At 41.6% G+C, this 58,759-nt stretch overlaps 1 protein-coding gene and 1 non-coding gene across 2 annotated transcripts; both read left to right on the top strand.

Annotated features, from left to right (window-relative positions):
• The first annotated feature begins 12,724 nt into the window (after positions 1-12,724).
• Positions 12,725-47,395, top strand: LOC139374444 (afadin-like). The gene is made up of 25 exons (XM_071115482.1): positions 12,725-12,820; positions 17,876-18,068; positions 18,249-18,352; positions 18,543-18,697; positions 18,864-19,016; positions 19,226-19,284; positions 19,443-19,666; positions 31,725-31,870; positions 32,096-32,187; positions 32,393-32,516; positions 32,747-32,906; positions 37,326-37,469; positions 37,728-37,926; positions 38,186-38,280; positions 38,381-38,467; positions 38,555-38,620; positions 38,765-38,838; positions 42,975-43,093; positions 43,329-43,526; positions 45,072-45,157; positions 45,320-45,457; positions 45,590-46,237; positions 46,392-46,505; positions 46,756-47,009; positions 47,231-47,395. Exons 1-25 carry the CDS (start codon positions 12,725-12,727, stop codon positions 47,346-47,348), a joined length of 3,846 nt encoding a protein of 1,281 aa, XP_070971583.1. The 3' UTR covers positions 47,349-47,395.
• Positions 47,396-57,657: 10,262 nt separating this feature from the next.
• trnal-cag (transfer RNA leucine (anticodon CAG)) lies at positions 57,658-57,740 on the top strand. The gene has a single exon. It is a non-coding gene; the product is annotated as a tRNA-Leu (tRNA).
• The last annotated feature ends 1,019 nt before the right edge of the window (positions 57,741-58,759 follow it).

Below are 58,759 nucleotides of genomic sequence, written 5' to 3'. Positions count from 1 at the left end.
GGATTGATGGCAGCATTCGCGTGAAACTGAAAGCGCGAACCACTGCTTTTAATCAGGGCAAGGTGTCTGGTAACATGACCGAATACAAACAGTGCAGCTATTCCCTCCGCAAGGCTATCAAACAAGCTAAGCGTCAGTACAGAGACAAAGTAGAATCTCAATTCAACGGCTCAGACACAAGAGGCATGTGGCAGGGTCTACAGTCAATCACGGACTACAGGAAGAAATCCAGCCCAGTCACGGACCAGGATGTCCTGCTCCCAGGCAGACTAAATAACTTTTTTGCCCGCTTTGAGGACAATACAGTGCCACTGACACGGCCTGCAACGAAAACATGCGGTCTCTCCTTCACTGCAGCCGAGGTGAGTAAGACATTTAAACGTGTTAACCCTCGCAAGGCTGCAGGCCCAGACGGCATCCCCAGCCGCGCCCTCAGAGCATGCGCAGACCAGCTGGCCGATGTGTTTACGGACATATTCAATCAATCCCTATACCAGTCTGCTGTTCCCACATGCTTCAAGAGGGCCACCATTGTTCCTGTTCCCAAGAAAGCTAAGGTAACTGAGCTAAACGACTACCGCCCCGTAGCACTCACTTCCGTCATCATGAAGTGCTTTGAGAGACTAGTCAAGGACCATATCACCTCCACCCTACCTGACACTCTAGACCCACTCCAATTTGCTTACCGCCCAAATGGGTCAACAGACGATGCAATCTCAACCACACTGCACACCGCCCTAACTCATCTGGACAAGAGGAATACCTATGTGAGAATGCTGTTCATTGACTACAGCTCGGCATTCAACACCATAGTACCCTCCAAGCTCGTCATCAAGCTCGAGACCCTGGGTCTCGACCCCGCCCTGTGCAACTGGGTACTGGACTTCCTGACGGGCCGCCCCCAGGTGGTGAGGGTAGGCAACAACATCTCCTCCCCGCTGATCCTCAACACTGGGGCCCCACAAGGGTGCGTTCTGAGCCCTCTCCTGTACTCCCTGTTCACCCACGACTGCGTGGCCACTCACGCCTCCAACTCAATCATCAAGTTTGCGGACGACACAACAGTGGTAGGCTTGATTACCAACAACGACGAGACGGCCTACATGGAGGAGGTGAGGGCCCTCGGAGTGTGGTGTCAGGAAAATAACCTCACACTCAACGTCAACAAAACTAAGGAGAAGATTGTGGACTTCAGGAAACAGCAGAGGGAACACCCCCCTATCCACATCGATGGAACAGTAGTGGAGAGGGTAGCAAGTTTTAAGTTCCTCGGCATACACATCACAGACAAACTGAATTGGTCCACTCACACAGACAGCATTGTGAAGAAGGCGCAGCAGCGCCTCTTCAACCTCAGGAGGCTGAAGAAATTTGGCTTGTCACCAAAAGCACTCACAAACTTCTACAGAAGCACAATCGAGAGCATCCTGGCGGGCTGTATCACCGCCTGGTACGGCAACTGCTCCGCCCTCAACCGTAAGGCTCTCCAGAGGGTAGTGAGGTCTGCACAACGCATCACCGGGGGCAAACTACCTGCCCTCCAGGACACCTACACCACCCGATGTCACAGGAAGGCCATAAAGATCATCAAAGACATCAACCACCCGAGCCACTGCCTGTTCACCCCGCTATCATCCAGAAGGCGAGGTCAGTACAGGTGCATCAAAGCTGGGACCGAGAGACTGAAAAACAGCTTCTATCTCAAGGCCATCAGACTGTTAAACAGCCACCACTAACATTGAGTGGCTGCTGCCAACACACTGACACTGACTCAACTCCAGCCACTTTAATAATGGGAATTGATGGGAAATGATGTAAATATATCACTAGCCACTTTAAACAATGCTACCTTCTATAATGTTACTTACCCTACATTATTCATCTCATATGCATACGTATATACTGTACTCTATATCATCGACTGTATCCTTATGTAATACATATGTCACTAGCCACTTTAACTATGCCACTTTGTTTACATACTCATCTCATATGTATATACTGTACTCGATACCATCTACTGTATCTTGCCTATGCTGCTCTGTACCATCACTCATTCATATATCCTTATGTACATATTCTTTATCCCCTTACACTGTGTACAAGACAGTAGTTTTGGAATTGTTAGTTAGATTACTTGTTGGTTATTACTGCATTGTCGGAACTAGAAGCACAAGCATTTCGCTACACTCGCATTAACATCTGCTAACCATGTGTATGTGACAAATCAAATTTGATTTGATTTGATTTGACATTTGACATAAGATCTTCTCTAAGCATTACAGGGATATGGCTCTGAATAAAAGCAGCAACACCTCCCCAATAAGCATTTATGTATCTTCTATAGATGTTATATCCTTGTATTGCTACTGTTGTATCACCAAATTAATTCTCTAAGTGTCACGATCGTCTTCCTCCTCGTCTGAGGAGGAGTAGTTGGAAGGATCAGAGGACCAAAATGCAGGGTGGTATGTGCTCATCGTGAATTTAATGAACAGAGAACACTTGAACAAACTATACAAAACAATAACGACCGTGAAGCTATAATAAGAACTGTGCTGACACAACTAACATAGACAATCACCCACAACGACAAAACAGGCTACCTAAATATGGTTCCCAATCAGAGACAACGACTAACACCTGCCTCTGATTGAGAACCATATCAGGCCAAACACAGAAACAGACAAACTAGACATTCAACATAGAATGCTCACTCAGATCACACCCTGACCAAACAAAACATAGAAACATACAAAGCAAACTATGGTCAGGGCGTGACACTAAGTGAGTCTCAGAATTGGCTAATATATTCATGTTATCTGATGTTAGCAAGTTATTGATGTCATGAACCTTATTTCTAAGGCTACATATATTAAGATGGGTAATTTTCAGCCCTTTCCTGGGTAGCTTATCAGAGACAGACATAATACTGAAAAGAGCAAACAAAGCAAAAGAAAAGCATATACATTCAGCAGTCCATTCATAAATTGGTGTGTGTGTGCTGCATTGTTGAAGCTACAAACCCATAGGCTTGGTTCTCCCATCCCTTCTTACCCCTGAACTTATTTAGGCTTGCCATGAAAAAGGGGTTGAAAACTTATTGACTCAAGACACTTCATATTTTCATTTTTAAATTTAATTTGTAAGAATTTCTAAACATAACTTTGACATTATGGGGTGATTATTTAGGCCAGTGACACCAAATCTCAATTGAATCCATTTTAAATTCAGATTGTAACACAACAAAATGTGGAAATATGTGAATACTTTCTAAGTATGTGAATACTTTCTTAAAGTACTGTATTTAGTCCTGTGAGTTTACATATAGTCAGTGCAAGATAGGGTCCATGCAGATAATCCGGGTAACCATTGAATTAACTATTTAGTATTCTTATGGCTATTTAGCAGTATTTTGACTTGGGGGTAGAAGCTGTCTTGGAGCCTGTTGGTCTGAGAGCCAATGCTCCGGCAGCGGTTGCCGGATGGTAGCAGAGTGAACAGTCTGTGGCTTGGGTGGCTGGAGTTTTTGGCAATTTTTCAGGTCTTGATCTGACACGATAGAGGTCCTCTGGATGGCAGGGAGCTCGGCCCCAGTGATGCACTGGGCTGTCCGCACCACCCTCTATAGTGCTTTGCGGTCGAGGGCGTTGCATTTGCCATACTAAACGTTGACGCAGCCAGTCAAGATGCTCTTGATGGTGCAGCTGTAGAACTTTTTGAGGATTCGAGGGCTCGTGCCAAATCTTCTCAGCCTCCTGAGGGGGAAGAGACGCTGTCATGCCCTCTTCACGACTGTGCGGGTGTGTGTGGACTATGTTAAATTCTTAGTGATGTGGACACTACTGGTTCAGGGGTCAGCTGTTTGTTCACCTGCCAGCCATTGCTAATAACCTATGCACAACTGCCAGACTACAGTGAGGGTAAAAAGTATTTGATCCCCTGCTGATTTTGTATGTTTGCCCACTGACAATGAAATGATCAATCTATAATTTTAATGGTAGGTTTATTTGAACAGTGAGAGACAGAATAACAACAAAAAAAATCCAGAAAAACGCATGTCAAACATTTTATAAATTGATTTGCATTTTAATGAGGGAAAATAAGCAAAGACAAAAAAAAACCTTGCTCACCAGAATAATCGATAGTATGAATGCTTCAACCTAGTTGACATTGGTAAAGTTTTGTTTTCTCTTTCCTCTTTCATCTCTGCTTCTCTCATGCAGCAAAGACATTTAGGGACTGAGGAGAAAATGCAATAACATTTTGTTTTAACTGAAACTAACAGCTGTTAAAACGACCCAACATGCTTTTGATAAGATTTTAGTTGACTTGGATGGATATTTGATGTGGTTGAAATACTATCAGCTTTAATGTTGCTGATTACCTCAATTACCTCGACACCGGTGCCCCCGCACATTGACTCTGTACCGGTACCCCCTGTATATAGCCTCACTATTGTTATTTTACTGTTGCTCTTTAATTATTTACTTTTATTTACTTATTTTTTGTAGGTAGTTTTCGTAAAACTGCATTGTTGGCTAAGGGCTTTTAGGTAAGAATTTCACTGTAAGCTGTTGTATTCGGCGCATTTGACAAATAAAATTGGCTTTGATTTAATTTGATAAATATAGCAGCTTTATGTCTCAGAGGATAACATGTCTCACTAGAGGATAACATGTCTCACTAGAGGATACCATGTCTCAGAGGATAACATGTCTCAGAGGATAACATGTCTCAGAGGATAACTTTTATTTTTTTTATTTTACCTTTATTTAGCCAGGCAAGTCAGTTAAGAACAAATTCTTATTTTCAATGACGGCCTGGGAACAGTGGGTTAACTGCCTGTTCAGGGGCAGATAACATGTCTCAGAGGATAACATGTCTCACTAGAAGATAACATGTCTCAGAGGATAACATATCTCACCAGAGGACAACATGTCTCAACAGAGGATAACATATCTCAACAGAGGATAACATGTATCAACAGAGGATAACATATTTCACCAAAGGATAACATGTCTCAACAGAGGATAACATATCTCAACAGAGGATAACATGTATCAACAGAAGATAATGTCTCACCAGTGGACTTTGATTTATAATGTTATATAGGGAATCTGTGTATGTGCAGATATGAAAGGAGAGTACTATTAATGAATGTGCTGTATGAATAGAACACTAGTGTAAATATTTAAGTTTGTTGGAACCTCTGCAGCTTATTCATTTAATATTGACTTCAGGCGTCCCTGGTGGTCATTTCTACGACATGTCTGTCCAATTTGTATAGCACCTCACAATCATCACACAACACTGCTATTGTAACGGTCTTCTTGATGAGAAGGAGAGTCGGACCAAAATGCAGCGTGTGGTTTACGATCCATGTTTATTAATAATACGAAACACGAATCTCCAATACAATACTACAAAACAAAACGTAACGTAACGGACGTAACGAAAACCTAAACAGCCTATCTGGTGAAAAACACATAGACAGGAACAATCACCCACAAACACACAGTGAAACCCAGGCTACCTAAATATGGTTCCCAATCAGAGACAATGACGAACACCTGCCTCTGACTGAGAACCATATCAGGCTGAACATAGAAATAGACAAACAAGACATGAAACATAGAATACCCACTCAGATCACACCCTGACCAATCAAAACATAGAAAATACAAAGTAAACTATGGTCAGGGCGTGACAGTACCCCCCCCCCAAGGTGCGGACTCCGGCCGCAAAACCTGAACCTATAGGGGAGGGTCTGGGTGGGCATCTGTCCGCGGTGGCGGCTCTGGCGCTGGACGTGGACCCCACTCCATGACAGTTTTAATCCCCCTCCTAAACGTCCCTAAATAGGTTACCCACCACAATGATAACATGGGACAGAGGGACAGCTCGGGACAGAGGTAACTCGGGACAGATAGGTAGCTCAGCACTGAGAGGAAGCTCAGCACTGAGAAGAAGCCCAGGCAGGTAGTAGAAACTACCAGAACCTGGCTGGCTGGCGGTTTCAGCAGATCCTGGTCGGCTGGCGGTTTCAGCAGATCCTGGTCGGCTGGCGGTTTCAGCAGATCCTGGTCGGCTGGCGGTTTCAGCAGATCCTGGTCGGCTGGCGGATCTGGGAGAATCTGGTCGACTGGCGGATCTGGGAGAATCTGGTCGACTGGCGGATCTGGGAGAATCTGGTCGACTGGCGGATCTGGGAGAATCTGGTCGACTGGCGGATCTGGGAGAATCTGGTCGACTGGCGGATCTGGGAGAATCTGGTCGACTGGCGGATCTGGGAGAATCTGGTCGACTGGCGGATCTGGGAGAATCTGGACGACTGGCGGATCTGGAAGAGTCTGGACGACTGGCGGATCTGGAAGAGTCTGGACGACTGGCAGATCTGGAAGAGTCTGGACGACTGGCAGATCTGGAAGAGTCTGGACGACTGGCAGATCTGGAAGAGTCTGGACGACTGGCAGATCTGGAAGAGTCTGGACGACTGGCAGATCTGGAAGAGTCTGGACGACTGGCAGATCTGGAAGAGTCTGGACGACTGGCAGATCTGGAAGAGTCTGGACGACTGGCAGATCTGGAAGAGTCTGGACGACTGGCAGATCTGGAAGAGTCTGGACGACTGGCAGATCTGGAAGAGTCTGGACGACTGGCAGATCTGGAAGAGTCTGGACGACTGGCAGATCTGGAAGAGTCTGGTCGACTGGCAGATCTGGAAGAGTCTGGTCGACTGGCAGATCTGGAAGAGTCTGGTCGACTGGCAGATCTGGAAGAGTCTGGTCGACTGGCAGATCTGGAAGAGTCTGGTCGACTGGCAGATCTGGAAGAGTCTGGTCGACTGGCAGATCTGGAAGAGTCTGGTCGACTGGCAGATCTGGAAGAGTCTGGTCGACTGGCTGCTCCATGCTGACTGGCAGCTCTGGCTGCTCCATGCTGACTGGCTGCTCCATGCTGACTGGCAGCTCTGGCTGCTCCATGCTGACTGGCTGCTCTGGCTGCTCCATGCTGACTGGCTGCTCTGGCTGCTCCATGCTGACTGGCTGCTCCATGCTGACTGGCGGCCCTGGCTGCTCCATGCTGACTGGCGGCCCTGGCTGCTCCATGCTGACTGGCGGCCCTGGCTGCTCCATGCTGACTGGCGGCCCTGGCTGCTCCATGCTAACTGGCAGCTCTGGCGGCTCCTTGCAGACTGGCAGCTCTGGCGGCTCCTTGCAGACTGGCAGCTTTGGCGGCATCCTGCAGACAGGCAGCTCTGGCGGCTCCTTGCAGACTGGCAGCTCCATGCAGACTGGCAGCTCTATGCAGACTGGCAGCTCCATGCAGACTGGCAGCTCCTTGCAGACTGGCAGCTCCTTGCAGACTGGCAGCTCCATGCAGACTGGCAGCTCCATGCAGACTGGCAGCTCCATGCTAACTGGCAGCTCTATGCTAACTGGCAGCTCTATGCTAACTGGCAGTTCTGAACAGGCGGGAGACTCCGGCAGCGCTGTAGAGGCGGAAAGCTCTGACAGCGCTAAACAGGCGGGAGACTCCGACAGCGCTGGAGAGGAGGAAGGCTCTGGCAGCGCTGGACAGGCGAGGCGCACTGTAGGCCTGATGCGTGGTGCTGGCACTGGTGGTACTGGGCCGAGGACACGCACAGGAAGCCTGGTGCGGGGAGCTGCTACCGGAGGGCTGGGGTGTGGAGGTGGTACTGGAAAAACCGGACCATGCAGGCGCACTGGAGCTACTGGAAAAACCGGACCGTGCAGGCGCACTGGAGCTCTTGAGCACCGAGCCTGCCCAACCTTACCTGGTTGAATGCTCACGGTCGCCCTGCCAGTGCGGCGAGGTGGAATAGCCCGCACTGGGCTATGCAGGCGAACCGGAGACACCGAGCGCAAGGCTGGTGCCATGTAAGCCGGCCCAAGGAGACGCACTGGGGACCAGCTGCGTAGAGCCGGCTTCATGGCATTAGGCTCGACGCTCAATCTAGCCCGGCAGACACGCGGAGCTGGAATATACCGCACCGGGCTATGCACCCGCACTGGAGACACCGTGCGCACCACTGCATAACACGGTGCCTGTCCGGTCTCTCTAGCCCCCCGGTAAGCACAGGGAGTCTGCTCAGGTCTCCTACCTGGCATAGCCATACTCCCTGTTAGCCCCCCCCCCCAAGAAATTGTTGGGGCTGCCTCTCAGGCTTCCATCCGCGTCGCCGTGCTGCCTTCTCATACCAGCGCCTCTCTGCTTTCACCGCCTCCATTCTACGGTAACCCTCCTCGCACTGCTCCAGCGAATCCCAGGCGGGCTCCGGCACTCTCCCTGGGTCGGCCGCCCACCTGTCGATCTCCTCCCAAGTAGTATACTCCATACTGTACTCCTCCTTGGGCTGTTCCTGTTGTTTCTTCTCCCGCTGCACCTTAGTGCGGCTACACTCCCCTGGTTTAGCCCAGGGTCCTCTCCCGTCGAGGATTTCCTCCCATGTCCAGAAATCCTTATTGCGCTTCTCCTCGCGCTGCTCCTGCCTGTTGACACGCTGCTTGGTCCGTTGGTGGTGGGTGATTCTGTAACGGTCTTCTTGATGAGAAGGAGAGTCGGACCAAAATGCAGCGTGTGGTTTACGATCCATGTTTATTAATAATACGAAACACGAATCTCCAATACAATACTACAAAACAAAACGTAACGGACGTAACGAAAACCTAAACAGCCTATCTGGTGAAAAACACATAGACAGGAACAATCACCCACAAACACACAGTGAAACCCAGGCTACCTAAATATGGTTCCCAATCAGAGACAATGACGAACACCTGCCTCTGACTGAGAACCATATCAGGCTGAACATAGAAATAGACAAACAAGACATGAAACATAGAATACCCACTCAGATCACACCCTGACCAATCAAAACATAGAAAATACAAAGTAAACTATGGTCAGGGCGTGACAGCTATAATCCTTCTTTTACCACTCTTTCCAAAACATTAATATACTGTTCTGGCCCTCCCTTCTATTTATTTTCAACTCTCCATTTCGCATATTTTCTCCTATTGAATTAAACTCTGACATTGTCCTTTTTGCCTTAGTGGATCGACGTTAACTTTTTCTTCCGAAGTTCTCAAAAGCATTTGTCAATTTTAGGGGTGCTTGGTTCACTACAGTTAGGCCCTAAAGCTTAGGTTACGCACTACCAGCACATAAAGTACATTCCCGAAGTATTCAGAACCCCTGACTATTTCCACATTTTGTCACTTTACAGCCTTATTCTAAAATTGATGAAATCATTTTTCCCCCTCATCAATCTTCACACTATACCCCCAAAATGGAGCTGCAGTCCAAACCGTTCAGATGCTACAGATGTTTTCCCGAGAAGACAGATTTTCAGGATGTCTCACAGTCTGACAAACACCGCTCTAGCTCTGCCACCTTTTACCGCAGATGTGGAAGGGCGATATCGGCGGGTGCGGTGGATTGAGACACAGCCCATGCAAAAAAACATCTCTCTTGCCTAAACACATGGATTTTTTTATTACGTTAATTACATGTCCGGGGGGGCGCGGCCATTGTAAACCAAGGTTAAAAATCCTTCTTTAATCTTTAAACTGATTGAAGTGGATATAACAGGTGACATCAATAAGGGGTCATAGCTTTCACCTGGTCAGTCTGTCATGAAAAGAGAAGGTGTTCCTAATGTTTTGTACACAGTGTAGATATGATACGTGAATGGATTTGTAATGCATTGTTTTCTCTTTATTCCCCTGTTCTCTCTCTAAGGTTCAAGAGCACCGTTGATTTTCAAGGGCTGGTTCTACGCCTGGGGATCACAGGATACAGTTTCTTCCTGAATGTATTTATCTCTGCAGCTCTGGAGCTGCTCACTGGTCTCATCTTCAACTGCTGGTGGACAGGGTGGGATGGAGACCCCTCATGGCTGTCTCCAACTTCATATGAGTCGCCGCCTGCCTCATAGTCCCCTTTGTTTCAGTAGGTGAGTAGGTGTAAGTCTTTTTATTTGTTGGAGAATCCTTTTCCCGTATTTACCTATTTGATTTAGAACAGCTCCTAATGTAGATGTATGGGTACAGTAGCAGAATGGAGAACGTGGCTGGGGTTCCACTTTGCTCTTGGTGGTGGCAATTCAAACTGAATAGTGAGGTTAACCAATTTAACTCAGTTACCCATTTCCGACGATAACTGACATGGGAAAGCTGATCAGAATAGATTCATGTTGAAATGAGAGCTGCTTTTTCCCCTTTTATGGATGATAATTTTTCACTCTTTCTTTTTGATCTTTTACTGTAATTTTGAGATTGTCTGTTGTAATCCCATCATAAAAATGCTGGGATGACCATTCTGCTTCATTTGGCCATTAAAAATATATATTATGTAGTTTACCACCCTGCATCCCATTGCTGGCTTGCTTCTGAAGCTAAGCAGGGTTGGGCCTGGTCAGTCCTTGGATGGGAGGCCAGATGCTGCTGGAAGTGGTGTTGGAGGGCCAGTAGGAGGCACTCTTTCTTCTAGTCTAAAAAAATGCCCCAGGGTAGTGATTGGGGACACTGCCCTGTGTAGAGTGTTGTCTTTTGGGTGGGATGTTTAAATGGGTGTTCTGAGGTCATTAAAGATCCCATAGCACTTATTGTAAGAGTAGGGGTGTTAACCCTGGTGTCCTGGCTAAATTTCCAAGCTGTCCCTCATACCATCACGGTCACCTAATCATCCCCAGCTTACAATTGTCTCATTTCTCCCCTGTAACTATTCCCCAGGTTGTTGCTGTAAATGAAAATGTGTTCTCAGTCAACTTACATGGTTAAATAAAAATCTATTCAACCTTTTCCTTTCATCTTCCTACAGACTGTGTGGCTGATGAAAACCATAGCGATCATTGGTCAGGCTGTTGCCATTGGAATCGAGACTGAACTTTGCCAACTCTAAGCTGTATCCAACACCTCTCAGCAAATAATAAAATGAAACTCATTAATGCTGCTTAATTCTGTTTTCACAACCTGGATTACATACTGGTAGTAATACATGCAGTAACATACAATAATAAGGTATTATACTACATATATTGTGTAAACATATGATAGGGCGTAGTGTACTCTATATTGAGGCTCATATTCAGTAACATTTTTTTTTTTTTTTACACTGAGTATACCAGACATTAGGAACGCCTTCCTAATTTTGAGTTGCATGAACACTAAAAGTTGTCGAAACCGCATTCACCTGGTCAGTCTATGTCATGGAAAGAGCAGGTGTTCTTAATGTTTTGTATACTCAGTGTATATTCAGCTCATATTTCTGCATTTCAGAACTGTCAGCTACACTGCTTGATAATACTGTAACATGTGTATCTGTAGGTGTCATGTCTGTGCTGTACAATGGACTGACAATTTGCCTGAGACCATAGAAGACGTGGAGAACTTAAATGGTTGTGTTAGTTTGTCTTAGTCGCTTAATATGCCCATTCTGCATTACCAGGAGATACAAACAAAACACAAAAAGGAAAAGACTCCAACAGAGAGGACTACATCATGTAAACTATTTCATATATTTGTGTAAATTATACACAGTATTACACAATTTTTTCTGTTACTCGGTGAGGCTTGGGAGGAAGAAAAGCAACATGTAGAGTAGGAGGAAGAGAATAACAAAAAATAAACACTTGTCTTTCAAACACTGTTTATAACATCATGAAATATTTGTTTCAAACCATAAGAATTGTGTTTAATGCACACTATTTTATGATGACAATAAACATTGAAAGTCATTTTTTACAGTAAAACTTTCTGAAAAATACTACTGATGGGATACAAAAACATTTTCAACATCCAGACGACAATAGCATTTTTTTTTAAAGAACATTTAATTGGTTGTTCATGTATATTAGGATCTTTGTTCCATTGTGAGTTGTCCTGTAAGCTTCAAGAGCAGTAACAAAAGCTGCCCTACATTAATGATCTGGTTGAATGGGCTGGATTGATGACCTGTAAACATACATTCTAGTGGAAATCACAGATATGCATGAGAAGTGGAATCCACTCAAGCGTGATCACTTCCTGGACCCCACTAAAAGAGGGTGGAATGCACTCATACGTACTGTAGCAAGCTGGGGCAGAGTTCTAGGGTTCAGGGAATACCCATAGCCTATAAATCATGCAACTATTTTCATGATCAATCTCAATGATTTAACTATGTACACTCCACCGGATGTCAGCCGTTTGAGTACAGTATGTGCACCACACACACACACCTTGATGATAAGCCTTGTACAGGGGCATACCAGAAACCACAGGGGTGTAGGGGTGTTCCCACCGACACCCGATTACCCAGGACACCTTTACAGTAAAAACAACAGTTATGGGCCCCTAGACTTGATGTTGCTGTTATTGTTGATGTTGTTATGCTATAAGACTTTACACAGGAAATGCAATATGTATTATTATGGAATCAAGTCATCTGGGTTGCAGATACAGTAGGATCATTTGATTAAGAGGCCAGTCTATTGCGGTCACTGCCACACATAAGGGTGTGATGACCTGTCACTAACAGGGGTGGGATCCCAGGGACCGCTGAAGACATTAACATTACCATGTATAGGCGTTCAGAGCACTCCTGTCATCGCTATAGGTTATGCAGAATAGTGCACTGGCTGAAGATTGTGGCCAAAAGCAACGATCATTGTGAAGATATAAGACTGTTACTTTAGTATTTACTCGGTTGACTGGACATGGCAGGGAAGGAAGAGTGGCAGAGATTAGCTGACATCATCCAACATTGGAACAACACCCGACTGGACCTGTTTGAGATCAGTCTGCCATGCAAGGTGAGTGGACTTCAGAAATGTAATCAATCAAATCTACAGTGGAGTAGGAAATTATTGACTCCCTTGATAAAGATGAGAAAAAAATGACTAAATAATTCAAATACTGAGCTATATTATACGCTCCAAAAAAAATTGGGAAATTATATTATTTTATACTAATACAATTGATCAGATGAAGATATTTAGTTTAATAAGTATATATATTTTTCTCTCAAAAAGGTAGAGATTACAATTATTGACACCCATGTTTTCAATACGTTTCAAAACCTCATCCTGAGAAGTTAACGGCACTGAGCCTTTTTCTCAAATGTTTTATGAGTTGGAGAACACATTGGGAGGGATCTCTCTATTTCCATCTCATACGATCATAGCACCTGGTTTCAATCCAAATGCCAATGCCGTTTAGCAAACTCCAGATTTTTACATTGGTTGCTCTCAATAACGGCTTTTTTCTGGCAACCCTATTGGCATGCGTCTAAAGAGCCTGACTGCCAATATGTCCAGCCTGAGACTCCCACCTCACCATTGTTACAGCCCCCCTCCGTTTATTGTAAGTCTCAACTTTTCAAAACATTACTGCATTTAAAATGGTATGGATTGGTTCACATGTAATAAACTAACCTGTCTCTGGCATGCCACCTTAGCTTTTTGAGAAGATAAACTGAGTGTGGTGTATAAGAAATAAAAGTCAACTGGTTTTAATAAAATCACAACTTAAACCATTTACATCTCATATACTTCCTACTGCCAGCCTATTGCTTATGTGTTGCATGTGAGTACCAATTACTTCAATAGTTAATATTTATTTTGAGAACTGTGACACATTAAAATGGTGATAATGTACAGTACCAGTCAAGTTTGGACACACCTACTCATTCAAGGAGTTTGTTATTTTAGCAATTTTCTACATTGTAGAATAATAGTGAAGACATCAAAACTATGAAATAACACATATGGATTCATGTAGTAACAAAAAAAGTGTTAAACAAATCTAAATATATTTTAGATTTGAGATACTTCAAAGTAGCCATGCTTTGCCTTGATGACAGATTTGCACACTCTTCACCTGGAAAGTATTTCAATTAACAGGTGGGCCTTGTTAAAAGTTAATTTGTGGAATTTCTTTCCTTCTTAATATGTTTGAGCCAATCAGTTGTGTTGTGACTAGGAGTGGTATACAGAAGATAGCCTTATTTGGTAAAAGACCAAGTCCATATTATGTCAAAAACAGCTCAAATAAGAAAATATAAACAACAGTCCATCATTACTTTAAGACATGAAGGTCAATCAATCTGGAAAATTGCAGTCACAAATACCATCAAGCGCTATGATAAAACTGGTTCTCATGAGGACCACCACAGAAAAGGAAGACCCAGAGTTACCTCTGCTGCAGAGGTTAATTAGAGTTAACTGCACCTCAGATAGCAGCCCAAATAAATCTTGGTCAAATTGCTGAAAATAAACCACTATTAAAAGGACACCAATAATAAGAAGAGACTTGCTTGGGCCAAGAAATATGAACAATGGACATTAGACCAGTGGAAATCTGTCCTTTGGTCTGATGAGTCCAAATTTGAGAATATTGGTTCTAACTGCCGTGTCTTTGTCAGACGCAGAGTAGGTGAACGGATGATCTCCGCGTGTGTGGTTCCCACCGTGAAGTATGGAGGAGGAAGTGTGATGGTGTGGGGGTGCTTTGCTGATGACACTGTCTGATTTATTTTGAATTCAAGGCACACTTAAGGATTAGCCCCCTTTTTTTCCCCACTTTTTGCCAAAAATGACATACTCAAATCTGACTGCCTGTAGCTCAGGCCCTGAAGCAAGGATATGCATATTATTGGTACCATTTGAAAGGAAAATCTTTGAATTTTATGGAAATGTAAAAGGAATATAGTAGAATATAACTCAATAGATCTGGTAAAAGATAATACAAAGAAAAAAACAACTGTTCTTTTGTATTTTTTCTTTGTACCATCATCTTTGAAATGCAAGAGAAAGGCCAAAATGTATTATTCCAGCCAATGAACCATTGCATTTCTGTTCAAAATGTTGTATCAAGACTCCCCAAATGTGCCTAATTTGTTTATTAATAACTTTTCATTTTCAAAATTGTGCACTCTCCTCAAACAATAGCATGGTATTCTTTCACTATAATAATAGCTACTGTAAATTGGACAGTGCAGTTAGATTATCAAAAAATTTAAGCTTTCTGCCAATATCAGATATGTTCTGGGAAATATTATTGTTACTTACAACCTCATGCTAATTGCATTTGCCTACGTTAGCTCATCCATCCCGTGGAAGGGACACTGATCCCGAATAAGTTTTAAGCACGGCTACCGCGGCATTCTGCAGCGATACGCCATCCCATCTGGTTTGAGATTAGTGGGACTATCATTTGTTTTTCAACAGTACCCAAAATACACCTCCAGTCTGTGTAAGGGCTATTTGATCAAGAAATAGAATGACGGAGTGCTGCATCAGATGACCTGGCCTACACAATCACCCGACCTCAACCCAATTGAGATGGTTTGGGATGAGTTGGACCGCAGAGTGAAGGAAAAGTTGCCAACAAGTGCTCAGCATATGAGGGAACTGATTCAAGACTGTTGTAAAAGCATTCCTCATGAAGCTGGTTGAGAGAATACCAAGAGTGTGCAAAGCTGTCATCTAGGCATGTGGCTACTTTGAAGAATCTAAAATATATTTTTATTTGTTCAACACTTTTTTAGTTGAACCATATGTTCATATGTTATTTCATAATTCCGATGTCTTGACTAATATTTTACAATGTAGAAAACAGTAAAAATAAAGAAAAACCCTTGAGTAGGTGTGTCCAAATGTAGGTGTGTCCAAACTTTTGACTGGTACTGTGTGTGAAAAATGGCTTGACAGAAATTATATGCATAGAAATCTAGTCTGAATACTTTCCGAATGCATTGTATGTTGCATACAAAGAAGTTGTTGACTCCCAAGAGATGTGAAAGTTACAATAAAAACAACCCCCCCCCCCCCACTATAATGCATGCTCCCGCTCTTCCCCCCTGGAGCTCGAGGGCACGAGGCTGCCCAGTGTTGCGCACTCCTACCACCATAATTTATGCAAACCTGCTTTCCTTCATCACAAGCTTCAGCGATACCTGGACTCACTCAATAACCTGTTTATTACCTCCTCTATGTTTGTCAGTTCCCCAGCTCTGTTCCCCGCTGCTGCATTGATTGTAAAATGTCCGTGTTACCCGTGTGCTGATGCTGTTTCTGCCTTGTTCTATATCTGTTCCCTATTAAATGTTTGACTCCCCGTACCCGCTTCTCATCTCCTGCGTCGGTCCTTACATATACATAATGTAGAGATTTAAGGGGGTATTCCTGACTGGGACTCAAACCCAGGCCCAGCAACTGTCAAGCCAACACCTTAACCCTTCGCCAAGATGTCCAAGCCTCTTGACAAGGTTTCTAGGTATTGGGTTTAGGTCACTACATTACCCCCTTAAGAGTGAGTCCCCACGCCTTTCTATAGCAAGTACTTAATGGACACACACCTCCCTGATGGCCGCCCTTGCTCCATCCAGCAACTTTCAAGCCAACACTTTAACCAGTGTAGGACGTCATTGTAAATAAGAATTTGTTCTTAACCGACTTGCCTAAAAAAAAAACTTTTACCGGTACGCCAAGAGATCTCAACCTTTTGATGAGGTCGCTAGGTGTTGGGTTAAAGTACTGTTTGTACTGCAAGTCTCCTGGAAATACACAAAGACTGATCATGAGGATGTGTAAGACTTCACTGTATGCCTGAGATTGCCAGCTGTCATAATGAGCCATGTACGGAAGAGATTCAGTTTTTACCACAGTCAAGGAGTTTAACCATACAAGAACCACATTCATCTGTAAATAGAAAAGGATACAGTAGACTGGTATGCGTTTTGTTACACTCAGAGTAAATCATGGGGCATTGAGTTCGACTGTCAGCAAAGGTGTGAAAAGTTTGTAAACAGTCTAGTCGTGTGTTGTTGTATATGATCACCTACAGTTGTGCTGTTGAGAAGACAAGCACTGCCAACTACACTCTGAATAGGTTCAAAGAGTGTACTAACAGCACCTATATCCCCCATGACAAAGAACTGACTGCAAGGGTGTGAAAAGTATGAGGAGCTTGTGGATTGGTGATGTTGTTTTCTCAAAAGGGGGTTTTGCTTTCATAAATACCTTTGGCTGTCCTGGCTTTTTTTGCATCCCACATTCTCATTATGCTCCGGGATAGCATGATGTGTCACGTTCGTCGTATGAATGAGACCAAGGCGCAGCGTACATTCTTATTTATTTAAAGAATGAACACTGAACAAAATGAACCGTGACGCTATACAAACAAGTGCTGCCAGGCAACTACACATAGACAAGAACCCACAAACACCAAAGGGAAATGGCTACCTAAATATGATCCCCAATCAGAGACAACGATAAACAGCTGCCTCTGATTGGGAACCATATCAGGCCACCGTAGACATACAAATCACCTAGACCTACAAAAACCCTAGACATACAAAAAAAACTAGACAATACAAAAACTAGCGTACCCACCCTAGTCACACCCTGACCTAACCAAAATATAAAGAAAACAGATATCTCAGGTCAGGGCGTGACATGATGTGTCTGCAGCAGGATTAGTCTGTAGGACACCCACTAGACAGTGATTAGCTAACATTTTACTACTTTGTCCCAAACAAGGTACTATATCCACCCATCCCCCCATGTCAATAGATCATGCATACTAACAACCTTCACACACAATACCCACCACCAACAGACACCAATTAGTCACCCACATTATCCCTTCCTCTGCTTTTCTCCAATTTACATTTCAAGTTACAAATCTCATCACCAGATAGCAGCTGGCTAATTACATTGATTTGCTTTGGAATTTCTAGCCAGCAAATTATGGAAGCTAGCTATGTAGATTTTGGTTTAGATAAACAAATGAAGATTGCTAGCTAGTTAGCTAAGTTAGCTACGTTACCTCTGCTTGACTTCGTTCATCTACTCTTTCCCCTCTAGAACTTAGAGTTCCATGGAGTGATGCGGTTCTACTTTGAGGACCATGTTGCAGGGAACGTTGCCACCAAGTGCCTGCGTATCAGCAGCACCACCACCACTGGCGAGGTTATTGAAACACTGTCAGAGAAGTTCAGACCGGACATGAAGATGTTGAATACTCCCTATTTCCTGTTTGAGGTCCATGCTAACAAGGGTAAGATGGATGGATGGATGGACAGACGGATGGCTGGATGGATGGATACATTAATTAAAGAGTACACTTGGGGGCAGGGCATTTGTGAACAATCCTATATTTTGAATAGATTGAGTGTATTATCTGGTAAATTTGTTCATGTTACTCTCCCACTCTTCGCCCTGGTAACCATGGCAGAAGAACGGCAGCTGGACCTGAGTGAAAAGCCTCTGGTTGTGCAGCTGAACTGGAACACACACAACAGGGAGGGCCGCTTCGTACTCAAGAAGGATAAGGACATTATTGTACATGTGACTGACTGCTTACTGTATTTATAATTGAGCAGAATTTGCTCAGTTAAAAATTACTTTTCATGCCCGACCTAGCTTGAATGTCAAGGCAAGGAAAGCAATTTAGCTGGCAAGAGTTAATGCTTTGATTTCCCACTGTAGTGTTGTGTCTCTCTGTGTGATTATGTGGCCTTTATCCATACAGGACAACAGCCCAGAGAAAAAGAAGGGAGGCATGATCCAGAACTTCAAGAGGACACTGTCGAGGAAAGAGAAGAAGAAGGAGAAGAAGAAGACGGGAGATGATGCTGTTAACCACTCGGCAAAGCCTAATGGGTCCACTATGAGGAAAGAGAATGGGTAGGTCTACGCCAATTAATTCATTAGCAAACAGAGAAGCATGACAGTAAAATCTTTATTTTAAATTTTTACTTTTTTTAACTCCAAGCACCCCCACTCTGGTTCACAAAAGTTAATGTTCAATGTTAAGTCTCAAGTTATAGGTATAGTCTTCTCTCCACTGCAGGCAGATATCAGCTTCTGTACCTGTGGAGAAGTCCTGGACCAACAAGGATATTGTTTCTAACCCTGACACAACAGAATGCAAGAAAAGTTCCACGTGGCGAAGCATGGTCCGGAAGCATAACCAGCAACAAGACTATGGAACAAGGAATGAAAGGTAAACATGACCCCAAGTAATGTAAACATTTACATTTATTGACATGACCTTGTCTTCTGTGTGTGACAAAAATTTGCACGTTTCTGGCATCTCTTGAAGCTTAATAAAATGGCTACTGTGGCTTTTGTTTTTTCATGATTCCTGTTTTGAGATATTGTTGAAGTGACTATAGGCTGGACAACTGAAATGATTACATCTTGTCTTAACAGAGATCAGGACAACATGGACCAACTTGCACTTCCAGTTGGTATTAAATTCAGGGAAAATTGTAAGTAATTCAATTTGACCATTGTAGTAGCACTGTAGTAGCACATTGTAATAACACATAGTAATAACATAAAATATAAAACAATAAGTTTGTTGTCAGTCTCATTATCATCCTGTATTAATCTGCTGTCCTCTACTGGTGTCCCTCTGTCATAACAGCTGAGGACCCCTTCCTCTCTGCAGTCATCAACTACACCAACAGTTCCACTGTCCACTTCAAGCTCTCCCCTGCCTACGTCCTGTACATGGCCGGACGCTTCGTCCTCCACCGCCATTATAGTCACAGTCAGGAGACATCACAGAGTCATCGCCCCTCAGAGCACGCACACAGAGTCACCGCTACTGTCAACAAGATGGTAGCCATGACTGAGGTGGTCATCCAGGCAAGTGAGACCATGCATGCACCATCACAAGTTTGACTGTGACTTATACAGCTCAACTGGAAAGAGCATGCCTCTACTACTTCATGGGTTCATTATGGTTTTGGTAACACTTTGGCCTGAAGGGATACTTAAGCAATACGGTTCGAGTGGGTGTGGTATATGCCAATACGCTGTACCATGGCTATGGGCTGTTCTTATGCACAACGAAATGTGGAGTGCCTGGACACAGCCCTTAGCTGTGGTATATTTGCCATATATCACAAACCCCATACACAGTCAAATAGTATCTCACAAGCTACAATAATGAACTAAATGGGTTCATAAGCATAAGTCATCACCTCCCAGTCTTAGAAACAACATGACAAATAAAACGCGTCCAGCTTCTAGAATGGTCGTTTCTACCAGTGATCCTAGCAAGCATTTGTTCATAAGATGCTACTTCTAAAATTGATTCTATCCATTGTTTCATAGTAGGAGTGGCATGACCCTTCCAAATTCTAAGAATTACTCTAGCTGCTGTAACCATACAGTGATCAGTGCAAATTCCTCATTTGACACCCAAAAGTACTCATTACATTTTCAATTCTTAGCAGTACAGGAAAGTGGTCAAATTCACACACTTATCAAGGGAACATCCCGGTCATCCCTACTGCCTCTGATCTGGTGGACTCACTAAGCACAATGCTTCGTTTGTAAATTATGTCTGGGTGTTGGAGTGTACCCCTGGTTTTAAAAACAAGAAAATGATGCCACCTGGTTTGCTTGATATACGGAAGTTGAAATGATTTTTGATATTGATATTTTAGCAATTACATTTACTTTTGATACTTAGGTATATTTCAAACAAAATACTAATAGACTTTTACTCAAGTAGTATTTTACTAGGTGACTTTCACTTTTACTTGAGTCATTTTCTACTAAGGTATCTTTACTTTTACTTAAGTATGACAATTGGGTACTTTTTCCACCACTGGATATTTCAAAACAACCTTCCAGAAAGGTAGCACTAAAGTACACTCCCTTATGGACTACCGAAGTGCGCAGCGGTCTAAGGCACTACATTTCAGTGCAAGAGGTGTCCCTGGTTTGAATCCAGGTTGCATCCCATCCTACCGTGATTGGGAGTCCCATAGGGCGGTGCACAGTTGTCTGGGTTTGGCTGGCGTAGGCTGCCATTGTAAATAAGAATTTGTTCCTAACTGACTTGCCTGGTTAAATAAAGGTAAAATTAAAATTGTGTGAAAGAATTTCCCAGTGTCTTTTTGGCATTTCCAACACAGAGAATTGTTGGTCAGCCCCATCTTATAAAGCCTTGTTGGGGTCCAATAAAATCTATGTAGTATCTTATACTGAGTAGGTTTCCCCCTGACTTCTCTTATGTTCCTCCTTGGACAAGATCTTCAACCAGGTATCATCCTCAATTTCACACTTAAGGTCAATTTGGCATATTGTTCTGAGGTTTTTACAGTCTTTACTCTGCAGATGACTAAATATTGAGTAAAAAATGGCTGCTTTATGTTTGGGTAATTCCAGTTACTCAGCTATTGGGTTCTTTCCTGGATTTAGTTGATAGCTGGTTGTGGACCACAACCATTTTAATCACATTGATCTTTCTGCATTTTTATAAATTTGTCTTAATCTTGACTACTAGTGGCTCAGAATGTAGTCTTAATACCCAAATATTTCATCCCAGTAGGAACCCATTTAATATTGCATTTGGTAACAGTTCCAGAGTAACATATGGCATTAATTGACATTGCTTCCAATTTATTCAAATTTATTTTGTAGCCTAACAAATAGAATATGATTCAATACAAGTAAGTTCATGTTACAAGTAAGTAATTGTGGTACTGTTCAGAAGAGACTGCATGAATCAGGCCTTCATGGTTGAATTGGTGCAAATAAACCCCTACTAAAGGACACCAAGTAATAAGAAGAGACTTGCTTTGGCCAAGAAACACGAGCATTATACATTAGACCGGTGGAAATCTGTTCTTTGGTCTGATGAATCCAAATTTGAGTTTTTTGGTTCCAACCGCCGTGAGACGCAGAATAGGATGATCTCTGCTATTTATTTAGAATTCAAGGCACACTTAACCAGCATGGCTACCACAGCAATATGCAGCGATACCATGCATGCCAGTCTCTCTTAGCTAAGAGTTGCGTCACATCTTGTTCTTCTAAGAAACATTATTGTATTGGAAATTCCAAATTGTTTGCTAGTCAACTTACACACAGCACTGACATACCTTAAGGGAACATTTCGGCATTTCGTGTATGATCAGTGAGAAAGTCCATATTGCAAATGTACGGTCCCTTACTAGACGTCCGAAATCGTTTGTAAAATTCGCGGTCGGCGTCGGGCCGTGCGGTAGGGCCAGACCTACCGGGAAGTCATCAAATGAACTTTGTCGGACATTCGGTTTCCGTTTTATAAAATAAACAAGTTTTTGAGCGTTTTTCCGCTGTCCCGGAATTTCCCACAAGAGGGCATACGGAATCATATGGCAATTTGGCAAAACATCACGAATCACGACGGGGCCTTATCTCGAAAACGGAAAATATTTCGAAGCCGAAACTCGGTGAGCGTAGGTTTGGCATAATGGGCAGTTGGCCCCGAACAAGATGGCGTCCAGGCCTCGACGGTTTTTGAGTTATGGCCGTTTTTCTGGGATTAAAGGTCCTAAATGGAAATAGAGAAATTATTTTTCCACTTCAGGTCAAAGTCAAGGAGCCTCCGGTGTCAATAAAAAAAAAAACAGCCATTTATCTATCGTCATTTAAGAGAAACGGAACAATGACATCTTGGTGATGGTCACAAATAGGCGTTTTTTTTTTTCAACGGTTACAGATCCAGTTGCAGGGTGTTCATACGAATCTTTTTAAAGTGTGCTGCGGAGCTCTGCGACATTTCTGTGATTTTCTATGATTTTCTGAAATAACACACACATACTAAACCCTCCGTAAATAACTCAGTTCTTAACGTAAAGACTTAAAACTCAGGATTCTGTAAAAGCATACCCCAATGAGGATATGTGGTTAATTATAGCTTCCTGTGCCAACCGGAAGTGCCTTAAATGGTGTCTCAGGGGCTGTTTCGAAGGGTTAAAAAAGTCAGATCTGTCCAAAACTTCATATATGTGATTAGGCAACCCCCATGAACTGTAAATCAGTCATTTTTCCCCAAAAAAATCAAAGGAAAAAAAAATCACACTAAAACACAACTTGAATGGAGGGACGTATTGGGGTGCGTAGAGACAGACAGTGGCTGCAATAGTTAGCTTTGTTCGAGCTAAAAAAGAACCGTCAGACCTAGAGTTCCGAAACTTTAGAAACCTGTTCTAGACCTCCGGTCGATGGTGCGTGGTGAGTTACGTGGCTCTAGACGGTTCTCGGACCGAGAAACAGCCTCGTACATTTGCAATACCTTCAATTCATTTTGACCATTACAAAAATGACGACGTTTAGAAAAGTCTCAGAGACGCAAGGCTAGGTGCATTGAAACCGGCTCGGCCCATAGAGACGGACCCCAACGTTTCTGTCCGATAGCTCGTTCAAGGACCCCGTAGGAAGGCATGGAAAAAAGTGGATTTTCAGCACCAATTAGGGTTTTTCTCGGACGCCAAATGACCTATCGAGCCGAAACTCGGGATTCGGGGTCGCCTCACATAGGACTTCACATAATGTCCGAACTGGACCCGCAGCTAGAACGTAACTATGTGTTTTACCTTTTTATTATGTTTTAAACTAAAGGCGCTGTGAATTATGGGACTGCTCTGACATATGTGATAGTTGGCTTCTAAATGAGTAGTAAAAAGTGGGTTTGGTGTCATAATGACATCTAATTGACTGATGGACACTGACTTGCTAGTTGACTTTTGTGCATTTGCAATATGTTTAAACGGAGAGGGACCATCACCAAAATGGCATTCTGAAATCAACACAAAAAATGGCATCACCATAGTCTCCAGACTGTGCTGAGTTCAACGAGCTATCCCGCTTGACCGTAGCTCGCTCGGTCTAAGCGCAACGACCATTAGAAAAGTAGGCCCAAAATGAAGCCTGCCCCACAATGTCATTTGCTTTTGAGTGACAGTGAGAGAACCGTTAGGGTGAGAAGAAAAATTCCACCACATGAATGTTCCTAAGGTCCTCCCGATCTGTACAAGCCTAACCTTGACCGTGTGGCATTAACCCTTAAGAGTAAAACAGTGTTTTTTGATCTCACAGATTACAGTGTCATCTCTCCCCATAGGAATACATTGCCTGCACCCCTAATTTCAACCTGAAGTCTATATGGGTTATGAATGCCGTATGAACCTGTCTTCGGTACCAGTCCATCAGGCCACTATGAGGTCTACCTGTGTTGATTCTAAGCTTCCTGGACCAACCGGAAGTGGTTAAAATGCCCCTAAAAGTGTTTACCCATACCCTGCCTGCAGTTTGACATACATAGTGCATTCAACCCTGTGTAAATCAGTCAGTTCTTAACGTAAGGACTTAAAACTCAGGATTCTGTAACAGCATACCCCAATGAGGATATGTGGTGATTTATAGCTTCCTGTGCCAACCGGAAGTGCCATAACTGGTGTCTCAGGGGCTGTTTCGAGGGGTTAAAAAAGTCTGATCTTTCCAAAACTTCATATGTGTGATTAGGCAACCCCCATGAACTGTAAATCAGTCATTTTTCCCAAAAAAAATCAAAGGAAAAAAAAATCACACTAAAACACAAGTTGGATGGAGGGACGTATTGGGGTGCGTAGAGACAGACAGTGGCTGCAATAGTTAGCTTTGTTGGAGCTAAAAAAGAACCGTCGGACCTAGAGTTCCGAAACTTTAGAAACCTGTTCTAGACCTCCGGTCGATGGTGCGTGGTGAGTTACGTGGCTCTAGACGGTTCTCGGACCGAGAAACAGCTTCGTACATTTGCAATACCTTCAATTCATTTTGACCATTACGAAAATGACGACGTTTAGAAAAGTCTCAGAGACGCAAGGCTAGGTGCATTGAAACCGGCTCGGCCCATAGAGACGGACCCCGACGTGCCTGTCCGATAGCTCGTTCAAGGACCCCGTAGCAAGGCATGGAAAAAAGTGGATTTTCAGCACCAATTAGGGTTTTTCTCGGACACCAAATGACCTATCGAGCCGAAACTCGGGATTCGGGGTCGCCTCACATAGGCCTTCACATAATGTCCGAACTGGACCCGCAGCTAGAACGTAACTATGTGTTTTACCTTTTTATTATGTTTTAAACCGAAGGCGCTGTGAATTATGGGACTGCTCTGACATATGTGATAGTTGGCTACTAAATGAGTAGGAAAAAGTGGGTTTGGTGTCAATTGATATCCATTTGGTGTCATAATGACATCTAATTGACTGATGGACACTGACTTGCTAGTTGACTTTTGTACATTTGCAATATGTTTAAACGGAGAGGGACCATCACCAAAATGGCATTCTGAAATCAACACAAAAAATGGCATCACCATAGTCTCCAGACTGTGCCGAGTTCAAGGAGACGCCCCGCTTGACCGTAGCTCGTTCTGAGTGCAGCAAACTTGAAAAAAAGAAGGCCCAAAATGAAGCCTGCACCACAATGTCATTTGATTTTGGGTGGCAGTGAGAGAACCGTTAGGGTGAGAAGCACAATTCCACCACATGAATGTTCCTAAGGTCCTCCCGATCTGAACAAGCCTAACCTTGACCGTGTGGCATTAACCCTTCACAGTAAAACAGGGTTTTTTGATCTCACAGATTACAGTGACATCTCTCCCCATAGGAATACATTGCCTGCACCACAAAATTCAACCTGAAGCCTATATGGGTTATGAATGCCGTATGAACCTGTCTTCGGTACCAGTCCATCAGGCCACTATGAGATCTACCTGTGTCGAATCTAAGCTTCCTGGAGCAACCGGAAGTGGTTAAAATGCCCCTAAAAGTGTTTACCCATACACTGCCTGCAGTTTGATAGACATAGTGCATTCAACCCTGTGTAGATCAGTCAATTCTTAACGTAAAGACTTAAAACTCGGGATTCTGTAAGTGGCTATGTAAATCAAGACATGTGTTTACTTATAGCTTCCTGTGCCAACCGGAAGTGCCTTTAATTGGGTCACACTCTCTGTTTCGAAGGGTTAAAAAAGTCACATCTCTCCAAAACTTCATATGTGTGACTAGGTAACCCTTCTGAACTGTAAATCAGTCATTAATCCCAACAGATGTCAAAGAAAAGCTCCCTCACACACACACAGGAAGGATGGAGTGATAAAGTGCGGTGCTTAAAGACACAGAGAGCAGGAAATGGCATTACCATAATCCCTAGGCCGTACCGAGTTCAGCGAGATATCCCGCTTGACCGTAGCTCGCTCGGTCTAGGCGCAGCGAGCATTAGAATAGTAGGCCCAAAATGAAGCCTGCACCACAATGTCATTTGCTTTTGGGTGACAGTGAGAGAACCGTTAGAGTGAGAAGAAAAATTGCACCACATGAATGTTCCTAAGGTCCTCCCGATCTGAACAAGCCTAACCTTGACCGTGTGGCATTAACCCTTAACAGTAAAACAGTGTTTTTTGATCTCACAGATTACAGTGTCATCTCTCCCCATAGGAATACATTGCCTGCACCCCTAATTTCAACCTGAGGCCTATGTGGGTTATGAATGCCGTATGAACCTGTCTTCGGTACCAGTCCATCAGGCCACTATGAGGTCTACCTGTGTTGATTCTAAGCTTCCTGGACCAACCGGAAGTGGTTAAAATGCCCCTAAAAGTGTTTACCCATACACTGCATGCAGTTTGATAGACATAGTGCATTCAACCCTGTGTAGATCAGTCAATTCTTAACGTAAGGACTTAAAACTCAGGATTCTGTAACAGCATACCCCAATGAGGATATGTGTTGATTTATAACTTCCTGTGCCAACCGGAAGTGCCATAATTGGTGTCTTAGGGGCTGTTTCGAAGGGTTAAAAAAGTCTGATCTTTCCAAAACTTCATATGTGTGATTAGGCAACCCCCATGAACTGTAAATCAGTCATTTTTCCCAAAAAAATTCAAAGGAAAAAAAAATCACACTAAAACACAACTTGGAAGGAGGGACGTATTGGGGTGCGTAGAGACAGACACTGGCTCCAATAGTTAGCTTTGTTGGAGCTAAAAAAGAACCGTCGGACCTAGAGTTCCGAAACTTTAGAAACCTGTTCTAGACCTCCCGTAGATGGTGCGTGGTGAGTTACGTGGCTCTAGAAGGTTCTCGGACCGAGAAACAGCCTCGTACATTTGAAATAACTTCAATTCATTTTTGCATCACGAAAATGACGACATTTAGAAATGTCCCAGAGTCGCAAGACTAGGTGCATTGCAAACGTCTCGGCCCATATAGACAGACCCCAACGTTTCTGTCCAATAGCTCATTCAAGGACCCCGTAGCAAGTCATGGAAAATAGTGGATTTTCAGCACCAATTAGGGTTTTTCTCGGACACCAAATGACCTATCGAGCCGAAACTTGGGATTCGGGGTCGCCTCAGCTAGGCCAACACATAACATAAGAAATGGACCCGCAGCTAGAACGTAACTACGTGTTTTATGGTTTTTTTATGGTTTGAACCGAAGGGGTTGTGAATTTTGGGCCAGCTCTGAAGTATGTAATAGTTGGCTACTAAACGAGTTGGAAAAAGTGGGTTTGGTGTCAGTTTGTATCAGTTTGGTGGTCAGAATGATATCTAATTGACTGATAGACTCTTGTCCACTTGACTCTTGTACATTTGCAATATGATCCTATAGTGAAAAAACATCACCAAAAGCGACATTCTGAAATCAACCCAAACGAGCGATTGAGATGACCCAGAATCACTGCAAAGCCATCCCGAGTTCATCGGGCCAGTCAATTTCACATTCCTGCAAGATTTTTATAGCATGACAAATTCGTGATGGTACCTGCCCTTTAAAACATATTGCAAATGCACAGTGACTTTGAAAAAGTAAGAAACAAAAAAAAATACATCTAAAAAATTTTGAGCATGACAAATTCGTGATGGTACCTGCCCATTGAAACATATTGCAAATGCACAGTGACTTTGAAAAAGTAAGGAAACATAAACAAAAAAAATCCAAAATTTTTATTTTTGGGTGACCAGTTGCACGTGCATTTGCAATATGATTCTATAGTGAAAAAACATATTGCAAATGCACAGTGACTTTGAAAAAGTAAGGAAACATAAACAAAAAAAATCTAAAATTTTTTGGGGGGGATGACCAGTTGCATGTGCATTTGCAATATGATTCTATAGTGAAAAAACATATTGCAAATGCACAGTGACTTTGAAAAAGTAAGGAAAAATAAAAAAAATCTAAATTTTTTTTGGGGGGATGACCAGTTGCACGTGCATTTGCAATATGATTCTATAGTGAAAAAACATATTGCAAATGCACAGTGACTTTGAAAAAGTAAGGAAAAATAAACAAAAAAAATCTAAAATTTTTTTGGGGGGATGACCAGTTGCACGTGCATTTGCAATATGATTCTATAGTGAAAAAACATATTGCAAATGCACAGTGACTTTGAAAAAGTAAGGAAACATAAACAAAAAAAATCTAAATTTGTTTTGGGGGGATGACCAGTTGCATGTGCATTTGCAATATGATTCTATAGTGAAAAAACATATTGCAAATGCACAGTGACTTTGAAAAAGTAAGAAACAAAAAAAAATACATCTAAAAAATTTTGAGCATGACAAGTTCGTGATGGTACCTGCCCATTGAAACATATTGCAAATGCACAGTGACTTTGAAAAAGTAAGGAAACATAAACAAAAAAAATCCAAATTTTTTATTTTTGGGTGACCAGTTGCACGTGCATTTGCAATATGATTCTATAGTGAAAAAACATATTGCAAATGCACAGTGACTTTGAAAAAGTAAGGAAACATAAAAAAAATCTAAATTTTTTTGGGGGGGATGACCAGTTGCATGTGCATTTGCAATATGATTCTATAGTGAAAAAACATATTGCAAATGCACAGTGACTTTGAAAAAGTAAGGAAACATAAAAAAAATCTAATTTTTTTTTGGGGGGATGACCAGTTGCATGTGCATTTGCAATATGATTCTATAGTGAAAAAACATATTGCAAATGCACAGTGACTTTGAAAAAGTAAGGAAAAATAAACAAAAAAAATCTAAAATTTTTTTTGGGGGATGACCAGTTGCACGTGCATTTGCAATATGATTCTATAGTGAAAAAACATATTGCAAATGCACAGTGACTTTGAAAAAGTAAGGAAACATAAAAAAAAAAATCTAAAATTTTTTTGGGGGGATGACCAGTTGCATGTGCATTTGCAATATGATTCTATAGTGAAAAAACATATTGCAAATGCACAGTGACTTTGAAAAAGTAAGAAACAAAAAAAAATACATCTAAAAAATTTTGAGCATGACAAATTCGTGATGGTACCTGCCCATTGAAACATATTGCAAATGCACAGTGACTTTGAAAAAGTAAGGAAACATAAACAAAAAAACATCAACACATTTTTTGGGTAACCAGTTGCATATTTTAGATCACAAGATGACAAAGGTATAGTTTGAGCAAAGTAAAGCTTGAATTTTGAGCATGACAAATTCGTGATGGTACCTGCCCATTAAAACATATTGCAAATGCACAGTGACTTTGAAAAAGTAAGAAACAAAAAAAAATACATCTAAAATTTTTTGAGCATGACAAATTCGTGACGGTACCTGCCCATTGAAACATATTGCAAATGCACAGTGACTTTGAAAAAGTAAGGAAACATAAACAAAAAAACATCAACACATTTTTTGGGTAACCAGTTGCATATTTTAGATCACAAGATGACAAAGGTATAGTTTGAGCAAAGTAAAGCTTGAATTTTGAGCATGACAAATTCGTGATGGTACCTGCCCATTAAAACATATTGCAAATGCACAGTGACTTTGAAAAAGTAAGAAACAAAAAAAAATACATCTAAAATTTTTTGAGCATGACAAATTCGTGACGGTACCTGCCCATTGAAACATATTGCAAATGCACAGTGACTTTGAAAAAGTAAGGAAACATAACATCAACACATTTTTTGGGTAACCAGTTGCATATTTTAGATCACAAGATGACAAAGGTATAGTTTGAGCAAAGTAAAGCTTGAATTTTGAGCATGACAAATTCGTGATGGTACCTGCCCATTAAAACATATTGCAAATGCACAGTGACTTTGAAAAAGTAAGAAACAAAAAAAAATACATCTAAAAATTTTTGAGCATGACAAATTCGTGACGGTACCTGCCCATTGAAACATATTGCAAATGCACAGTGACTTTGAAAAAGTAAGGAAACATAAACAAATGGACATAATGAAATCATCATTTTTTTTTTCCCGGTTACCAGTTGCACGCGCATTTGCAATATGATTCTATAGTGGACATGATTCAAATGGACATGATGAAATCAACACAACGAGTGATGGAAATGAACAACTATCACTGCCCGGCCGTCCCGAGTTCATCAGTTCAGTCAATTTTGGCCCCCCAAAAAATTGACTTTGGACTTTGACTTTTGACTTCCTATGAAATCATATTGCAAATGGACAAATCATATTCCTTATGCACAAGTAAAAAAAAAAATTATAATAATGATAATAAAGTATGACTAAAGTATGTTGATAAAGTTCTTATACATGTGTAATTGACACAAAAATTGAAAGAATTTTGAAAAACGGTCCAGAAAGCACTTTTTTAAGGATGTGTGAAGTTTTTTACCAAATTTTGACATTTTTGACTTTTGACTTTTGACTTCCTATGAAATCATATTCCAAATGGAGAAAACATATGCCTTATGCACAAGTAAAAAAAAAAAAAAAAAAGGATAATAAAGTATGACTAAAGTATGTTGATAAAGTTCTTATACATGTGTAATTGACATAAAAATTGAAAGAATTTTGAAAAACGGTCCAGAAAGCACTTTTTTAAGGATGTGTGAAGTTTTTTACCAAATTTTGACATTTTTGACTTTTGACTTTTGACTTCCTATGAAATCATATTGCAAATGTACAAAACATATGCCTTATGCGCATGTAATTAAAATAAAAAAAAATATGATAAAAAAATTGGACAAAAGTATATTCATACAGCTCTTACACATGTGTAATTGACAAAAAAATCGAAAGAATTTCGAAAAAAGGCCCAGAAAGCACTTTTTTAAGGGGTGAAAAGTTTTTGAAAAAAATATCCTTTTTTCAAAAAATTTCTTTTGGATGTTGACTTGGGTTACATTTCCAATATGAAAAACCCCGGTGGAGCGCACTCGCCCCCTGTTGGATTTTTGAGGTGTTACAATTGGCAATTGCCATATGGCATTTGCCATATACTTTACACGAATCAACGCCGCTTTGGGTGGTATTGGACATCGTGTATATGGTTTGTCCAATGCCAATATCTTGCCATTCATTTTTGTACAATTCAGGGGGGTATTCCCTTACACACACAACTACCCCACCAGATATGCCACCAGGAGTCTTTTCGCAATCCCCAGGTCCAGAACAAATTCAAGGAAACATACAGTATTATACAGAGCCATGAGTGCATGGAACTCCCTTCCATCTTTTATAGGGCAAGTGAACAACAAAAAACAAATAAATCAACACCTCGCAGGACAATGTCTCCCCATGAGACCTACTTGTTGTGTGTATGTACTAACATGCATGTGTAACTTATAGATTCAAACACACACACACACACTACATGTTTTTTTTTTTTAAATGTATGTAAATTGTAAAGTCTTTTGTTTGTAATTATTTTTCATTATGTGTCAGACCCCAGTAAGATTAGCTGTCGCCATTGTCATCGGCTAATGGGGATCCTAATAAATAAAATAAATATACCACGGCTGTTAGCTAATCAGCATTCAGGGCTCGAACCACCCAGTTTATAATGCTTGATAACTTGTTACAAGCATGCATGACACTTTATAATGTCTCATAATAAGGCTTATAAAATGTCCATATTTATTCCATCTTGGTCTTTCTCTCTCTCCCTTCCAGAAGCAGAAGTCCATAGCTGGTGCTGTAGCCTTCTGGATGGCCAATGCCTCAGAGCTCCTGAACTTCCTAAAGCAGGACAGAGATCTAAGCCCCATCACTCTGCAGGCTCAGGAGAACCTGGCACACCTGGTGTACAAAGCTTTCAAGTAAGACATTACATATAGCACTTCTTATCTCTTCTAATCTATGTAATTTACTCTGACTTCAGTAAATAAGGAATTCAGTAAATAAGGATTGTAGCTGCTGTTCTACTGTGAAGACTTTGAACTGAGCACATAAGTGATCTTCCCTCACCAGTCCTGATGTTGTACAGTATTGATAAAGCCCCCTGCCCCCCTGCCCCCCTGTCTTTCTGTCCTTTGTTCATCAAGGTGTTTGACTCAGTGTCTGCTGGCTGATCTGAGCAGACACTTGCCAGAATTCCTTATTTATCCTGAGGGGAGTCAATCACCTGCAGGAATAGGTACACCATGAATGTTAACCACAACACAATCTAATTATAACCTCTAACTTATTTTGTTTTAACCCGCAGCTTCCATATGTTAGTTTTGATCCAGTAGATATAGAACCATCATATTAGCATGAAAATCAACACCAGTGTGCTTATTTTCAATGTTTTTTAAAAGTTTGTTTCAAAACTTTTGGTCACTCGATCCTCCCTCCACCAGAGGGCGTACTGCAAACCTTGATGGGTGCCATGTCTCTGCTGCGTCGCTGTCGAGTCAACGCTGCCCTCACCATCCAGCTGTTCTCCCAACTCTTCCACTCCATCAGTGCCTGGCTCTTCAACAGGTGAGAGAGGCAGACATACAGTAGTTGAGGCTTTTAAATCATGTTTTGAAAACCCACCCTTTTAGCCTGGCCTTTAATCACCAATATTTTACTCATCTTTTTTGTTTCATGCTCTTTTATTAATCTCTTTTATTTCTTTGTCTTGTTTTAATCTCCCTGTTTTTCATGATTTTATTGTAAAGTGTGTCATTTTAAATGCACTTTAAATCATGTTTGATTTGATTCAACAGGCTGCTGAGCCCCAGCCCCCAGGGAGAGGCCTGCTCCCTGGGCCTTAGGTCCCACTACTGGGGGGCCACAATCCGCCAGAGGCTTAGCCTGGTGGAGGACTGGGCAGAGAGGCAAGGTCTGGAGCTCGCCGCAGACTGCCACCTCAGCCGCATCATACAGGTGGGTGACTTTATTTTAGTTTATTTGACCAGGTTAGTCAAATGTGTCTAAATTCCTCAAGGTGGGCGTTTTTATGCTAGTTCCTATGTCACAGTAGGGCTGTTTAAAGGTCCAATGCAGCCGTTTTTATCTCAATATCAAATCATTTCTGGGTAACAATTAAGTACTGTTTGTTTTAAATTCAAACGGTCAAAAAGAAACAAAAATAGCTTCTCAGCAAAGAGCAAATTCTTAAGCAAAAATGTAACTAAGACAAAGTTATTTTACAGTAAACAGACTTTCAGCATGCTTATAGGGAAGGGCACTCAACATGCTTGGCACTGACACAAATGACTGATGATTGGCTGAAAGAAGATTGTGGCAGCTGTTTTGTTAGACTTTAGTACAGCTTTTGATGTCATTGATCATAACCTATTGCTGAAAAACTTAAGTGTTATGGATTTGCATCCTCTGCCTTATTATGGATTGCGAGTTACCTACTGTATCTAATAGAACACAGAGGGTTTTCATTAATGGAATTATCTCTCATGCAAATTCAGTTGAATGTGGTGTACCGCAGGGCAGCTGGCTAGGGCCATTATCGTTTTCTGTTTTTACAAATGACCTTTCACTGACCTTGAATAAAGTCTGTGTGTCTTTGTACACTGACGGCTCAACAGTATACATGTCGGCTGCAACAGTAAAATAAATAACTGAGACATTTAACATAGAGATCCAGTCAGTTTTAGAATGGGTGACTAGCATTAGGCTGGTGCTAAATATCAAAAAAACTAAAAGCATAATTTTTCAGACAAATCACTCGCTCGATGCTAAACCTTGTTTAGATCTATTATTGAATAATATGGCTAATGAGCAAGTTGAAGGGACAAAACTGCTGGGTGTAACCCTAGATAGCGAGCTTTCATGGTCAAAACATATAGAATCAATGGTTGCTAAAATGGGAAGAGGTCTGTCCATGATAGGGTGTTGCTCTGCCTTCTTAACATCTTAGTTGAACAGGCAGGTCCTACAGGCCCTAGTTTTGTCGCACCTGGACTACTGCCCAGCTGTGTGGTCATGTGCGGCAAAGAAGGACAGTTGGTCCAGAACAAAGCAGCACATATCACACTTAGATGTACACAGAGGGAACGTTGAGGAAAGTTGAGGAGAGGTATTGATGTGTTGAAGTTACCGAACCCCGAACTCTGATGAGGGCAGCTTGTCTGTTGAAACGTTGGTTATTAAATTATTGCATCTGAGCTCCTAGAGTGTGCAGAAGTTGCAGCAGTGTTCAAGCAGTTGGCAAGCAGTTCGGACACACATCAGTACAACACAAGACATGCAACCAGAGGTCTCTTCACAGTCCCCAGGTCCAGAACAGATAATGGGAAACGCACAGAATTAAATAAAGCCATGACTACATGGAACTCTCTGCTACCCCAGGTAACTCAAACTAGCAATAAAACCAGTGTAAAATAACAGATAACACAAAGGGGACTGTGAAGAGACAGACATTTTATATACAGTTGAAGACGGAAGTTTGATGTCTGAAAATGATTTCATGGCTTTAGAAGCTTCTGATAGGCTAAATGACATAATTTGAGTGTGGATGTTTTCCAAGGTCAACCTTTAAACTCAGTGCCTCTTTGCTTGACATCATGGGAAAATCAAAGGACCTCCACAAGTCTGGTTCATCCTTGGTAGCAATGTCCAAATGCCTGAAGGTACCATGTTCATCTGTACAAACAATAGTACGCAAGTACAGTATAAACACCATGGGACCACACAGCCGTCATACCGCTCAGGAAAGAAAGCATTCTGTGTCCTAGAGATGAACGTACTTTGGTGCGAAAAGTGCAAATCAATCCCAGAACAACAGCAAAAGACCCTGTGAAGATGCTGGAGGAAACAGGTACAAAAGTATCTATATACACAGTAAAACGAGTCCTATATCAACATAAATTGAAAGGCCGTTCAGCAAGAAAGAAGCCACTGCTCCAAAACCGCCATAAAAAAAAAAGACTACGGTTTGCAACTGCACATGGGGACAAAGATCGTACTTTTTGGAGAAATGTCCTCTAGTCTGATGAAACAAAAATAGAACTGTTTGGCCATAATGACCATCGTTATGTTTGGAGGAAAAAGGGGGATGCTTGCAAGCCGAAGAACACCATCCCAACCGTGAAGCCCGGGGTAGCAACATCATGTTGTGGGGGTGCTTTGCTGCAGGAGGGACTGGTGCACTTCACAAAATAGATGGCATCATGAGGATGGAAAATTATGTGGATATATTGAAGCAACATCTCAAGCCATCAGTCAGGAAGTTGAAGCTTGGTCACAAATGGGTTTTCCAAATGGACAATGACCCCAAGCATACTTCCAAAGTTTTGGCAAAATGGCTTAAGGACAACAAAGTCAAGGTATTGGAGTGGCCATCACAAAGCCTTGACCTCAACCTGATAGAAAATGAGTGGGCAGAACTGAAAAAGTGTGTGCGAGCAAGTGTGTGCGAGCCTGCAAACCTGACTCAGTTTCAAGAGCTCTGTCAGGGGGAATGGGCCAAAATTCACCCAACTTATTGTGAGAAATTTGTGGAAGGCTACCCGAAATGTTTGACCCAAGTTAAACAATTTAAAGGCAATGCTACCAAATACTAATTGTGTGTATGTTAACTTCTGACCCACTGGGAATGTGATGAAAGGAAATACAAGCTGAAATAAATCCTTCTTTCTACTATCATTCTGACATTTCACATTCTTAAAATAAAGTGGTGATCCTAGCTGACCTTAGACAGGGGAATTTTTACTAGAATTAAATGTCAGGAATTGTGAAAAACTGAGTTTAGTTTTTACATTTTTATTTCACCTTTATTTAACCAGGTAGGCAAGTTGAGAACAAGTTCTCATTTACAATTGCGACCTGGCCAAGATAAAGCAAAGCAGTTCGACACATACAACAACACACAGTTACACATGGAATAAAACAAACAAACAGTCAATAATACAGTAGAAAAATAAGTCCATATACAATGTGAGCAAATGAGGTGAGATAAGGGAGGAAAAGTTTTTAAAAAAAGGTCATGGTGGTGAAGTAAATACAATATAGCAAGTAAAACACTGGAATGGTAGATTTGCAGTGGAAGAATGTGCAAAGTAGAGATAGAAATAATGGGGTGCAAAGGAGCAAAATAAATAAATAAATACAGTAGAGGGAGAGGTAGTTGTTTGGGCTAAATTATAGATGGGCTATGTACAGGTGCAGTAATTTGTGAGCTGCTCTAACAGTTGGTGCTTAAAGTTAGTGAGGGAGATAAGTATTTCCAGTTTTTTGCCAAAGTGTATTTAAAGTGCATTTTCCAAAGTGTATGTAAACTTACAACTTAAACGGTATCTTGTCTTGTTTTTTGCACTGTACTAGATATTGTGTGTATGTACTAATGTGTATATATTTTTAATTTAACCTTTATTTAACTAGGCAAGTCAGTTTTAAGAACACATTTTTATTTACAATGGCAACCAGAGAACAGTGGGTTAACTGCCTTGTTCATGGGTAGAACGACAGATTTTTACCTTGTCACCACAGGGATTTAAGAGCGTTATCCAGCAACATTTCAGTTACTGGCCCAACGCTCTAACCACTAGGCTACCTGCCGCCCCTGTATGCTATGTGTGACTTTTTAAATGTACTGTATGTATTTCAGTCCTTGACTAATAATGTTCTGTACTATGTATTATGTCAGGCTTCATGTGGACCCCAGGAAAAGTATCTTATACTTTTGCAGCGGATAATGGGAATCCTAATAAATACCAAATATCAAGATGAGTCCTAATTGGTCTGTCATGTCACAGGCTTCTGTCTGTAACAGAATGGGGGCCTCCCTGGTCAGTACATTGTACACCATTTTTAAACCGCAGATTTTTGGAAAGACATAGCTATGGAAAATGGCTACAGTGTTGCTACAACTCTCAACAACATTGCTGCCCCGAATTCAGCTGGTGCTATCGACAAAGCTCAGTGGGAGAAGAAAGACTAATTTCTGGAGGACAATGCCAAGCTGACTCACATGCGCTTACTTGTGAATTGTTAAAGAGATGTGAACAATGCTGAATGGGTGTAAACAAAGAAGTGCTCCCTAGCAAGTGTGAAAATCTCCTTATAAATCTTTCAAGGGCATTTTCTCCTACTTGTGTGTTTACAAGTTTATCAACTTTCAAAGCAGCATAACTTTCCCATGTTTCCCTGGTCAACTACAGTGTATGATTTACCATAAAGCCAACATTAGAGATGTGCAGGAAATGTACCTTTTCTAGTTGACATTTAGAATCTCCTTTTCAAGACCTATGTTTGCCCCAACCACTTAACCCATGCCATTTATAAATATGTGTATCTTATCAGGTTCAAGGTAGTAAAGAGGTGATTTGATTGATGGATATTTTCTAGGTAACAATGCTGTTGACCATGAACAAGTATTCCATGCAAGATTCGGAGAACATCCAGAATACCTGCTTCAAGTTAAACTCCTTGCAGCTTCGAACACTGATGACAAGCTACCTCTACGATACCAACGAGCCCCGCATTGCCCCTGTGAGTACTAGCCAAGTCCTTAAATTTGTAATTAATTGTTCGTAAACATTTCTAAACATTTATGGGCATTTATAAACATTATATGCATTGTAATTCATACATGTATTGTTATATGTAGATGTATTTTATATGTATTTTTCTAAAATAAAATCAATCAACATCAAATAAATGATAAAGCATTTATAATGGCTTATAAAGTCTAACCAAAAACACAGGTTTTTCAAATATCCTTCGTGTCTTCTTCCTCTGCCCTTTCAGGGTGTGATTGACAGGGTGGTGGCGGCTGCAGAAGCCAGTGCTGATGAAATGTTGCGTAATGAAGGGCAGGACCTCCAGCTGGAGGAGGGGCCAGACCTCCACCTGCCCTTCCTGCTCCCTGAGGAAGGCTACTCCTGTGACACGGTCAATGGCATCCCGCAGGGCTTCAGAGAGTTCCTGGAACCTATCTGCCGCAAAGGTACTGTAGCTACATGCTTTTTAAAAAGAGGTTTGCTGAACTGACTAATTACTTTCAATATAAAACAGAGAATGACTTTTGTCTAAACTGGTATACAACGTCTGCCTTGTAGAGGCATTATCCGGGATGGTAAAAGGCTATATTGTAAGTAAAATGCATGATACAAATGACACAAAACAATGCACTCACTGTACAACATGCGTTGTGTGTTGTGTCTGTGAACAGTTATCTAAATAGGCTGTGCTCTCTCTTCCTTTAGGCCTCTGCACTCTGATGTCTCACCCCCAGTCTGGTGGCACCTGGACCATCTTCTTCAACCGAGCAAACAGTTTCTTTGCACAGGACGCAAACCCGGTGCATTTTTAAAAAAACATATACATATTTTTTACCATACCCTTTTCAAATGTTAATACCTCTTTCTTATTGAGATCTCTTCTCTGTTTCTTTCATTTAGCCACTGCATAGAGAACTTGAGGTTGTGACTATTACACTGACGAAACCCTTGAACAGTGGAATGGGGGTCAGCATCGTGGCGGCCAAGGTACAAATTCCTCCATCCATCTATCCATCCATCCATTCATTCACCCAATAATCAGTGACAATAGTCAATCTTTTGCCCCATCTACAGGGAGCAGGACAAGACAACCTTGGGATTTACGTCAAGTCTATCGTCAAAGGAGGACCAGCAGAAATGGTTAGTAAACTATAGTAATTCAAATAATGCCTGTTGACTGGATGCAGTATGCAATAACATTTCACATCATTTGAATGAACAGCATTGGTATCTCATTACAAATCTTATGTTCCACATGTGTTTCTATGCTGTTGTGTTGGACAGGATTGCAGGTTAACTGTTGGGGATCAGTTGCTGTGTGTGGATGGACACAGTCTCGTGGGCCTCTCACAGGAAAGGTTAGATAACATTCTAACTTTCTACTGTTCAGATCAGAGTTGAGCAGTTGGAAATCCCGCTCATGATTTCCTTTCCGCTAAAACTGCTTGTTGCTCATAGGAAAAAAAAACTGCTGCTCCTAATTCGCTCCATTCATTAAAATCACAATTTAACCAACACCCATCTATTTTTGTGACTACCTGTACCTACCATTTGGTTTTGAATTATTGAAACCAAACCATATGGATTTTAATCAACTGTAATGCGGTGCGTGCTGGTGGCAGAGAAGTCAGGCGCAGGATAATGAACTTGGTAAAAAACGGAGCTGTTTAATAAACATACAAAAAACCTCAGAAAACCAAAGTATACAAAAATAACATAATTGGGTGCAAAACCCGTCGCACACCAGAACAAATAACACCTACATACAACAAACAATCTCTGACAAGGACATGAGGGGAAACAGAGGGTTAAATACACAACATGTAATGAATGGAATTGGAACCAGGTGTGTAGGAAGACAAGATAAAACCAATGGAAAATGAAAAATGGATCGATGGCTAGAAGGTCGGTGACGTTGACCGACTTCGGCGGAAGTTGTGACATAAACATGAAAATGTGAATGTAATCGTTATAGTCTATAAATTGCACATGTAGGCTGTTACTTATAATTAAATACAAATTACATTAAAAAAATTACTTATTAGTGCATTTGAATACATTATTTGAATTCATTTTTAGAAACATGAGTTTGGTCAGTCTGTGGTTTCAGGCTCTTGTGATGGTGCCTGGACAGCAGGCCAGCAGTGGAGAATATCCTCTCTGAGCTTGCAGAGCCAATGGGAATGCTAAACACCCTTTTGGTCACTCTTGCCAGGCTGGGTAGAGATCTAGAGTTGTTTGTTTAGATAGGCCTAAATGTTTTTAGGCAAAATAACCCAATCAAAATGGAAAGGTCCTTGAACGAGGGGAATATGCCAGGCCTAGTCGGCCAAAATGGCCTATTGTATAGATAATATAACAAAAATGAACGAAAAGTTTAAGAGATCAGATTTTTCGCTTAGAAATACTTTGCTACAATGACAAAGCATGTGCACATAGTAAGTACACCATCAAGCTTTCGGGATAGGTGTCTTTTCAGAAGGATTATTTAGTTGTGGACACTACATTACCGCACTCCCTGTTGCTCTTGGTCCTCCTTTTTATAATTCACCTTAATTTAGCACCTGTGCTTTATCAGTTTCTTTATGGAAATATTTAGCGAACTCCATGACAGTAACTAAAGCAAGGGGCTAAAGCAGCACACAAGTAGACTACAAATGCATGCTGGGACAGGCATGACCCCCTGAGCTCGTAAAGTGAGCGCTACTGGAGCGAAATTGGAGGGTGAGAAGGCCGACACACCAGCCTTTGGGAATCGCACTCCACGCTCCAGTCAAATTGGAGCGATCCGTGCGATCATGATTTTTGCTTTACATAGGACCGCTCCAGCCCTTCAGTTTCCAGCCAGCCCTTTCGGATAAACAAACACACGCAGTAGCTAGCTAGTGGTGACGGGCATTCCGGCTCATTTCAGTGAGCCGGCTCGTTGGGCTCAGCTCACCAAAAAGAGCCGGCTCTTTTGGCTCCCAAACGGCTCTTTTAAAAAAACATGTTTTGCGATAGTTTGACTATGATTGGTGTTAAAACAATTCTAATTAAATTTTTACATGAAATCATACTCTACTTTAACCACAATGTATTTAAAAATGCATTGGTTTGTTATAAAAAATAATGCTATTAAACATTTACATTTAAAGTATAACGTTTTAATGTATATAAACAAAGTGCATATAAATGTAACAATTCAAAATTAATACAGTCTGAACAACATAATAATAGAAAATTGCACCATATCAAAGAAAAATAAATAACAATGTGCAAAACTGCAGCATCCCACTTAAAATGTTAAAATTGTCCCTCTTTTCTCTCTCTTCTTTATTGCCATGTTATAACCAGCAGCACACAGCAATATTGACCATATTTTACTTTTATGAGAGATTTGCATTCAGAAATGCAAGCTGCCTCACTTGAGGGGCTAATGCGGTTCCTTCTCTCAGTAATTATTTGTACCGTTTTCGAGAAGACCCTCTCAGAGGGAACGGATGTGGCCACTATGCAAAGTCTCCTTGTCTTGTCATTAGTAAGCCGTGGGTAGACAGAGGCCTTGTTCTTCCACCAGCTCAGAGGATCTGCAGATCTTTGGAGGAGGGGCTCCTTTAAATAGGATCGGACCTCCATTATGGAGGGGATTCCTTCGTGCTGCATCCCCAGTTGCTCTCTCGTCAAACAGAATCCAAACAGCAGACGTTTGTGGCACTACTGCTTGTGCTTCTGCTCCATCTGATCCCTCTTCTTCTTGTTGCCCTGGTGCCTGAGCCAGCTGACTGCTGGGGCTGTCCCTCCCTGCTGCTGAGGTTATTCTTTGAAGAGCTTCATCAATCACTCTGGCATCACTGAAGGCTAACTTCTTAAACCTGGGGTCAAGTGCAGTGGTTTCTGATAGCACGTGATTATATTCCATTCTGTGGAGCTTTCTGTCCGTTGATGAACATAGGGTGTCACATGTCCTGTGTTTACCTCCCATTCCTCATGGGTCAGAGCATCAACAGGTGCATTGACAATGGCCAGGGTAGAGATGATGGCATCCTTTGACTCAAGAAATAGCCTCAACATATTAAATGTTGAATTCCACCTTGTAGTGCAGTCTTGTTTCGGCCTCAGCTCAGGCATCCCCATCTGGCGTTGTGTAGACTCGTTTTTCAGCACATGCTGTGCTCTGTGAAAGTATTTTACAGCTGATTTCACTTTGTCCACAGTGGGCTTCATCACCTTCAGAGCATATCTTACAATCAGGTTGATTGTGTGGGCAAGACATGGTTGATGATTGGTCCATTTTAACAGTTTCATGGCTTTGTTTATGTTAGCTGCATTGTCGCTAACACAACAGACCTCTTTTCCATGTTCTTGCCATTCTCTGGCCACTCTCAACAGCTCCTCTGCCAAGTTCTCTGGGGGTGTGTCTGTCGCTGAACTCAAAGCAGTCCAGATGAGAGCTAGACATCAAAAAATCTTCAATGAAGTGACATGTACTCTTTCCTCTGGCACTCTTTCCTCTGGTCTAAAAAATATCCCAATTCCCCAGGGCAGTGATTGGGGACACTGCCCTGTGTAAGGTGCCGTCCTTCGGATGGGACGTTAAACGGGTGTCCTGACTCTCTGAGGTCATTAAAGATCCCATGGCACTTATCGTAAGAGTAGGGGTGTTAACCCCGATGTCCTGGCTAAATTCCCAATCTGTCCCTCAAGCCATCACGGTCACCTAATAATCCCCAATTTGCAATTAGCTCATTTATCCCCCTCCTCTCCCCTGTAACTATTCCCCAGGTCGTTGCTGTAAATGAGAACGTGCTCTCAGTCAACTTACCTGGTAAAATAACGGATAAATAAAAAATACAAAAATGTAACCGGCATGTAAGAAGTTGTTACCCTTGATGTCTAGTAGTCAGTGATAAGGCAAACTGCAATAGCTTTTTGGACTCTTTCCCGCACTGAAGCCTGTGTGCTCTCGTACAGTTGTGGAATAAGTGATTTTGAAAGGGTTTTCCTGAATTGTGTAAATTAGATTTAGACTATTGCTAAAATTTCTGAAACCTCTGTCCTTCACAATGGAAAATGGCTGGAAATCAGTGGCAATCATTTTAGCCAATGCAATATCAATTTGGCCTTGTTTTGCTACAGACATAGACTTGGGCATAAACTGGTCCATAGAAGACTTGACTGAGTGGATACGCTGACTCCCCCACTATGTTGAGCCAACCTCCCCTTTTAAAAGCCCGAGATACTAGACCAGTGAGTCACAGCGAGCTGTCTAGTCACGTGGTTCGCTGTCAGCAAGGCTAACTTTCAGGTCCTTTTTTAGTATAACATTTATTTAGGTCTGGCAGATAACTATTCGGTCATTAACCCTGATGTGAAAACAGTTTCTGTTGGAACAATCTGCAATAGTTCCACCTGTTCAATGGTCATTTCAAATACGCTGAAAAACAAATAAAGGATTATGCTTTGAAAGCATAATGGATTGACAGTGATTGATGTGGTCTTGTCTTGTTTGTAGGGCAGCAGGCATAATGATGCACACTGGGCCAGTTGTGACTTTACAGGTTGCCAAGCAGGGGGCAACATGCCATGGTCTGGCTGCCTTGCTAGATGAACCACCTTCAGTATCAACTACAGGTACGAGCAGAACAAAGGCATTATTCTCTCTGCATTGTTATCATTTTCCACTGAACAGTCCCTCAGCAGAGGTCTAATGATCTAAGACCAAAACCACTTTTCAGATCATTTAATTTCATGGCTTCCTGTCAGTAGTTGTTTTCCAAAATGAATGGTAAGAATAGTCTTTCTCAATTAATAGTAGACCTACACCTAGATGTTCTAGATCTAACCAACTTTTCTATGATTCTCCCAGCTTTGGATGGTAGTGGCCCCACCAGCAGCAGCCATGCTAAGCCGAACGGCAAGGCCCTGATCGTGTATGATGGCATGGAGCAGAGCTCTAGGCCCTCAGGACTATGGGGTAATAACTCCCATGGAGGGAACAGGAGACAGAGAGAACAGACCCTGCTGAAGAACAGACAGCTATACCGCTCCAACCCTAACATGATCAGTGAGTCTAACAATAGTGTTCTTTTTGAAAAGTTGACTTAACACCCTTTTCACACTATTGCGTCGATCTAAGCCAGTCAAACTGTGCTGTCTCTGATATTTTAGTTTCACATGGTATTTCTCAGCACAGTCCCAGCAACCATGGTAGGTATAACCAAGCCAGCTCAGTACAGCTTGATTTGGCTTGGCTCAGTTCGGCTAGTATTTTGCAACCCTAGATGCAAGTCACATTATGGTGACTTGCAAAGTGATTGGTAATTTATATTGGAATCCAACTCAACATACTGCTGCCACTATATAAGCGGTTGTCCTGCACAGGGGCATTTACCCCTGCTATAGCACACACAGACAAACGTTGAGAACCTGCAGTGGTCAATTGAGTTTCAGACAGCCCCCTGGTGGCTGAAATGTGTTAGGACACTTTGAGCCTGGCTCAATAAGCACAGAGCCTCCTTTGAGTAATTAAAAGCAGGGTTGTCAAACCCATTCCACAAAGGGCCAAGTGTCTGTGGGTTTTTGGATTTTCCTTCCAATTAAGACCTAGACAACCAGGTGAGTGGAGTTCCTTACTAAATAGTGACTTTAATTAATCCATCAAGTTCAAGGTGGAGTGAAAACTCACATTTTATTGTACCTTTATTTAACTAGGCAAGTCAGTTAAGAACAAATTCTTATTTACAATGACAGCCTAGGAACAGTGGGTTAATTGCCTGTTCAGGGGCAGAACGACAGATTATTACCTTGTCAGCTCGGGGATTTGAACTTGCAACCATTCTGTTGCTATTCCAACGCTCCGACCACTAGGCTACCTGCCGTGCTTCAGAAAAATGCATCCTTCCTTCCTTGTTTCCTGGAGGTAAGCACATATCTATAGGTGGATAGGTTCAAGCAAAGTTCACCAATCCAACCAATTCAGATCTGTGATTACTTTGAGGAAAGTAAGAAGGGAGGAAGCATTTCTGAAGAATTCAAACAGGGTCAGGGTCTTGTTTGAATACTTTTCGGCTAAAGGTTAGAATTCCTTCTAAGATGCACTGTTCCTCCATCCCTTCCGCTCAGTCAAATAATCACTGATCTGGCTAGAATCGAAATGTGAAAATAAGGGTTCCACCACACCGCTTCCACCAATCCACTTCATTACTTCAAGGAATGGAGAAGCAAAGGATGCTTTCTGAAAGTATTCAAACAGGGCACTTATTTGCATCCTCTCTTCCTTTCATCCTTGAGGTAATCACTGATCTTTAAAGACTAGATAGGTGCAGGCAAGGGTTCCATCCCACAGCTTTCACCTTTCCTGTCATGTCTGATCAGTGATCCCAAAGCCACTCCTGCGTTGTCTTGGCTGTGTGCAAAGGGTGGTTGTCCTGTTGGAAGGTGAACCTTTGCCCCAGTCTTGCCCCAGTCTGAGTGCGCTGGAGCAGGTTTTCATCAAGGATCTCTCTGTACTTTGCTCCGTCCATCTTTCCCTCAATCCTAGTTTCCCAGTCCCTGCCGCTGATGTTTCGTGGCAGTTCTGTCATTTTCTTTCTTTCCTCGCTTGTTCTAGGCCCAGAAGGAGAACCAGTTGACCCAGCCATCCCAACAGACAGTAAAATCACTGCAGTCTCCACCAGCAACCTTCTGTGCTCTGATGTAAGTAATTTAATAATAATACATGGGTTTTATATAGCGCTTTCAAGGACCCAAAGATGCTTAAACAGTGGGTCAATACTTGTAATCCATGGCTTAGTGGGTTTGTCTACATTGAATCTGTAATGGTATAAAAACACAGGCACCTTAATGTTCTCCCATCAGATGTACCAAAGGGAATACCTGACTCTACCAGCCCCTAGGTCTCAGGACAAGAAGACAGTAGCCTTTGAACTCCCACTTCAGGAGCCCGGAGTCTCGTTTAATCTAGATGGACAGATCTCCAACAAGAGGACCTTGATGGTATGAGTAGCTACATCTTATCCTTTATAAAGCAGTACGTCCCCCAATATCTTAAACCAACTATTTCAAGTATGGACCATTTCATATATGCAATTGTTACACTTACACTTAATCACTTATTTCCTTCCATAGCGGCAGGCCCTTTCACAGGAGAATTTGTGCATGGAGAATGATCGCCCCCTAGTGGACAATATACATAATGCTTGGAACCAGAACCAGCAGGAAAGCTACTACACCTCTTTTCCTATGAAGCCTAGCATCTCTACCCACGACATACATTACAATCATACTGTCAGCCTCTCCACTAAGACCCAACCGAGCCGCCACAACACAGGGTATGGCTACTGGAGAACTCCTACGTCACACGACCCTTCGTCTGCCATCCAGCCAATACACATAGACATCCCTGCTACACGGCTTTCCAACACCCAGCCGCGCAGTCCAATGACTACCTTCCAACAAACTCCCACTCTACTGCCCGTGAAGTTGAACCAAAACCCTGAGGGTAAAGGCCAGGGACAAGCCTTCCTCAGCAATCAAAAACAGGGGTCTCATTATCAACTGCCAGCCCAGCATCGCCAAGCTACATGTCCTCCTCCATCCTCTGTGTCCATGAGGCAACCTCAGCCCTCACTCTCATCCTCACAGAAGATCCAACAACAACAAGCCTCGAGGAGGGTGCAAACAGCGACGTCCCAACTGTTCCCAACCCAGTCAAAAGACACATCCCTCCAGAGACCTCCAGCTAAACCACAACCAGGGACCACCCCAGGACATCAGGTACTGTACATTCTTTTTTTTTGCAATCAAAATTCAACTGTCTTAATACACGTGACAGTGAAAACTCAAATGCATGTATGAATAAGGAATATACAAATAAATAGTATACACTTCCAGTATAAAATACACAATTAATGCCGAATGTCGAAATCAGGACCAATACTTCAGCATGAATAAAGAGCCACCATCAGAAGGCAACACAAGTCTGTCTCCAGACCCATGGAAGAGGGATGCACGGGAGAAGCAGCAGAAGCAGCAGAGACTACAGGTAACATAATAATAATGAACATCTTTATTTGAAGTGTGTCTACTATATTATACTCTACAGTATTGTGTTGTGTTGTATTGTATTGATTTTGTGTATTTTGTGTTTTTGATGTGTTGCTGACCTCACAAGATGACCTTCCATGCAAATAGAGAATAACGTAACGTATTGTCCATCAAAATCACAATTTGCTTGTTGCGGGCTGTTCTTACATGGAAATGTGTCTTTTTTTGCCGCCTGTTACTTGATCTAGGTGGTCGACATGTTGGAACAGGAGATCCAGGATCTGCAGGCTAAAGCCCAGCTCACACCAGAGGAGACCGACAGGCTCCGTAGGCTCAACCTGGAGTGGCAATTTCAACAGAGACTGCAGGAGTTCCAACAGAATGGAAACGATGATGATGATGAGGATGATGACGAAGAAGAAGATAGAGACACGTCAACAGGAGAAAATGTTCAAGAGTCGAATGGACTCAACGTAAACTTTGATGAGAAGTGCTCGAAGGAGTAAGTTTCAACTTCATTTAAATGTACATTTGTATCCCACAAAAACAGTTTTTTTCCCCCAACAATGTCCCTGGCTAAACCAAAAGTTAAATTACATCATTTGTTCTGAAAGTAATGCATCATGATGTATAACAGACCATGATATACATACAGTATAGTTAACCTATAGGTATTGATCTTCTCAATTACATCCATATGTGTGGGTTATTGATTGGTTGCAGAGGCCAGGAAGAGAACAACTTCAAAGGTGACGCAACACCTGAGAATCTCACATTTAAGGAGCGCCAACGTCTCTTCTCCCTCGGATCAAACGCCTCCATCAAAGTCAAAGCCTTGTAAGATGAGGATCCTGAGAAGATGACCTCAACATTCGGTCAAGGCTCAACCTTTTTATAAGCTACAGTAGAAACCAATCAGAAGATATTAGAATTGGTATTATAATCTATATTCTGTAGAAAAATGTGGACTATCTTTGTGATTTCTCGGCATATTTACTTCTCTTTTCTCCTAATTGATCTTTACACTTAGACTGTCGAATGCACATTTTCATGTGTTTCTGTTATATGTTTACTTAAATGAAAACTTAGGTAGGTAGATGCTTTTTTACATACATGGATTTTTTAAAATAAATTAAGATTTGATTCATCTTTTTGGAAAATGTACAACAGCAGTCATGGTATACATTACGGATGTACCGTACATCACATGAGGCTGCTGAGGGGAGGACGGCTCATAATAATGATTGTAATGGAGAGAATGGAATGGCATCAAACACATGGAAACCGTGTGTTTTATGTGTTTGATACCGTTCCACTTATTCAGCCTCAGCCTTTACCACGAGTATGTCCTCCCAAATTGAGGTGCCACCAACCTCCTGTGCCGTACTCCTCCTTTACAACTCAGGACATCCTACTTGTATTAATAGTTCACTATGTTTAGGGGTGACTCCACAAGAGTCCACGTGTACAGTAATCTGAGCCCTCTTGATCTCATCTGAGATTTTCCTGGTCTTTGCCAGCATGGTTCCTGTCCTGCCATGGCCATGAATACAGTAGACAGCTACCCCCTACAGCAGAGAGAAGTACACATGGTTGAGTACATAAGTAAACATACAGAAGGCTATGCGTTTATACACATCATTGTTTGAGAATAATTAGCCTGTGTTCACTGTCCAGACCTGTCACATTGAAATCAGTGGTTAATGTTAATTTAGCTTCATGTGTCAGAAATAAGAACCTCTTTGATGTATTGACTGAATAATGGTTTACTAAATACTTTTTAACTGAATCCTTATATAGCCTTTTGCATTTATTCCTCCACAATGGACATAAACCTCAGAATCTTCTTTGGAGTTGGTAAGGTTTAGGAGCTTTTCTCACACAAGCACACCAGGTGTCGTATGCAATTGTCCAGTAGGTACAGGTAATAGGAAGTAATTTGTGGGAGTGCCAATCTGGCCAATTTGATAGGTCGACCCAGGAAAAATTGGGGGATGGACTACAGTCAATCTGAAAATAGTGTGAAATGTAGATATTGTTTTACCATCCAATAGTGTTATATATTCACAGCTACAGTGCCTTCAGAAAGTTTTCACACCCCTTGACTTTTTCCAAATGTTGTTGTGTTACAGCCTGAATTTAAAATGGATTAAATTGGGATTTTGTGTCACTGGCCTACCAGAATACTCTATAATGTCAAAGGAATTCAGTTTTTCGAAATGTTTACAAAATCATTAAAAGTGAAACGCGGAAATGTCTTAAGTCAATAAAGTATTCAACCCCTTTGTTATGGCAATCCTAAATCAGTTCAGGAGTAAACATCTGCTTAACAAGTCACATAATAAGTCACTGTGTGCAATAATAGTGTTTAACATGATTTTTGAATGACTTCCTCATCTCAATACCCCACAAATACAATTATCTGTAATGTCCCTCTGTTGAGCAGTGAATTTCAAACACAGATTCAACAACCAAGACAAGTGAGGTTTTCCAATGCCTTGCAAAGAAGGGCACCTATTGGTAGATGAGTAAAAATAAAATAGCAGACATTGAATATCCCTTTGATCATGGTTATTAATTACACTTTGGATGGTGTATCAATACACCCAGTCACTACAAAGATACAAGCGTCCTTCCTAACTCAGTTTCCAAAGAAGAAGGAAACTATCAGGGAGTTCACTATGAGGCCAATGGTGACTTTAAAACAGTCACAGCGTTTAATGTCTGTAATAGGAGAAAACTGAGGATGGATCAACAACATTGTAGTTACTCCACAATACTAACCTAAATGACAAAGTGAAATGAAGGAAGTCTGTACAGAATAAACATATCCCAAAACATGCATCATTAAAGCACTAAAGTAAAACTGCAAAAAATATGGCAAAGAAATTAACTTTATATCCTGAATACAATGCGTTATGTTTTGGGAAAATCCAACACAACACATCACTGTGCACTCTTCCGATTTTTAAGCATTGTGGTGGCTGCATGTGGTGGCATCATGGGTATGCTTGTCATGATCAAGGACTGGGGAGTCTGTATTTCATTTTCAATACATTTGCAACATTTCCTCAAACATGTTTACACTTTCATTGAGTACGGTTACATGATTATTGAGTCAGATTAATTTAATAATGTGAATAAAACGTTTACATGCATCTGAAATCATGCTACCTGATGGCACTCTGATAAATGCAGAAATCGCTAATCAACATAAACGTTCCACCATAGCAACCATATTATTTTTGGAAAGCGTAATCTGCCATAATCTGTTTATTATAGAAATATTAGTGTGCATGTAAACATACTAGGAGTGCACTCCTTGAAGGCTGAGTATGGCATTAGTCATGTAAACACCTTACTCTGCTTATTTGAATTGGCATAAGGTCATAATCTAAGTAATCATACGCTGATTATAAAATCTTGTTTTCTGAACCATCTTTCGAATTATTAGGACATGTAAACAGCTTAATCAGCGTTCCAATGGTGTATTTCATCTGTGCATGTGCCAGCACAGGGTAACACAATCTTCTTATGTGCGAGTGAATTGAGTTCTGAAAAACTGAACATATACATCTTATCTGAAATCTGAATCAAATAACATGGTCACTGTGGTAGAACGTTTATTTGGATTGGTGATTTTCTGTATTTATTAAGTCCCATCAGTAGCCTGAGGGGTCATTTTAAATCCAACTCGTATTGTTTTAGAGCCCTAATAAAACAAGGTGGATGATCTGATCTACACATCACCTAGCGTCATAAACATCTTCATAACATGATTTGTAGATCAGTCAGTCAGTCAATCACAATATACCCATGTTACAGTACATTGCGTTTTTGACCCTTTTGAACACCACCCATTTCTAAAATCTATCTTCTTAAAATCTGATCTTAAAGCTAACCCTAATCTTAATCATAACCTTACCCACACTGCTGACTTTATGCCTAACCCGAACCTTAAAAAAAGACCAAAAGGCCATTTTTATTTACACAATTTTAACTATGTGGCTGTGGAATCTAGTGTAAACCCTGGGCACATTCAAGCGGATCACGTTTGTCAAGTCGTCACCACCTTTTCAAAGTGTATTGCATTATGGGGATATTCGTCACATGCTCTGAATACATGTTACCGTTAAATGCTTGCTTACAAGCCCTTAACCAACAATGCAGTTTTAAGAAAATAAGAGTTAAGAAAATGCTTACTAAATAAACTCAAATTTAAAAAAGTAAGACAATAAAATAACAATAACAAGGCTATTTACAGGGGGTACCGGTACCTAGTCAATGTGCATGGCTACTGGTTAATCGAGGTAATATGTACATCTAGGTAGGGGTAAAGTGACTATACATACTGTAGATAATAAACAGTGAGTAGCAGCAGTATAAAAACGGGGAGGGGTCAATGCAAATAGTCCCGGTAGCCATTTGATGAATTCTTCAGCTGTCTTATGGCTTGGGGGGTAGAAGCTGTTAAGGAGCCTTTGGGACCTAGACTTGGCACTCTGGTACCGCTTGCCATGTTTGGACCTTCCTCTGACACGCCTAGTATAGAGGACCTGGGTGGCAGGAAGCTTGGCCCCAGTGATGTACTGGGTTGTACGCACCACCCTTGTAGTGCCTTACAGTCGGATGCCGAACAGTTGCCATACCAGACGGTGATGAAACTGTTCAGGATACTCTCGATGGTGCAGCTATATAACTTTTTTTTGGTAATGATCTTTTTATTAAAAATGTTATTTTCTTTTGACAGAGGTTACATAGAAAACCAAACAAAGTGCACCACATAGACTAGGTACAATAAAAGGAACAAGGATACAGCGAAACAATATTCAAAAAGACAGTCATCAAATAAAAATATATATACAGACATCACAATTATAACATGGGGCAGTTATGTGAGGTTTTCTACATAGGACCACAATTGAGACCAGATTTTCCTAAATGTATCAGACTGGTGTAAGTCAAAGAGAAGTTTCTCTAGGGGTAGAATAGCAGAGGCTTGAGAAAGCCACATTCTCGCAGTAGGTACTGCGGACCATTATAACAATAAGCATTTTTTGGGGCTAAGTAAACAAGGGTATTGAACAGACGTTCAGAGTCAGGGTCAAACACAGCGTTACAATCCAAGTAGAGCAAATATAAATTCAGTGAAAAAGCTAATGATTTACCTAAGATCTTCTGCATGTGTAAATTAATATAATTCCAATAAGATTGGATTCTGCTACAGTACCAAAAAACGTGCACGAAGATGCCAGTATCCTGTTTACATTTGAAACATAAATGTGATGCATTGGAAAACATTCTGATGGACAGGCGTAAAGTAGGTTCTATGAATTGTATTCTTGTGTATTCTATATGTCGGAGATTCAACCTCTCCGAACAGTAGGATTCATAAATAGTTTTTCAACTTCAGTCATTTGAAAACGTAGTTTATCGACTTTCTTCTGATCCTCTATGAAGTGTCTAAATTGTAGGTACTTAAAAAAATCTTTGTTGGGTAAGTCAAACTCAGTTTTTATATGTTTCAACGATTTAAGAGTGTCCTCAGTAAATAAAGGTGTAAGGTCAGCAATTCCCTTCGTCATCCAGTCCAGAAGTCCAATACTCCTTATTTGGGGGGGTCAGGTGTGGGAGGGGGGGCTGTATTAAGGGAAATTGGTGACCAGAGTGATATATGGTCTGGAATTACCGCCTTGCATCTTGCCAAGCTAAGAGTATTTTATGTACTGTCAAATTGTCAGATAAGGCCTGGATCTTTTCAAGGCTATTAATAAATGGTAAGGAAGCTAATGCTCTTGGATGACATGCTATCGATTCCATCCCAAACCAAAGTGAGTGGCATCTGCCGAGGAACCAACTAATCATGTGCTTGATCTGAGAAGACCATTAATATAGTTGCAGATTTGGCAAAGAGTCCCCTCCTAAATCCTTAGACTTAATTTGTTTGGTCAATTCGGTTCTAGGTTTCTTATTGTTCCAGATATATTTAGATATGTTGGCATTTATTTTCTGAAAAAAAGGACTGAGATAGATGGCAGGGGATATTTTGGAATAGATAATTTAGTCAAGGAAGGATATTCTTCCCGACGACATTAAATCCTGCCAAAAAGAGAGTTTGGTAGGGTAGACCAGTTAATCAGGTCCTGTTTAATCTTTGTGAGCAAATGCATATCATTTGAAGTGAACAGGTCTTTAAGATTTGGAGTAACATATATGCCAAAGTATTTTAAGCCTGTTTCAGTCAATTGGAATAGAGATATAGTTTCTAAGTTGATTGTAAGAGGGGATATTCAAAGGTTAAGCAATGGATTTATCCATGTTAATTTTGTACCCTGACAGGTTACCATATTCAGATATGATGTCCATTCCTGCAGTGACAAGAGGTCTAGACGTTTAGGTTTAGATGTTGTCATGACGTTGGCCTCTTTGGGTATAGCAAGCCCATCCCCCTCTCCCTGCCTCTCCCTTTCCTCCTTCAACTAGGTTGCTGTGGTCAGAGAAATGTCGTAAATTCCTGAGAATCTCCTCATAGACACATAGTAGAGAGATAGTAAACTTTCATAGAGGACAAAGGAAATCCTTCCACCTCACAGAACTTTAGGTACGAACAAATTTCATGTTCCGGAGAAAGTATAAAAGATCGGTGAAGAATCCAGCTACGAACTGGTCTGTTTGTCACAACTTGGGAAAGCTCATGGGAGACGGTGTGGCCACATTACCATAACACTGTTTATATAATAGCCTCAGATATGAGGTTTACATCTAATTGTTGTATAAGATGAATGAGTGAGTATGATACTGTTTGTATAATGGTGTAATATGATTTTGGACTGTTTAATGAAGAAAAATACAATTCCCTTTTGATTTGAACTAAATCAGAGGACCGCCCCTGAGCCCAGTTAGGGTCAGGCCTCCTGGGACAGCCCCTTTTCTGCCATTCCGAATAAAACCCAACTCAGCAGACTGAGCTTACCTCAATTACAGATGGCTAAAGGTTGCAGACCATGTTTTTCTCCATTAGGAGGGGGACAAAGGTTGTAGACCATTGCTGAATATTTTAACCATACCACGAGGTTAAACTCTTAGACTATCGATACCAACAGAATAAGAACAAGTCTTTGATACTAATTACTAGTCTGCAGCTAGGAATTCGGTTTCATTGAACGTGAAGAACGACAACCGCCGAAACATTCATTCTATAACGAATGTCACTTTGAACTATCCCCTCTAACCAAGACAGAGAGAGAGAGAGGGAGAGAGAGACAGACAATTCTACGAAAGACAGAAACTTTTCACCAGCAATCAAGACGACACACTGAGCGTAAATATATATATTGATTGCAATTGTTCCCGAATGAGTGAGCATCATGTGTAAAGGATTAGCATTTCAATTGTTATAATTATTAACTCTGTAGTGACTTCTTAGTCGACCCCCACTCCTCTTTTGTCTAACAAGCCGCCATGCCGGTTCAGCCCACTAGGGCAAATTCTCCTATCATTACATTTACCTTGTTTGTTTGTTTGTTTATGCATTTCTGTGAATTACTTAGTTAGTAATAAATAAATGATTTAAGACAATTGATGTATAGTGAAGACTGGGTTCGTGCAGATAACCAACAATTTACGACTTTTGGAATGAGACTAACGTGAGGTAAAGTAAATAATTCATTAATTCGAAGACTAATTGATCAGATAAAATATCTGAAAAGTTATTTTAGGAAATGATAACTTTGCAATCTGAATATTTTTCCTTGGTGCCCCGACTTCCTAGTTAATTAGTTACGTGATTAATCAGTTGATCGCGTAGTAACTAATTACAGAGAATCTTTGATAAAAACTATCAGTCTTCAGTTAATGATAGTAAAGACACGGCAACGTATAAAAGCAAACCATGAGCAAATAATGACATTCTATGCTCTTCTTCACCCATAGAGATGCCCCTGATGTTATTACTAGACATTATTGCCTCGGCCGGTGGTTATATGACTAACGAGAACAGAGTGGGAGATAAAAGACAGCCTTGACGACAGCCTCTACAGATAGGAAATCTTTCTGATAATTTACCATTTGTGTTAACTGCTGCTGATGGGTCAGAATAAAGTGATTTTAAATTAATAAAATGATCACCCAGATTAACTTTTTCAAATACAGCAACCAATAATTTGATGCCTTTTTGGCATCGAGAGAGACAATGAGTGCAGGGTCTTTCATTCTGCCAAGGTGGCAGAATATTCAAGGTGATATTCAAAGCACTTCTCACATTGTCCGTTCCAAATCTGGATTTGACAAAACCAGTCTTATCAGGTTTAATGAGGTCTGGAAGTAGGACCTCCAACCTGCGGGAACGTGTTTAAGCGACTATTTTAACATCAACTCCTATCAAACTAATAGGTCTAAACGAAGAGCAGTTTAATGGGCCTTTGGTGTTTTGGATGCAGTTTTCCAGGACTCTGGTATGATGTCTCTTTCGAACGATTAAAGTTTAAAGCAGGCATGAAGATAGGGCATATCTCAGGCCAGAACTTCTTGTAGAACTCGCTGTAGAACTTTTTGAGGATCTGGGGACCCATGCCAAATCTTTTCAGTCTCCTGTGGGGGGAAATAGGTGGTGTCCTGCCCTCTTCACAACTGTCTTGGTGTGTTTGGACCATGATAGTATTTTGGTGATGTGGACACCAAGGAACTTGAAGCTCTTGACCCGCTCCACTACAGGCTCTCCTTTTCCTGTAGTCCACGATCAGCACCTTTGTCTTGCTCATGTTGAGGGAGAGGTTATTGTCCTGGCGCCACACTGCCAGGTCTCTGATCTCCTCCCTGTAGGCTGTCTCATCGTTGTCGGTGATCAGGCCTACCACCGTTGTGTCGTCAGTAAACTTAATGATGCAGTTGGAGTCATGCTTGGCCATGCAGTCATGGGTGAACAAGGAATACAGGAGGGTACTAAGCACGCACCCCTGAAAGGCCCCCATGTTGAGGATCAGCATGGCAGATGTGTTGTTGCCTACAATTACCACCTGGGGGCGGCCCATCAAGAGGTCCAGGATCCAGTTGCAGACGGAGGTCTTTAGTTCCAGGGTGCTTAGTGATGAGCTTTGTGGGCACTATGGTGCTGAACGCTGTGCTGTACTCAACGAACAGCATTCTCACTTAGGTGTTCCTTTTGTCCAGGAGGATATGTTGGGGCGGTATGTGAAGTGGGTCTAGGGTTTCCGGGATGATGGTGTTGATGTGAGCCATGACCAGCCTTTTTAAGCACTTCATGGCTACAGACGTGAGTGCTACCGGGCGATAGTTATTTAGGCAGGTTACCTTGGCATTTTTGGGCACAGGGACTATGGTGGTCTGCTTGAAACATGTAGATAGTACAGACTTGGTCATGGAGAAGTTGAAATATCAGTGAAGACACTTGCCAGTTGGTCCGCACATGTGACCTTGTGAATGTTGACCTGTTTCAAGATCTTACTCACATCGGCTATGGAGAGCGTGATCACTCAGTCTGGTGCTCTCATACATGCTTCAGTATTGCTTGCCTCGAAGCGAGCATAAAAGGCATTTAGCCCGTCTGGTAGGCTCGCGTCACTGGGTTCACAGCTGGGTTTACCTTTGTAGTTCGTAATAGTTTGCAAGCCTTGCAACAAAAATGTAGCGTCAGAGCCGGTGTAGTAGGATTTAATCTTAGTCCTTTGTTGACGCTTTGCCTGTTTGATGGTTTATCTGAAGGCATAGCGGGATTTCTTATAAGCGTCCAGATTAGTGTTCCACTCCTTGAAAGCGGCAGCTCTAGCCTTTAGCTCGGTGCAGATGTTGCCTGTAATCCATGGCTTCTGGTTGGGATATGTATGTACGGTCACTGTTGGGACGACATCCTCAATGTACTTATTGATGAAGCCAGTGACTGAGGTGGTATATTCCTCAATGACATTGGAAGAATCCCGGAACATATTCCAGTCTGTGCTAGGAAAACAGTCCTGTAGCTTGGCATCCCCGTCATCTGACCACTTACGTATTGAGTGAGTCACTGGTGCTTCCTGTTTTAGTTGTGGTGGCAAGCATGAAGTTCCCTGTTATGGTGAAGGAGACAGAGGTGGTAGGAGTGAGGGCTGTCCAGCATGTCTCCTATCCAGGGGCGATGAGAAGAGTGGAAGTAGGGAGTAAAGTTGAAGATAACATTGTAGGTGGATTAGAGAGACCAGTAAATGTTACTCACCAACAGGATTCTGACAGGGATTTTACAGTAGAGGCATACAAGGAATCCTGTCGACAAATGTCTTCACAGGCACCTGAGCCAGTGTCGGGATGTGATTTGGACTATGACTGAAGAAGTGGGATGAGTTTTTAGATGTATTTTATTATTGTATTGCTTATGATGTTTTTTTTTCTCCCTTTTCCGCAACCCGCACAGTAGGTGGCAGCATGCACCTTTAACTTTTGTTTGCTGATCGCCATAATACCAGAGAAGAAGTGACCAACAACATGACTGAAAAACAGGAACCAACTGCCGCAATTATGTATACAGTGGATATGTACAAATTAATGTGATATTAGGGTCTCTTTCAGTGTTTCACTCTCTCAATTGATTGTAGGCTACAATGTACACACGTGATTTCAGTTCGTGTGTGTCTGGTATGGGAGTTGGAGACATGTTTATTTCGACATTATGAAGAAACACTTTTATAAGCAATGCCAACTCAGCCACATTGGCCTGAGTCTTGCTGTTGAAAAAACACATTTTAGTGTCCGACTTTCGGCTGTTGCAGATGCGCCTCCCCCGACCTTCCTCTAACGTTACAGTAGGTTGCTTTAGCCTTACAACTCAAACGAGCCCCTTAGCTACGCCACACCCACGTATAGAACAATGAGCTAGGTAGTTATAAACAAACAACGTGTTAATTATAAAATCTCTGCCACAGCTGCTGGAGTTTCCTCCCGTTTTCTTTTGCTCGTTGCCAAAAGTCATCGGTTTTGAATATGTCCGTTTCGGCAGAGAGATTGGGGTAAAGTGAAAAAGCGTTAGCACTTGGTGTGATAAAAATCTAGCAGTTTCGAAATCATGCAAGTTTAATGAAACAAAAACCATATAATGTTTTAAAAATCAATTGTTTTTGTTTTTTAAATCTTTAAATATGAAGATATACAGTTCAATAGCATGTGTCAGGATGGCCGAGCGGTCTAAGGCGCTGCGTTCAGGTCGCAGTCTCCCCTGGAGGCGTGGGTTCGAATCCCACTTCTGACAGTATTTTTTTGTGACTGAATCAGTTTCAGATAAGAATTGCAACTATGTTTATAACCTTGGCTACAAGTAAGTTATTTTAAATTTGCATTTAATGTAATATTAAATAATTAGGTATAAAATTATGTTGGAACTGTTATCCATGTGAGGGCACTAAAGTGCAACAAATGGTAACTTTTCACATTTTAGGGGTGAAATTGACCTAGGTACAGATCTAGGATCAGCTTTCCCTCCCCCCAATCCTAATTTTAACCATCAATGGTGGACATGCAAAACTGATCTAGAGGCAACGTCATCCTACTACTGTTTTAAGAAGCATCTATTCATTTCAATGTATTGCTATTGCTCTTCACTTAACTCTTCACTCTACACAGTCTACATAGGCTAGGCCTACTGAGTCGTTTTTATGGTTGAATAACTCAAGATAGAAAATGTAACTGACATTTGTCGAGACTCTTTTCACTGCACTTCGATAAAAAGTGATTTTCGTTGCAGGTTAGGAGAGCATTTTCACGAACCCTAACCGTTTCTCTAACCTGAACCTCAGTCTCCTGACCTGCTTCGTTACTTCTCCGAACCTGTTACGAAAAAGTAACTTCGGTATCAAAGTGCTGTGAAAGAGTTTCCCTACATTTGTCTTGTCTCCTGCCATTTAGGCTGCACAATTAGTGAAAAAAAATATAATTGGTCTGCCTGTTTGAACGCAGCCTAAACAGAGCCTTCGAGTGTAACAGCGTAGAGGTGCATTTTCCAGTCACACCTTATTAGAGTAACTACAGTAGTAAATGTGTATGATTTGCTATTGGTCAGTTTGAATTAATTGTGTGTTTGTGTGCTCTGATTTGTTGCTGGTGTGACTCTGGAGAATGCACATCCTTTCTTTCACACAATAGTTATAGCATCCGCAATAACATCTGCTAAAAATGTGTATGTGACCAATACATTTTGATTGGATTTGATTCGTTACACTGGTTGAACCAGACAAATGTGAACGATTGTGTTAGAATTCACGGACAGCAAAT

Source organism: Oncorhynchus clarkii, chromosome 19 (genome assembly GCF_045791955.1).
Source record: "Oncorhynchus clarkii lewisi isolate Uvic-CL-2024 chromosome 19, UVic_Ocla_1.0, whole genome shotgun sequence".
Taxonomy (NCBI): Eukaryota; Metazoa; Chordata; class Actinopteri; order Salmoniformes; family Salmonidae; genus Oncorhynchus; species Oncorhynchus clarkii.
The sequence above is the reverse complement of the archived record's forward strand: the minus strand, read 5'-3'. Positions and strand labels throughout refer to the sequence as shown.

Coding starts and splice junctions, on each gene's coding strand:
- LOC139374444 (XM_071115482.1), top strand. CDS start 12,725: ATGGCAGGGAAGGAAGAGTGGCAGAGATTAGCTGACATCATCCAACAT. Junction 32,188..32,392: donor TCAATCACCTGCAGGAATAG/GTACACCATGAA, acceptor TCCCTCCACCAG/AGGGCGTACTGCAAACCTTG. Junction 38,468..38,554: donor TCAGCATCGTGGCGGCCAAG/GTACAAATTCCT, acceptor CCCCATCTACAG/GGAGCAGGACAAGACAACCT.